The sequence below is a fragment of the Cyphomyrmex costatus genome, unplaced genomic scaffold, assembly GCF_001594065.2.
Source record: "Cyphomyrmex costatus isolate MS0001 unplaced genomic scaffold, Ccosl1.0 scaffold14, whole genome shotgun sequence".
Taxonomy (NCBI): Eukaryota; Metazoa; Arthropoda; class Insecta; order Hymenoptera; family Formicidae; genus Cyphomyrmex; species Cyphomyrmex costatus.
In genome coordinates, this window is record NW_017275390.1 from 720,641 (window position 1) to 772,861 (window position 52,221).

Sequence of the window (52,221 nt, forward strand, 5' to 3'; positions counted from 1 at the left end):
CCAGAATTTAAATGTTAAAACTTCGGGAGCGTGTAGAGAATCGATAAATTAAGAAGGAAAATCCTGTAGGGATATGCTCTTTTTTTGCTTCGTTTCGGAGAAGATCGCAAAAAAGAAAGATAAAACGTAGCTTTTATTTTTGTACATTCTTATTATACTTATTTACGTTGTATTTATTCACTTACTTAATGTAGATATTGTTCAAAATATTGAACAATATTTTGCTGCCAAAATATTGATCTCTTGCAGCAATGCAAGCATTGCATCTAAAACGGACAGCTCGTGTTGTAGACACTAATCTGGTTTTATTTGGTACACTGCAGCCTCGATTCCATTTCTCAATTACTCTCTTGAGTTGATCGACGATAAATTTAGGGCTCCTACATAAAAAAGTCTAGTGGTGTTAGATCAGGTGATCGGGATAGCTAAGGTACTTACTCCTTCAATCCAAAGTTGTGAAAAATGTCTGTCTAGCCAAGCTTGAGTAGTTCTGCCATAATAAGCTGGACACCCGTTGAGTTGAAACCATATTTCAATCCCTTGCTGTATGCGTATTTCTAAATAATCAATTTCCAAAAAATCTGTATATCTGCATTTAATCTATCGGGAAGTTTATTTGTCGTCACAATTAACTCAAGAAAACAATTGAGAAATCGAATCAAGGCTGCAGTGCACTAAATATCGCCAGATCAGTGTTTAGTTGCAACACGATTGCTGCAAAAGGCCAACATTTTGAATAATATCTACATTAAGCAAGTGAATACATACAAATAATAAATACAAATAATAAATATAAATAAAAAAGTAATAAAAAAATGAATCGTTACTTTTCAAGTAACGGTAACGATAACGCGTTACTTTTTTGAGGTAACGTACACAACTCTGCTAATAAAATATTTTCCAGAAAACATTAGAATGTCTAAACGATGGTGTAAAAAAAAACATCTAAAAGACATAATTTGTGTGAGACGTTTAAATATAGTTGAAATACAATTTTAGACGTGTCCTAAAAACGTCGTAAAACAGATTATAAGATATCTTTCTGATAATTTAAAGACATCATAATGTTTGAGAAAATTTATTAATTAATCATTGTAATAAAAAATATATTACTTTGTATTTATATATACAGGGTGTGTAAAAAGTAAAATATCTCAAAAACAAAGCATTTTTGGAAAAAATAATTCAGACAAAAGTAGCGTTCAAAAAGATATATCTATTTATTGATCACATCTGTTCGATCTTGAGTGGCGTCGCCAAGGTCAGATCAAAATCACATCAATTTTTATTTAATGGGACATATATCCTAATTTAGATTCTTGAAAATTAAGAACTTTTTAAAGCATTCTCTCTCTTTACAATAAAGTTCATTTTTATTAAGTACTTGAATAATATCTACGACATTTAAGCAAAACAGTTGATGTAGCCTCTAATTTTAATAATGTTATTATTAAGTATGTGCTCCGGCCTGAGCAAATGCGGAAGTCTTTTGGTGGTATATCTTTTCTGAAATACGACTCGTGTATTAATACAAAAAGGCACTTTGTGTTTATAAAAGTCAATCGAAACTACATTAATTAAAATATTTGATTATTAAGTTATAAAAACGGGCTTTGTTAACGAATTTCCCCAAAACTGTCATTATACAGACCGCAGCACACACTTTTGCATAACGCATAAACCATATACATAAAGAATTTGATTGGTCCATTGACTCATGCATAAGGAAATGGGCCAATGAAATTCCTTATTCATATATATGCTTTAGCTTTATGCGACCTTATGCCTCACCTTCTTTAACATTTGTCATCAGATCAACGTGAGAATTGGAAATTGACATTACAGTACCGAAAAAGTGAAAGAGTAGTAATTCTTTCCAAACCAAACCGAAATAACTTGTATAACACAAAATGTTGTTAATAGTTTTATGAACAGGATATCTGTTTTAATATAACGAAGCATTAAAATATAATGTAGAAATGTTATCTTAAGAAAAGTCTCTAAAAATATATTCCTTTTTCTTTCCATTATACAGCTTTTTTTAGTATGTTCTTTATACAACAAATCCCGCCGCTAAATATCATTATTATATCGAAGGTCATAATATTTTTTATCAAGTAAGTCTTAACGCAACACACAATCTGGTATTACGTACGTTGTTGTGCTAAAAAAAATTTTTTCCAAGAAGTCACATAAAATACATGTATACCTTTATCACACATGCATGAAAATAACGCTCGTCTAAGGAACATTGCACAAAAGACGCGCTAAGAAAGCAGAGGCGTATAAATTTGCGGGGTGATGCTTGAGATGTGCGCACCGATCGGAACATCCCCTTTGAGGTATTCATCGAGGGAGGAAGAGCAACTTCCTCTCCGCTGCTCGTTCTACTTTCTAGCGTGGCATTAAACGAGGCGAACGAGGGGTTTGATGGATGTCTCGCAAATACTCGCATTTTAAGAAATTGATAGTAATCGTACACCTCGAAAATCTTAATCTTTCGATAACGATTATGTAATTAATTAATTACGTAATAACATTACATAATATCTATAATTACGCATCTCAACCTCAAATATAGTATAGTAAAAATTTATAGAAGTTATAACTCTGTATATATAGTTTGTATGTTAAGTTTGAGTAACGTAAGCATTATGATAGAAATCAATTTACACGACAAATGATCAACTTATATTACAAGTAAAAATTATAACTTATTAGTGTCAAACTCTATTAATTGTATATTATTTACATTGTTACCATAACAAATAAAAAAAGTAATGGAGGAAAAGTTATAAAATAAGAAAATAATCGTAATAAAACTAATCTATAATACATAAATTTGTATATATTTCTTCTGACAATGTAAATTATACAATATAAATTTTTTAACAAAAAATTAAATAGAGATTAATGAGATACTTGAATTAAAAATCAGAATCATTGTAAGTTTAGGATCAAATTAAATCTTAATTTATATTATATATTTGTTTGTGTAATGGTTTTACTTTATAGTTTACAGTTTATATCATAAAGTTGTATTATTAAAGACCTGAAAATAATGTTCAGTATAATTTTAATACTGTAAACATAACGTAAATAAGTATTATGTAAATGTTTCCCCCTTTTACGTTATTCGAATGATTAGTCATATTATCACTATACTATTTCCATTTCTCCAAACCTGTATTGTTTATACGGAGTGTTTCAAAATGTACTTTTGTGTGCAGATAGAGCAGATTGAGTTTTGATTGCAGTCGAAAAGTCCGTACTATTTTACAATATTCCTAATAATTACGAGATTTATTTCTAAAGATCGCATATTCGCCCAGCGTGAAGAGTTGTTTTTTTTTCCACTGTGCGTAACTATTGTCGCTTACTAAGCAACTCCCCGCACTTCTAGCTATTACGGCAGATGAACATGCATTTGATATTATAGTCTGGCCTGCTTATTCGGCAATCTTTAGAAATTAATATCTCGTCACCTGTTACGAAAATTGCGAAATAATAATTGTACGATTTAGTTTAATCGGCTCTATCTACACAAAAAATAGTTCCGAATGTTCTGAAACATCCTGTTGTGTATGTATATGTGTGTGTGTGTGTGTGTGTGTGTGTGCGTCTGTATCGAACTATCTTACCATCACATTCTCATAAGCGCGCGCGCGCGCGCGCACACACATACATCGTTCCGCTTCACAATTCCCGATATTCCACACAGATTACAATTGTTGCGTGCATACCGACACGCCGACGCCAAATAACTTGACTACTCTGTGTTCGCAATCCCTTCTATCCCAATCTATCTTTCAGCGTGAGTGGATGGGGTTGGCTGCGTTTATGAGGCCGTGGGTCCGAAATTGAAAAGCATCCAGCTTCACGAAAGGAATTGCAGGGGAAGGGCATGCAGCAGTCGCCGACAAGCGAAAGAGCGTATCAGAGGGTAATCCTATTGGTAGATGCCGTCGTCGCGACGTCCCGGCGTCATTGGTCCATCCACGATCCGGGCGTGGCAACTTTCACCTGGAGGGGTTGTAGCATCCCTGGCAACGATTACCAGAAAGCAACTAGGGGTTCGCGCGACGGCAGGAATCCAGCATGGCGGCGATTCAGCAACCCCTAGACGCCGTCGAGCTTTCACCCACCACAACCACCGCCTGCCATCGCCATCACAACGATGCTCAGCGTCGCGTGGCTTCGGTCGTTACCGATTGCTCGCACCCACTCTCCTGGATCTCGCTCGATTTGTCCGGGAGAATACTTCAGGAGTCGAAAGTTCGATCGCTCAATTAATTACTCCGTTAGCATCTCCTTTTGAATGTTGTCTCTCCAGTGAAAACGACAGAAAAGATACCACATCAGTTCAACATTTTTTTTTAAATTGTTTGAAATACTTATCTAGAAAAATTTAAATTTAATAAATTATGTAATGTGGGTAAATATAATTTATTGTTTACGAAAATGTTAGCGTGTAAATTGAGATTCTGCAATTATTTTGATAATCTTGCTAGTTCTTAGTAACACGTAATTTTCTTTTCACTAATTATATAAGAATAGATTGAGTGAAGTTCCTCAAAAGTTCGTTTAATGTATATTATAAAATAAAAAATTTTATTTAATTGTTATAATTAAGTTTCATTTATATATCTTTGCTTGTTAATTAATGGACCATCTTTCAAAGTTTGATCCTAATACGCACAAACATTTGGAATATTTCAATAACATTGTAGCAATGCTACAACGTAATCACTTTGGTACCGAATGGTAAGAAATGATGACAATAAGCTGAGTATTACAATATTGCCGGGATGTTCGGAAATATTTCTCTTGCTTACTAAAATTAATCTACGGCAGATCAAAAAAGTCTAGGTTGGTATTCAGCTCATCGTCATTTTTTATTCAGACTATCCGGTAGCAAAGCGACTCAGCAAACACAGCTTTGCCGTCGTGTAGCCAACGATCAACAATTGCACCGACGCTCAGGTAGGCGTCGTTTCCCGTGACAGTGTCTCGCTTCGGTAGGGGGTAGTTTAGTCCGGGTCGTTGGGGGTGGGAGAGACCAGGCGTCATCAGAGAGGATCGAAGGGGTCGGCGCAGGCGCTTCAGCCCGACGACGGGCGTCGTGGCGAGGCACGCGTCAAACGTGGAGGCTTATAGGTTAAATCCTCCCGCTCCTCGTTTTTGTCGTTTTTCCGGCATTGCCTCCTGATCCCGCCTTCAAAAGTGCCGGCGGACCAATCGGCGTCGGGCGCTGCTCGCCCGCTGCCTCCGACGGCACGGCAAGCGCCACGACGACGTCGACGGCGGCGGCGGTGGCGGCGGTGGCGACGACGCCAACGTCATCCACGGGTAACGGCAACTCGCCCGACAGATCCCGGATAGGGATGCCGCAAACGTCATACGCCAATCTAACATTGACGAAGGATCGTTCCGCTTACGCGTTAATCTCCAAGCGAAACGTCGATCGCAATAGCGCGTAAACGTTTACCCCCGGTTCGATCCTAATCGCGGTATCAAAATATCTTTTCTCACCTCTCACGTTCAACGTCGCGTAATCGAGCCTCGTGATTTGCGGCTTCCTTAGGATTGCCAAAGTGTTCCATTCTCTGATACCGGTGATTGTTGGATTGGAGAACTAGACCATAAATCGAATCGAGTCGGGCCGGTTAAAGAAGTTGGTGATAGAATAAAAAGCGTAGAAAATCAGTGATCAAAAGAAGTGACTTATGTTTTACAGTGTAGGTTTTGAATCTTAAATTGCTCCGCGTGTCTGCATAATTTTTAAATAGCCATAAGCATGTTAAAGCATTACTTTGAAATCACAATTTTTAATAAAATTAAGTTTCTCGTCACTAAAAAGAATAACATACTTTTTGAGAGAAATAAATACTATATTAAATAAGATGGCTACATTGTTAAAGAAGACTAAAAAGGATTACTGTTTAATTGATGTTTACTTGAGAAAAGAATTTTTATAAAAAAATATTTGAAATCATTTTTTTAACTTTAGTTTTAAAAACAGTTAAAAATCTTGAAAATAAGATCTTCTCTAAATTATAGGAATAAATTTACTGCGATATTTTGTTTGTTAAAATTGCTTTAATTTAATCTTTATCAAAATGAGCTGAAATTATGAATTTACTTCAGAGATATTGCATATTAAAACAAGTTAATTTCACCAGGTTGCGAGAAAGACATGTTTAAACTGCGTTTATATGTTTTATATTTTGTATTAAAATCGTTAAGTCACGGTATAAAGGAGTTATATAACGATTTTAGTGCGTTTGACATCTGATAACGAATGCTTGAGAAGGCACTATGAACGGGGCAGCGACAGTCACGGCCACTGAAGATCATCAACATCAGCAAACACAGAATGAAACGACTTCGGAACATCCACGGAGTCCCGCTAGTCCACTGAGTGCTAGACATGGTAAGATAACATATAAAGTATATTTAAATGTTAAAGATAATATCAAGATTGCAGACATACGTATAAATATTTAATGAACTTTCAAAACTTTTATACTGTGCGTGAAAATCAAATTGACTTAGATTTATAACGTTTTAACTTCTAGACGGTACTATCTATAGTTTCCATGCATGCATTTCCGCACTTTATTTATATTTGTCAGTAATTAACAAATATACACGGAGCATAATATAAATGAACAGAAAGAAGGTAAATTTTAATTAATAAATAATGTGTGTGTGTGCGTCCTTAAGAAGAATAGTGATTTATTTATTTAATTTTTAATAAATTATTAACGTTCAAAATAATTTATTATAATTTAAGATTTATTTATAACATATGTCAAACACGCGCATATCAGTGTACATACATAACATTTTCATATGCATATGTAGCATTATATAGAAAGATATAAAAACTTTTATAATTTTATAAATACCAATATAAACATAATATTTAAGTATATTTAAGAATTTTGCGAAGATTAACTGAATTTATCATTAATTTGTTTAGCTGTTTAATGTTTATATGTAAATTATTAATATTATTATTCTCCGTTGCATTTCTTTATTTAAGCTCGATAATGGATGTGATAAACTATGATACAATACGAAGGATTATCGTGCATATCAAAAAGGTTAAAAAGAAAGTATGTATTTGATGAACGCGAAATACATAGATGTGTCCACGTTATAATGCATCGTAACGTATTTCAACATTTTTAACACACGAAAATTAAGAATAAGAATAATTATCAATAAATGACAATAAAATATTGTTTATTAAGACAAAATCTAAAAAGATTGGAAAGGAAGCAGTGATTATACATATATAATATATATAATATTACAATTTTTGCTATGAATGATTGAAGACATTTAAATATATATTTTATAGTCTAATATCGTAGCGCGACATTTCTTTCACGGCATAATGTAATGGCGTAATATATTGCGTAATGTAATGCGTAAACTTACATCAAAGCGCGATTCTTCTTCCGCTCGCGTCGGGTCATCCAAGATTTGATTATTCTAATGGTATAATGGCGTTGCCTACGTGTTACCCTCTTTTTCCATTTATATCCCACCCTACGTCTGTAACTCGTATAAAAGTCCATCGCGGGGGTGAATCTGTGCGCATTCTGTCTTCTGTCCATCACTTCGTAATCCGTCGTTTCTTAACGAAATGATTCTCTTTGCCCAATTTACTAATCTTTTCACTAACTCCTTCTTCAATAATTGTGACATTTTCCAGTTTATTATAGATTGTTAATGATCCTAAACCGCACATAATTAGCACTGCTAATTAGCATATGCATTGGGTATGCATTTAGTAGAACGCAATAATCATATATTTCATAATTGTCTGCTGAACGGTGTCCTAAACGTACTTAATATCTCAACATGTTTACTCAGCAAGGTTGCTTGATTTCCAACAAATTATGACCCAACGTACCACTTACGTTGAGTATCCATCAAAACGTATTGATCAAAATGGCTGCCTCCAATATATCATTCTTTGAAACACAATATATGTACATACATATGACAATGTAATTTAAAATGTGGTACACGTGGAAAGTTCCTGCTGTCAATTACTGTCAATGGAAAATTAAAAATGTGTACAAATAATAACTCAAATATATTTTATATATAAATAGATAATATTTTCCGCATATCGTAAAAATTAGATTCTTCTATATTTACATCACATGCAATATCATAAAAGTATTTCAGCAGAACACTCAATATTGCAACTTTGCAGTTGCGTTCGGCTCTGAACGTATCCATTACGTCTCTCTGTATAGTTGTAGTATTTATTTGTATTTATTTATTACTAAATATAGTCAATATAGCTGTATTTAATATTATATATTTGCCAACGTCAAATATTATCGTCTTGATAACAGTACTTTGTTATCTATGATAGTAATAATAAAAGATTTGCACTTTCTGGCTTTTAAAAAATTAATATACATACATTTATGTTTTTTTTTTTGTATTTCTTAAATAAGAATCTATATTAAATTATATTTGTGTGTGCAACTACATAATAAAATTTATAGGTAACATACTTCTTTTAGTAAAAACGTAAGAAATGCCCACTACTGTCGCATTCGCGATACATTCATGAAATTAGCAAAGATGTATCGAAGAACAAATTTTTTTTATCTTTCTAACCAGTGCAATCCCTGGCCCCATTCACAATGACTCCCTCTAGCTTTTCCCGATGATCCTATAATACGAGGGCGCAGGTGGCGCCTTGCCATCCACCAGCATTGATATGCTAATGAAATTTGATGCCCCTGCTTTCGCGTGCGTTACTCTCGGCGCGGGTGGCTTATAGTGGGTGTGTATTTTATATTGGGCCATCATTTTTCTCCTTTCAGTTAACCCCGCGCGATCGACAGATTGCACTGGAACGAGATTTGATTAGCTTAATGCCATAATTTGCAATTGCGTGTATGTGTATATGTATACCTACGCGTTCTTAGATATATGATATACGGAAAAAACGATCACGGTTGCCGCGACCAAAAGTCGTCCATCAATACACACTTTTTGATTATAAGAACTATAATACACGATTGTGATAACCGTAAAATGCCGTATCTTAACATATGGTTGTTAAGATACGTCCATCTTATAGTCATAACAACTAAATGTATCGATGGACGAAAATTATCATTATTTCCAGTTGTGGCAATCGTGTAACATTTTTTCTGTGCAGATGTATACATAGTATGTATGAAACTAATATGAAAATGGAAAATAACGATTTTACAATTGTCTTATTTAATACTCTAGTTATGTAATGAGCAAACTATATAAATACAAAAATAATAATCGACTGTCACCGATTTATGAATGAAAAAATATTTATCGTAAAATTGATCGTATCTCAACATCTTATTTGGTAATAAAAGATATTATCATCGAACAGATCCTTTATTGTTCCAAAGACTGAAGCGCTTCAGAATATATTCTAGTAATCGACAGGATTAGGGGGGTATGTTAACGAGATCGAAAAGCTCATACGCTTACACAAAGTCACGTGAGTTCAATTACAATAAGATTAATATCGACCGCTTGACGTGATTTGATAGTGATCGAAGTTTCGACAGACGGATTGTTCGAGTGGCAAACGTGTTTGAAAATAGCAATAAGGTTTGAGTTTTCGAGACGTTGAGAAGAAGAGAAATTTTGGCTAAACGGTAAAGTATCTCTTTTTTCCGACCGCAAAGCTACTGTATTTGATAGCTTCACAGACACCCTACGGAAATCTTTGTTCTTCCTTTGCGTCCCCGAAGGCTTACCGATGGATTGCGAAGGCAAACAATATTTACATCGGGAAATGAGTTTGGAAAAAGCTCAGGAAGTAAGAGCGCTCGAATATAAATATTTATATGAAATGAATGAAGGGACCGGGACGATTCCTTTGTAACACGCGTAGGGCAACACGCGTCATTAACCTGCAGAATTACTTCAATCAAAATTTTCGGAAGCTGTCACAATTTTCCTTCCGTAAAACATACTTCTGTAATGTAAACGAATATCAATCGGAAATATTTATGTAAATCCATTAAACACATTTTGCAAACATTTTTATTTAGCGTAAATATACTTGAATTACCATCGCAGTTAAACGTCATTTTCTAACAGAGCGAATACATTTTGCACTATTTTTATTTACATCTAATAATATGTTTGTTTCAATTAAATTTAACATTTTATAAAATGCAATTACATTTTCTTCGAAATTTACAAGAATGCGGCGAGACAGTTAAATTTCTTTAAATAATGCTTGAAATGCAATACATTAGACCAATAATGTACAAACAAATATCAACGGAAAAGTATGCTGTGGCAATGAACATCTGCATGATTTAAAAATACGATTTTGGTTCTCTGCTTGGTTCGATTTTATTAGTTTCGATTTTATTATCTTCTTCTAAAATTTCCTATAATGATTATCCGATCTACTTATTAGAGTCACAATACCATAAGATACGGAAGATTAAATGAACAGTGTTATGTCTCCCCTCGGTGACAGAAGCCACGCTTAGCAAATACTCAATTTAGACTCACATCAATTCTTAGTAAGACACATAAGTATATCGTTTCAAGATGAAACTCGTCACGAAATCGCAGTCTTAAGCCTTTTGCTTGGTCTTAATAATTCTTACTTAAGCAGGGTATCGACACCAAATGGAGAAACGCTGTCCTTTAATCAAAACATCAAACTAATTTTTAATGCATAAAACCGCGTATGTATAATAAGAAGAGAGTGGAATCAAATTCGGATCCATGGATTGTTAGTCCACGGACCAAACGCGGAGCCAGCCGACGCGACGCGACACGACGCCTCGACTTTATTAGTCACGCCGCGCCGCCGGAGTCTTTAGTGAGGCACAAGATCTCACCAAAATCGTATTTGTCGGCTATTACTCGATCGAAAACTTTGTTTCGGTCTTGTTAATACTGCCTTGTTAGTACTGAGGTTAGATAAAATTCGTTTAAGATTTATTATATGGATTGACGGGATGACGCCAAAGTAACGCCTGCAAGTTTCATTGTGCTTAATTACTTCATAATCTTTATAAATCACCGTTATAAGTCACGCATTAATAACAGTTAATAATTTCAAATATATTTTATTGTTTAATTCGTGATAGTACCGCGGTAGTTTATATGTGAGCAATTAAAGATCCAAGCTAGACTGTTATAGGCTTCGTATTCGTATATTAGTTATGTTCTTACATTAACCGGTCTTTAGTATTGAATATTGTATATTTTACTGTTATTAGTTTTTCAAATTTCTTTAATTAAAATTGAATATTCAAATATTTAAATAATCTTAAAGGTACATCTGACATTTAATCACCGTTATACAAAACAGGATGACTTGTATCTATCCCGACGGAAAAGAGAAGATTCTCCTTTGTCGAAGATTACGAGAAAACTTCTAATTTGAATATCTATTTACAGATTCTTCCAGATAGAGGATCCTTCTAGCATTAAGAGGATTGTAATCTTAAATTAAATCTAGCTTACTCAGTATTTCATAGTCACATAATATTCTCCTACCTTTTAGAATTCCTTCTTGAGGCCATACGTCAGGAAAATTCTTTAAGAGGATATCGCAAAAGAGCAAAATATTTTTTTAATGCAGAAGACTCTCTAATTCAATTTCCTATAGAACCTTTCTTAATGTTTCTTTCTTACGAATAGCCCGTCCATTTTTCGTGGTGAGGTCGCGTACTTACCTCTTAGCGTATCCCCTTATTTTAGAAGCAATTTAAATAACCATAATGGAATTTCTTATAGAAAAATTTATCAGAGAATCTTTGTCAGAGCTCTACCTTTTTGTAAATAAATACGTATTTTACATACAAACATGTGCTTCATGTAAAATACTTCGCTTAGAGATGTTAAGAGGATTTCGTCACTTGTCAGCAGAACGTTTTCTTTTAGTGAATGTTAGCTGGTATGCGCAATTATTTGATGTGCGATTGGATATTTGACGACCCTTGTTTCTCGAAATCAATCAAGAATGTAGCGGGGAGTTTACGATCTGCCCTGGCTAGGGTTGGTCGCCTGAAACTGCGAAAGGGATTTTTGGGATTAAGCCGAAAGTAACGGTCGACTGCTCGAAATGAAAACGCCGAACTGATTGTGGAAAAATGATATTTTGATCATAAATCTGGAGTCTTTCATCGTGTATCGCCAAGAAGCGGTCCCGCGACCAAAAAAGATATACCTAAATGAATTGCCACAGTCAAACCTATAATTGCAGTTGAGGAAGTGATCCGATTTTATTTTTCCTCGCTTGGTTGTGATACAATATGGGGATACATAAAGAATTATATTGATTTTCATTTTCAAAATAAAGTGATTATTTAATACATGATAAATGAAACTAATTTTTATATTATATACAAAGTTGTAGAAAATTATAATGTTAAAAACTGTTAAAAACTGTTGCCTTTTTGTCTCATTGAAAATGTAATGAATTAAATTAATAGAAATATGTAAATGCCATAAGTAATTCAGCTAAATTGGAGCTCGTTATAATTAAAACTGTAATTAAAGTTATAATCACAGGTAAGCGCGAGGTAATTTAACAATCGAACGATATTTTCAATTAAATTGCGCAAGGATCAAACTAATATTATTAACAATTCCAATTTTATTTTATGTTTGTAATTTGCGTGCAAATACCTCCACAAATGCGTTTAATAAAAGTACAAAATTATTCGATGTTTCGATCTGAAATGAGGAAATACGAAGTGGGTGTCGAATTACAATAACACACTTTTTCACCATTTTTAGCGATCGCACCTTCCTTGAGAAAATCGAAAGACGCTGTCGTTGAAATGTCTCTGCAATTGTATGTATATTAAGTCTACTACAGGACTACTAATTCCTGAGTGTTAATGTTGAAGAATCCAACAATAATTTGCGAATTTATCTCTTTGCAATATAATTTTTCCTCTTCGTTCCTTTTTAAAAAACTTTGACGCCTATATGACGTCAAATAATATACATTAACTTATAATTTTTTACTCGTATTAGATCTTTTTATTGATATAAATAATTCTCAGTTATATTATAATTTATATAATTAACACGTTCTTTGAGTTCAATATGCTTTTGATACCAAACTCGCTAACTTAGACAGATTGTAACTTATAATAAGAAATTAATGTACTGTCACGTATTCGTAAAAACAATTTCATATTGTATATGATGCTGACCCCTTTATCTTCTCATGTGGAGCATAGGACGTCTACAGGCCTCTTCCACTTTTGTCCAAGGCCTATGTTCGTTTCTTGAATCAGATTGTTTTTTTTTTCCTGAATTTGCGGGTGATTGATCCACAGAATCCTATCTTACTCATTGTCAGATATTAGAGCATATATATCTACTGACATATAGGACCTACAATTTAACGCCTAATCCGAACGGTGCTGATGATCATAGATTTTTTAATCACCAGGTGGAACCATTTTTCGGCTCCTTAGACGAGAACAATCGCATTTAGACACAGGTAGAATCGAACTCAGATCTACAGATCGCCAAGTCAATCGCATCGAGTGGTGAGCCACTCGACGCCACCATATTGTATATATAATATTTAACAAGTAAAAGATATAATAAAGAGAAACAGAGTTACGAGCCAATAAATTCGTTTTTAATAAAAAAAAATAATTTGCATGTTTTCAATCAGAAAAAGAGACCTTTTCATTGTTTGCAAGTATTGAAAATATCTATCATCTCCCGGTTTAGACACGCATTTTGATTTTTTTGTATCGCTTTTATACCGTTTTTTTTTTTTACAAATCTTAAAAGTAGTTACGTTTTCTCTTCTTATTTCTTAAAATACGTTTAAGATAAACCCGAAAAAAATGATCCATGTATAATTGTACGTGATTATACATGGACATACAAAATCATGTATTAGATAATGTATAATGATAATGATAATGATGATGATAATGTATAATGATGATGTATAATGATTGAGTGTATATTCTTACATGGTCTTATACATTTTCATGTACAGATTTGTATAAAACCATACATGAATGTATGCGGATTATTATACAACCATCCATCACATGTACAATATTTCCATACAGCCGAATTTTTAATATTTGAAACTGTTCTGGGAAGATCGATCAGCAAACATGAAAATTGTTTTTCATAAATAAGGACCATCTTAATGATAATGAACCAAGTATGATCGTACATGACCATATAATATATTATACATATATATGATCATGTCAGGTCAAAACTCTGGTTTAAAAAAGAATTTTGCTGAACTTGACTAAAAATGATACAATTTCAACGGAATTGCTGAACATTTGCTAAAATTTTATTAAATGTGATTTTTTAAGTTAACTGAAAAAAAATTGATCCAAATTTTTTCTGAAATGTTGAAATTTTGTTAAAAATAAATTTCTTAACTAAAAATCGCTCTCACACACACACACGCACACACAAATTAAAATAAAATTTTTCTGAAATGCTAAAATTTAAAAATGCTGAAATTTTGATAATAAGTTTTTTAAAACGTGGAATAAGCAAAATTTTTCATCAGAATAACTCATGCATAATCATGTATAGAGTTTCCAACATGATTATAATATATGATCACATATGATCAGGTTTTTTCCCAGGAGATTATATATCATTTATTTATATTTCAGGCGAGAAATCTTTGCTATATAATAATTAAATGATTAAATAAACATACTCTTAAAAATAATTAAGTAAATAGACAAACTTACACTTTAACAATTACATTGATTATTATTGTAGTATTTCTTTTTCTCTTTTTTATCAGATCTATTAATTGTAAAAATTATGTAAATATTTTCTCATTCCACAGACTCTGGCGAGAGCAGCGTCATTTCCCCGGGTTTGCCGGAACGTTACAGTCCTTTAGGAGCGACGGGGTCTACATCGAGCCATGATCCTTACGCCTCCCGATCGGTTCAGGAATGTCCGGTACCCCTCTGCAGAGGAATGCCGACGGACTTTCCTCTAGCCCGATCACCGTATCTAACTGCGCTTGGGAACGGTCATCCGCACTTGCTGGGTCAAGTACAGCATCAGCAGCAGCAGCAACAGCAACAGCAGCAACCGCAGCAGCCACAGCATGGCAGCAAACCACCGCGTAGTCTCGGCCTCATATGCGTGGTCTGTGGCGACACTAGTTCCGGCAAACATTATGGAATACTTGCCTGCAACGGCTGCAGTGGTTTTTTCAAAAGGAGCGTTAGACGAAAGCTGATATATAGGTGAGTTTAATTCTTTATATTCAGAGGAATTGAAGGATATAGGAATAAATTGTTGGGATATATGGAGATTTCTTAGAGAAAAGGTGGTATAGTATTATGGTCACAGCGTAGATTTCATGGATTCTTCTATCTTCGTTATTAAGTAGCGAATTCTAGTGATTACTTAGGGAACATTTGTTCACTAGGTCGTAATTTACCATAACATTAATGTACCAATATACACAATAATCAGCATTTATTACAAAGTATTTTTACTTTCAAGCGTTTCGAAACGTTTTTAAGGCGCACTTTAGTATTTATAATTACACTTTCTCATGCTTCAAATTAAACGTATGTTGTTATACCAATATACGTATATTCGATGTTGTTTATTGAATATTTTTAGTGTATACATTTCGATACTTATACAAAGTTAAACGCGTTGCTGCTTCCTTTTTGAAGTTTTTGCATCAAAATAATTATATTAGTAGAATTTTAATAAGTAACATTTTTTAATCAATCAAGTTGGGCAAAAATGCGATTGCGTTTTCTACGATACGGAAGATTATATGATACAAAAGCATTGAAGAGATAACAATATTCGTTATGGTCAAATATCCTTCGCGCACAATAGTTCATCGATGCACTCGTTAACAGTCTGGCAACTCAATCCGTGATGGGAAAAGAATTGTATGCCATGGATATCATCGCTTTCGGCTTTCGAGGGCCGTCGGGCACGACGCCGCCACTTTACATTTCAGTCACGAAGCCGAGCCTGTTCATTTTTCAAAAAGCACGCACGCATGGAGGGTTAATAGCTAGCATATCGAGTGTTGCGTGCGCCTGCGTACTCCTATAACGTGGAGTGGGACAGGCGAGACCGAAACAGCCGATTCCGACTCGCGTATACGAGAAGGATCCGATGGAGATGGATGGTCGTTCCCAAGGGACAGTAATAGTTCCTCGTACGAGCGCCACCGGCTTTACCGCCGGTTCAGATATCCGGATATAACTCGTCGCCGATGCGGCAACAGCGGCCGTAGCAGCGGTTCTTCGGTTAGCTCTCGATGGGCCCCCGGCGGATTCGACATTACACCATTCTACATTGTGGCCCGGCATTATAGGATGAGTTTACTCAACTTTGCCCACATGGTTTCGGCTCAATGTTTAACTCGATATTAACCCCCGGATGATTCGTGCCACCGATAATTTCTTTTTCATTTCGACATGATTCCCTTTTTCCCCTCCTTTCCCCTCCCTTCCTCTCAATCCTCCTCCTTTTTCACCTTCTCCTCCTCTTCTCTTTCTTTTTCCTTCCTCTTTTTCCTATACTCTTCCTCACCATTCTCTATTTTCCAGCAGACAAACTGACATTACTTACCATTTTGACGTCAAAGTAGTGACTACTGTTTGTTGAATTGTAATATCCACATTTGACTGACGAATATATTAAAGGAATAAAATACATTAAATGATGAAAGAAATAACATTTAGTGAAAAATAAATATATTAGATGCAGCTCTCAAAGTTCCCATTTTTTGAACACAAAGCAGAGGCAAGGAAGACACAGCCTTTGTTGTTGGAGTAGTAACATTTGCGTGCGAGAGTTCAAGTACAAGCCCCGCGGGAGCCTGTGCGAACATTTCGTTCTTGTCCACGCACGATGCACTTAATTGCATCTAACCGATCCATGAGGATTTGCGCTAATCCGACGATTGTGACGGCGCGCCATCACGGCGAATCGCGTCGGGACGCATCTGTCGTATTTCGGTCCCCTCTCTGCGGATAATTGGTTATCTGTGCGGAGGCTCTTCAGTCTTTACTGCATTATAACTGCCCGACGAGAGTGAAACGGCATCCTCTCGTCTTTCTATTTTCGCAAATGACAAAATTAAATATCGCACAGTGATCTAAAATTCGCAAAAGCTGGCCAAAAATCAAATTTTCAAAGATTCATTTCAATTTTCTTTCTTGATGTATTATCCCATATATCCGTTACATGATATATGTATAATAATTCTTTGTTTGCTAAACAAAATAATTTAAAAGTACCAGTACCGAGCTTAACAATTTGATACGCGTTTTAAGAATACAGTATTGTGTTTGCTGATACAACATTAATAATATAGATACAGATTTTTAATTCATTTACATTTTACGTAATGCACTAATAATAGTTTAGTTTAATCCATAAATGACATTTAAGTGCAAATTCTCATAAGCAAAATTGCCAACTTGATGTGTTATACTTGAAAAAATTCGTTTTATCCTTAGCTCTCAATTACCCACTAATTAATTTCACATTTATTATTATTGGTTTTATTTAATACAGTTTTGAATGAGAGAATAACATTTCGTTTTATAAAAATATAATATTACCAATCGATTATTTTGAAAATTTTACAACGCAAGAGTTTTACTTTAATTTCGTTTTTAACTTTCTGCAGAAATATATAATAAAACATTAAAAACGCTCGTTACAAATTTGTACCAAAGTGTTTTTTGAATATAATAATGCCTTTTAATCCTTAAAGTATACGTCCATTTTGAGCGCAACGAATGCTCATTACAAAAAATAAAATAAGTTTCTTTTATAAATGTTTGAATATCAATTATAATCCTATAGTACACTATAATTCAATTATCATCTTGTAACAATACTTTAGATAAATTGTACAAAGACATAAATCGAACACAATACAAAATCAATTTTGTTACTCGGACGATACGAAGATAGAAGAAAAATGACAGTAAGATCATGTTATTTGCATTAACATTTGCGTCATCACATTTAAGAAAGACTATTCCGTATAGAAAATACAATAAAGGATTTAACCATCGATACAGCTTAATCAACTCCTCCCTACTCAATTTCTATACTAACATATGATAAAATCTAAAAAAATAATTTATAAAGTAACATTTCCAACTCTAATATAAATAATGTATAGGTAATTATGTAATATATATAGAAGGTCGCCTGGATATATCGCCTTGACATATGTTGTCAAGGTCATAACTTCAAGCGACCTTCAGAAAGTTTTAAGGTCTTCGGCACTCGTTATTCTTTAAAAAGTTATTAACAAAAAAAGTTTAAAAAATAACGTATTATAATATTACAAATTATCCTATACTTTCCCTTGCTTACGTAAAGGCTTTCCACGCGAAATAAGATCCACTTCACCTTTCCCCTACCTAGGGACGCACGACTTTCCACGCAAAGCAGGGTTCATTCCACCCTTTCCTCCCTTCTTAGGAATGCACGACTTTTTATGCGGGTAAATCTTACTTTGCAAGTCGCACGCCTAGGCAAAGAGGGAGGGAACCCTCTTCGCGTGGAAAGACGTGTATCCCTAAGCAGAATATCTTTATTTCAATATTTTTATATGCAAAATAAGTAGAGAAATCATATTAAACAAAAAAGTTAAATAACTCAATTTTTTATTATAAATTAATATGACTTTCTTTTATCGCGACTCCATCTAGAAAAGAAAATAAGTTTTGCTAATACAATAACTATCATAACAATAAAAGTCAAATTAGAAGTTATGACCGTCGTTTATTATTTATTTATATTATTAAAAATGTTATGGATTGTAATCTTTTAACAACGTGAATGTATTATTATATTATAATAACAATGAAAAGAAAGAAAATCCTATAGCATGCGATTATTTTGAAATTATTTAATAACAATTTGTAGAAATTTATGTAATAAATTAATACAGAATTCAACTGTACTTAACATTCAATAAAATGTAGATTTGCTTTCCTTATCATTAATGTGAAAGGATCATACTTAATGCGCTGTTTATTTGACAATTATAATACATTTATGCTACACGTAACTGACATGGCTGCACATGAATCTAGATATTCGTGTTATCTCGCATATGCACTCATACTTGTAATTCCTCATGAATTATCACAGAAATTCTTATCAAAATACAGAAAATATTATAATTCGAGATTAGACTTACGAGAATAAATCAAATTAATTAAGAAAAAGAAATTGTATTTTCAGTCAGAGCGGATTTCAATGCTTAATTGTTTTGCGATATGAATTTATATATACATATCCAATTCTGCAAACCTGCGTCGACATCTTTTACAATCTTGAAGCGCAAGGATATAATTAGAGTAGTAACATCACACTTAAATTGACAAGCTATTTAACAATTTTTGATGCTAATGAGCATTTAATGAGGATATTAATATAATTACATATTTTCTCTCTCTCTCCCTCTCTTTTTACTTTAAAACGAGAGACACAAGTTTTATGTTTTACTTAAATTTTGTAGAAAAATATTAACTTAGCTGAAATTCAACCCGGATCTACCGTGCGGACGTCCTTCCAATTCGATCACCGGGATTTCAGTAAAATTCCTTGCAACAAATTATTGCGAAGAATATTATTGAAATCTCGATGATCGAATTGGAAGGACGTTCGCGCGGAATACGGGAAATCCAGTGGGAATCACGGCTAAGGTAATATTTTTCGCAAAATAAAATTATTTGCATTTTTTAAGAATCTTATTAACATTAAATTATTAGTACTTTTAAAGATTGCAGTGTTCAATAACATCAAGAATTATTAATTTATCAATTTAATATGTGATATTATACTACTCTAGTTCTGTTCACATATGATTGTGTTTTAAGACTAAAAATGACCTTGATGCGCTATTTGCAGAATTGAATTTGTATAATGTAAATTCATACTGATATATTTAAACATTAAGGTTTGCTTTAACCGAAACTAGAATTTCTCTTTCTTAATTTAACAAAAAATATTGTTTTCGTTTAAAATAAAAAAAAATTTGTTTACCATAATTTTAATGTATATGCTTACATTTACATGAAAGACCAACTTTAAATATACAAAGTTCATATCTTTTGCATTTTACAATTTTTTGAACAGTAGCATATAACGACATACCATTATTTTTAGGCATCGGCTTAATCGCACCTATTATGCTTTTGTCCTTTCCGCAAAGTACACCCTAGCCGCGTATGAGAGAATTAATGAAGCTTCCTGCCAGCGGTTATCGCTAAATCGCTGTTAGCGCAATTTTAACAAACGTCAGTCACAAGAAATCGAACGCTATCTTGTCCTGAGGCGGTGTAACACGAAGGGTCCGCCAACAGAACCAGTCTCTTGGCGTGGTGCCGTCACGTCAGCGGGGGGTTCACCGTGCAAATTGATTTGCGTTCACACCCCAGTGGATCCACGGGGTACAAGACTAGTACCCTCCTGCGAGGACCCCCTCCTGTATTCATCCTTCAGAAGCACATCATACATTTATTTACGCATCTCTCTGTTCTATGAGCAGCTGGCATTGTTCGCCTCATTGAATTACCGGAAGCATGTGCTGCCGGTTATCACGCCCGTCGATTGCCTTGTTTCTTGTTGTCGGATGCACGTCGTGGATGCGCTGGATATGCATTGTTTATTGCTAATATCGTCCAGCAAAGCGACAGATTCGATGTAACCCTTTAACTAATAAGCCTCTATTAAACTATCTTTCGGATTTAACATGCTATTATGAATACTAAGAGGAGATAAATGATGCGTATTGAACTATACAGGATGTCCTTGTATAAGTGCAGGCCACCCCTCTTTATTTCGTAATCTAAGAATCTAACAGAGATGGATCTGATAAATATGGTCTCAAATTAAACGGTTTTAACTAAACTTTATCGTCAGCACAGTGGTGGTCACTAAAAAAAAATTATTTATGGGAGTACAAATTAGTTCGGTCCGTTTTCCAAAAGATGATCGCGTCCAAAGACTAGTCATTTTTTCGAAATGGAATTCGAAAATTTCCTGAGAGATGGGAAAAAGTAATAGCCAGCGATGGACAATACTTTAATTAATCTGTTCATTCATTTTATTTTGAAATAAATGCATTTTTGAACACAAAAAATAAACCGAACTAATTTGTACACCTATATTAAAGAACGGAGATATATATTGTATATAACTTCTGTACAATAAAGTAAATATTTCGATATAATAAAAAAGTTGTACCGTCCGTTCTAACGATACATGATATAAGTAAATTATTTTACAAATTATACAGACTATTTTGATTTAAACTTTTACGAACGATTAATACCTTTTCTTGACTTGTGTTGTGGCCAACTTCCGACTCTCGCATTAATTAGGTGATAACAGGTTATTTCGCATTCCATACTCCAATATGTCCTTAATGTAGCTTCCACTCATTCCAGTAGAAGCTACGACAGTAGCATGTTGGAGTATATTGGAGCATGCGACGCAAACAAATCTGTTATCGTCTAATTAATATGAAAGTCAGAAAATGCGGACGACTACAATCTTTTAATTTTGGCCTTGCGATGCAACAGGCTGAAACTAAAAGATAGCAATTGTAAAATTTTAATCCAAAATATCCGATATAATTTGTAAAACAGTTTTGTTATATCACGCATTGTTGTATTCGTTAGAACGGATACTACAACTTTGTTATATCAAGTATTTACTTTATCGTCAAAAATTATTACGCAAATCTTTCTATTCTGTAACATAAATATAATTTTTTTCAGTGGTCATTTTACTTACAATAAAGTTTAGTTAGAACCGTTTAATTTAAGACTATACTTATCAAGTCTATCTCTGTTAGTTCACAAGATAAAAAGAGCTACGGAGTATAATGCATTGGAAAAGATTATAAATAAATAATACAAAGTTTATTATTATTATTATTAAGGAGCATAAATATGAGAATTAATAATTTTTTATTTAATCTGTTCCGAGAAGTACAGAGTTATATTACTTTATATTACTTATTGTAAATTGTTAATCCTTAAAAATCATATAAAATATTGTATATATTTGATAAATTCGTAAAATTATTTCCCTCTTACTCTTATTTATTATAAAAATAATGATTCTAAGCTTGAATGACGTCGAATTCTAATAAGTTTGTCATCCTTCGCAGGATCATTCAATCCTTGACGACAACGTTTCATCAACAATCGTCGTAACTCCGTAGCTTTTGTCCCTCGCGGAAAGTTGAAGAAATTCGGGCGCACTTGTCGGAAATCCGGGGTGCGCACTCTTCGGGACGTGGTGCTAAATTCGATTACTTTCATTGTTGAGATAACTCAGTTATCCCTCCGAGCTGACTAACGTAAAGAGGCGACTGTCCGGGGTCACGTACCTTCTTCTTATCCCTCTTAATCTCGTCCAATTCAACGACAGCGTCCCTGCCATTTCGTTATCAAACCTTAAAGGAGTCCTATTTTCCTTCCCTTGTTATATACGGCAAACCTCTGTGATTTGAAACCGAAAATCTTTACGCAATCCAGGTTGAATCATAGGTGTGAATACAACTTTCAAACATCGAAGTAGATGTTTCATCTTTACATCAAGGAATAGTTAAAAAATGGAGTCACATAAATGTAGCGAAATCACACATTTAAAGGAAAATGCAACTGCCGAGAGGCCTCCTCGTAAAAAAAAAAAACAAATCTGCAATAGTATGCATCTGTAATAACGTGGATGCGAAAAACTATTGATTTGATAATTATACTATTAATTATACACTATACTATTAATTATACATTCCGTTTTGTTAGATTTTAGTAATATTATAAATTTATGTATTATAGCTTCCAAATTATATGTATATTTAAAATATATATATAATTATATTTCATACTTATGTATACATATTTACCTATATATGTATCTATATGTATAAACCTACCAATATATAAATAAAATTTATTTTTTGTAATTGCATATATATATTATGAATAATAATATCTTATGGTATTTAATAATAGAATATTTTTAAACATTATATGATACTGGATACAGATCAAAAACTTTAACGATTTCAGACTAATGTCGTCTCTGAGACCGAGCGTCGCGCGCTACGATAAAACAGCAATGAAATGAGGAGTAGGAATGGATGATAATATGAATACCGACACATTTCAATTTTAAACCAAAAGTACCCGATTCTGCCCCTGTATTCTGTAGCTCGTTATGTAATCGTTATGAACAAATAATGACTGCATAACGAGAACAAAGACCCTCGACAACTCGGATTCTATATATATATATATATATATATATATATATCTCAGATATATGTATATATTTGATTTTGCAAACCGAGTGCCGAAACAATACTTTTTCTGGATATTCCATATTTCATGTGGACATCCTCACCATTCACAATCATCAAAGTTTCAATAATAATTGTTGTAATAACCAAAAATAGTAAAAAAAAAGAAAACAGTTATAATTTGAAACAGATCGATGTGTGTGTAAGAATGAATATAATTAAAATAAGAAAACTCCCCCCTATTCTAAGATTAAAGCAGATCTCAGTACTTAACATTTATGTGTAAATTTATATACATTGCACATTCTGCAAACCGCGCACCAACATTTTTTTCAATCTTATAAAACGTGCAATCATGAGCCGTACTGAAGTAACATTGCATACTAAATTGTCAAGCAATTCAATAATTTTTTACGTTAATAAACATCTTTATAAGAATATTAATAATCTGATATTAATGAGAATCTTAAAATTATAATTAATAAAATTATAACAAAATTATAATAAATTATACAACAAAATTTATTTTAACAATCAAACTGAATCAATAATAACCTTTAATTTTCAATATATAGCATCTTGTTTTAATTAAAGCCAATTTCTAATAATCACAAAATTTTAGAAAAAAATATCTATAAAGATAAAACAGTTTCGAGCAAAATGTGTTTTGGTCACATTGTTTTTTCTAAATAAAGGTGCCAAAACTGTGAAAGTAACATCTATCTTTTAAATGGAATAATATGATTCTCTTTTATATAATATGATTCCTCTAACAATTTTATAGATAAAAGTAATAAAATAAAAATATGAAAAAACCAATAATTTACGACACAATATAATTATTATTATATCTACTTTATTCTGGCACATATTGACATAAAATGTTAAATATCTCGTAAACCGTTTCGTAATTTTTTAATAATTGTACCTTAATACATTTATAAACAGAATAATGAAATAAATCAATTTGTGAAAAAAAACATATAATAAAATTGTTTATAAAAATATAAATAGGCAAAATGGGTATTTTTTTTAAATATGTAATTACGTGTTTTTTTTTTATATTAACTGACTTCTCTCGTTATTGCATTTATAAAATTATTAAAGGACTATTTTTAAAAAATCAATAGATTACGAAATATTTAACATTATATGTCAACATGTGTTAGAATAAAGTATAAATTACCTTATATTGGTTTTTTAATATTTCTACCTTAATGCTTTTATTCAGCTCGATAAACATCACCCCGCGACGCCGGCATCGGATTTTCCGTTTACGGTACGCCGAGATTAAAAATTTTTTTTTAATATTTCATAGATCTGCTTTAAAAAGAACAAAACTGTACTGCATCTTTTGTGTGTCTGACATTAATCGTTCCGGCATCACATAGCCTCTTGTTCTTTTGTTTACTTTAGTTCGCGCACCACGCGTATCTCTTTAATTAACAGTATTGTGTGGCGTAAACGGAAAGTTAAACAAAATAGGTTCGAATAATAATATTATGCAAACTATAATCAGAGAAAGCATATTGTGTAAAAAAATTATATAGTTCCATTTCAAAAAGCGAGGATGATCGTTATACTTTTTTGGTACCTCCACATAAAACGGACCAAAATACGCCTTCTTCAAAACGCGCGCGCGTATGTATGTATATATGTCTAAAACATTTTTTTCTAAAACCTCGTGATTTTCAGAAATTAGCTGTTTTAATTAAAATGGAACACCCTGCATTTGTATAATTACATATAATTGTGTAAATTACTATATGTTTAATTATATATGGATATATATATACTATTAGATATTGTTTACACAATTATATGTATATTTATATTTAGTATCTTTTATATACCTATAGTCATACATATATATAATGTTTTATATTTAAATATAACTGTATATGTGTATATATAGGTCATTTTTCCTAAATTTATATGTTAAAAATTCCTGTAGCAGGAATAGCACACATTTAAAGTATTAAAATAAATTAAATGTTACATATTTTTTATACAGATGTCAAGCTGGTACCGGAAGATGCGTTGTGGACAAAGCGCATCGAAATCAGTGTCAGGCTTGTCGTTTGAAGAAATGTATGCAAATGGGAATGAATAAGGATGGTGAGTGACAACATATGTATCTTCAACTAATTTCAGCGAGAAATTCAAAATTTTTAATTATGTTCAAAAAATAATTATAATAGAAGAAAAAAGAAAGATATAGAGGTCGAGTAAAATTATGAATGTAGCGTTGTATGTATATTAATGTGTGTATGTATGAAAATGACCCAATCTAAAATTCATTTTGTTTTGCGTTTATTAATTATAAATAGTCAAATGTTCAGTTTGAGATTTTTATAAAAATTGCACTACATAATATAACAAAGATTTTTTATATTAAAATATAAAATACAATACAATAAAATATATTTATAATAATAAATACGCTAAATAAAATAATAATAAATATAATAAAGGATGTTTAAAAAAAAAAGATATAGATGTTAAAATTTATTAAAAAGGTTGCATTTTTCAATTCAATATATAATGTGTGACGATATTAATAGATTAAGATAATAAAGTCGGTGCCGTACAATTTTCAAGTAGTCGTATGTGATTTCTCGAATAAAAATCGACGTGTTGCTGCGACGCGATCAGATTCAATCGAAAAGATCTCCCTTTGCGACATCGAGTTCGGCAATAAGAAAGTTATCAACGGCACGACGCTGAAGGCCGAAACGGGAATGTAGGAAGGGAAGAATAAGAGAAAGACGATGAGACAGGTGCGCGCCCGTGTCTCGCCGGGAGGCATTAGGAATTGAATCGGAGGATGTTCGGAACAGCCCAGACTTCCGCTTGTACAAGCTCTCACCCCGCCTTTATCCAGTTATTTATGTCGCGAACATAAAGGGTCCGCCGAATTCCACTTTCCTACCGCTGATTGATTCCGGTATTATCCACGAAAATGGATAATCCGGCGGATCCATAACTCCTATTCGGTGACAATGTCTCGAGAACTCGCAATGAGATCCCAATACCTTTGTAAGGATGATCGACGCGAGGCGATACCAATAACGTGTCATTCTGATCTGTTGATTGATCAATTCTTTCTTTTTAGGAAGAACGTCTTCTTAAAAGGGTAAAAGAGAACGCGCGAAAAAAATTAAAATCGATCTCTTTTTTGTCTATAATATTACTAACAATAAATGACAGAAGGTGCGACAGAAGTGATAAAGCATTCGATAATCTAAAAATGACTTATAAGAAAAATGACAATTAAAAATAAGATGCACACATATTAAATTAATAGAACACAATGAGAGATGTCGAAGTACATCAGAAACTGAAATCGTGCAAGTTGCTCTTGACAATAAAATTTTTACAATTCTCGCGGATCTATACGCATTTGGCGCTCTTCAGATTTACATGGGGAAGGTGAGCGGAATAATTACGACAAGCCATATTAGTGCGCGTGAAAGACACTCTTGTGTCACAAGCACCAAAAAGGAGACTCGTGGCGTCCGCCGTACTTTAATGGTCGCGCGATTAGGGCACTTATTGTCGGCGAGCCTGGCGCAATTTTTCCCGGGTTCCCTTTTAGCAGCGGCTCGGCAACGAGCGCGCAGTAATTTCGTAATAATAAAAAGCGTGTCGGCTCGCTTTACCTCCGGCGTGCAACCTGCTGAGCGGCTTAATGGGGTCCTCTTGTTTCGTCGGACCTCCGTTTCTTCTCCTTCTCTCTCGATCCTCGTCGCTCTCACTGTCCTCGCGACATGTTTCACACTAGAAAAGATAAACGCCCCGTATACGCTCTTGTTTCCATTTAATTTGCATTCACTTCGCTGCGAGAGGCCGTCCTGCTTTCTGACCACCCCTTTTCTCAACTTCTTCGCTTTTTTAATTGACAATCCCTTCGGTCATTACTGTCTACAGAATTCTTCATCATTATTTTTATTATTTTAATTCTTAACGCGGATAATGAATTCTCTCTTCACAATTCTATCTTGTAAGAATATTTTTAAAAACTACTATATTGATCATTTGAATTTATTTTCCATTAACCATTTTGTAAATATTATAATAACTAAATTAATAAAAAAAAAATAATACACGCTACAGTATATATAAATCTCACATATATACAATGTAAAAAGATTATAAAAAAGAATATTATCTTTCTCTAGTTTTTTCGATATTAGCAATTAGATAGCAAATGAATTATGAAAGTTGATTATTAAATAATTGTAAGTAACGATCATTGAAAGCGTAATATTATTGCTCATATCCGCAGGTACAGTTTTATCGTTATCCCTCGTAACATTTTTTTGTTCAGATTCTCGCACCAGAATACGCGAAACACCCTCGTGCAGATTATTTCTCTCATTTGCATTGTCGCCGCACCGCAGGAGAGCACCCTTTGCCCGATATTGTCCCCGCTTGTCCTTAGTCCTTTCTGGTTATCTCCATCGATGAAGTCGCGAACGGGAAGCGCCGAAGGGTGCAAACGAGTCTCCGCGTGCGCAATAGACGGTCGGCTGCACGTTGCATACGTTTATTTCCTCCAATTAACCCTTCGGGATTCGTCGAAGGCCACGCGACTGTCGCTAACGACCGCAATGTTTACAGCGGCAACGAAGACACAACGAACACTTCGCTACGGCGAACCTCACGAGAATGAGCTTGCAAATGCGCTTGATTGGCTCGCGTGAATAAAAACGACGGCGCTTTCGCGTTAACCCTGGTGATCCCAATCGTTTATTTCTTCAAGTTATTTACGGAATATTTTAGAGAAAAGAACACACGAGATATCACGATCAAGTGATTCTTTTTTTTCATGTAGAGTGGTATACATAGATCAGATTACCTTTAATCAAAACGTAGAAAAAATAGTAGAGGTTTTTAGTAAAAAGAAATTTTAAGGAATTTTGAGAATTTATCGCGTATTTGCAAAATTCGTTACCACTGAATCTCTCTCTCTCTCTCTCTCTCTCTCTCTCTTTTTCTTGGACCACTAACTTTGAAGAACATACTGATATTGATATTTCAATTTTGAAAAAAAGCTTATGTATTTATTATTTATCAATTATACTTCTTACAATGAATAGAAATGTAATAATTATCATCGTAATCGGAAATATTTTTATTCTCTCATGGATGATTGATAAATAAAACTCTTAGGTGATCATACTGCATTACGTATTACAAACAATAAGCGTTGCTAGTTTGCTGCATGCCTTGTTGAATTCACGCGTGTCAGATGCAGACCGCCAGCGTGATATAACATGGCGTTACGTGAGTTTGACGAGAGGGCGGCGGGCAACCGCAAACCCTCGTCGTTCCCCATTCCCTTGAATCCGTTCAACTAATATTTCAATAATGTTTCAATCATTCACGAATTTGAAAAGCGGCACAACGCTCTTATTGTTCATCGAGCGCATTCGTCGTTTACAATACGCTTTCGTTCGAAGAGTTGCCAGTTTTTTTTTCCGAAAATGAACAAAAAAGGAAAAAAAAATTGAAAAAGTGATCGTGCGACACGATGAATATCTATCGTAAAAATTTCACCGCGCTATGTTACGATATGTCGTTAGCAATCAATTGGAAAAACGATTCGATTTTTAACAAAATACCGCAGTTTTGCAAATACCACGCTGATTTTATTTACTACCTCTTCTCTCTTATTATGGTTGATTCGTACATATATAGAAAATAGTTACAGAAAGTTCAAGTTTAACTTTATGTTTTTCTATCACAACAACCCATAATCATTCTACGTTTGTTTCACTGCAACTTATTGTATCATGTACACCAGTTTATAGAATGCAAGAATATACAAAACAGACCTAAAATTATAATGATACAGCAGCGCTGACAGCGCGCGTTCCACAAACGCAGTCTATATGTCATTTAAATATTAAATACTTTTGCGAAAGTGTTCAAAATGAATAATTAAAATCAAAATATACCCCGTGTACATACAGATATGTATTGTATATACATGTATACATATGAGTATATGTTTTTGTATTTGTGTTCATGTATATGTATGTATACATATATTATATTTATAAACATGAGCAAATAAACAATTGTAGCTGTTCAGAATGAACGTCAACCAAGGAATACTGCCACCATCAGACCGGAAGCGCTCGTAGAGATGGATCAAGAACGAGCTCTACGCGAAGCTGCCGTCGCCGTAGGTGTCTTTGGGTAAGTAATTATTTGTTTAATTCTATATAGTTACTCTGATTAACTTGCTAATCTAATCTTATCGCTGTATGGTTACATTTAAAAAATAAATTATTAAACATTAGAAATCAATGATTAAAAAAAAAGCGGAAGAGTCAATAGCTGAAATAAACGAGATTGTGTTCAACAAAATCTCACTAAAACGTATCGCTGAGTTATTAACCATAACTGAGACCATCACACAAATCGGCGATGTTATCTCGAAAACGTATCCGAAACTCTCGGAACGCCATTACTTCGAAAGGGCAAAAGTGTTGAATGTTGGCATACTTGCGAATCACGTTTTCAAGACTGTACAAAATTTCAATATAGACACGGTCGATTAGAGAACGGTAAGCGATGGAGACAACGATCGATAATCACTTGTCGACGGATGCAACGGCAAGAGCAACGAGGGCCGACGACGTTGTTGGCACGTTTGATCTTCTGCTGCGCACCAAGCTTACCTTTCGCCGTTGTGAGCGACACGCCGAGCGTGATCTATCATGAAAAATTACCTTTGACTAGCAGCCCGAGGCATAGCGTTTTTCAGGTAACCGGCTGTCCAGGTTGGAACTAATGGAAAATCCATAGAGCGCCAAGGGGTGAATGTTAAAAGCGACGGTTGGCGTCCTGACGCGGCGCAGCGCGTCATTCTCGGCGAGTTATCATACCGTGCGCGTTACACAAGCGACCAATCTTCCTGTGATATAAGCTTATTCTCACTTCAAGAATGTAACAAATTAATCTGTGTTACATTCTTAAACATTTAAAAAGTCAAAGGATTGAGAGTCGAAAGGGATACCTCCAGAAGAATTTTTTGATTAATAAATCGTGTATATATATCAAATCAACTAATTTCTACAAATTTGCAAGAGGAAATTTTATATTTTAATACAAAATATGTAAAAGATTACTTTTTTTTTTCTATAGTTGTAGTATAATTCAATTAATTCAAAAAAGTTTAACAAATTTAAGTTGGCGTCGACTGGGACGTTTTAAAAAATTGTGAAACAAAGAATTAAATGAGTTAAAATGGAGCATCTTTGATAATGGATGCGTATCTGTGTTAATGCTAGAGTTTGAAACGTATTTACGTAATTGGATATATAATCTGTGTATTGTTATAAAACGATTCACACTCCGGCCATTTGGTTCTACAGAACGATTTGATACGAATCATGAGAGAAGAGAGAGATCGTTTCTATTAAAATCAACCATTCGATCGCGTAAACATGAAGCTTTGAAACTTGCATTGGAGCAGACAAGCGTATAATCGTCAATAACCCCAGAATCTATAATTACACATAAATTAATGTCGACTCGAGGTTATTGTTACAGTTATGAGCTGACTATAATCTGCTTCATTGAGAAGACAAGACCGAGAATGACAAGAAGATATTAATCGTGTTGTAATCAGAAAGAGTTATCTTACTCTCTCGTTGCAAGAAATATTTACACAAAGTTTTACGGAAATAATAAGCAATATTTATTCCATGTACAATAAAGAGCTAAAAAAATGTGGCTATAAATGGATTTGAGCATTACACGCTTTTCGTCACGCGAGTAATCGAAACTTCCTAATAAATAACATCACTTTCCGACTACAGATTATGCATTTCGTCAAAGTTTATTTAGAAGTACTAACTGATATTCTTAACTCATTGTCAGTAATTATCTTGATCATTTGTTAACTATTTGAATAAGCAATTTGAAATAAACAATTTATCTTTTACATTTTGCGTTATTTGTTACTTTTATTTTCTCTGAAGAATATCTGACGATTAAGTATGGCACAACAGAGATGAATGTGTACCTCACAAATACGTTTTCCTATATAATTTTCAAATAACCGTCGTGTAATCGCGTATTAAGATGATTAAATAATTTCAGATCTTTTAGTCATTTTAGTATATATATAAAAGTGAATTGTAGTCTTTCAATTTTTGTTTATAGTTATACCAATTTTGCAAACCCAGAAATATATATATGTATGACGAAATGGAAACAAAAATTATTTACTTCTCAAATAGTACAAAGAAAAGACGTCTATTAATAAATATCTAAAGAAGAGTCTCTCTTCCGCGCTTTTACGACACTTCACTTAGAAGTTTATGATATTCAAATCAAAATTAATAGCAAAGAGATTGCGCGGAAATGAAGTATCCCTTAAGTAACAGAAGGGTTAAACGCAGCATCTCTGCGTGTGTATGTCTCTACGCACAGTGTATTCCTGTATAATATACGTGTACAAAATATATATATATATTATACGTCTCATGTGTGAAACTTCCAAATAGAGGCTTTACTACACGACTATCTTTGCACGATCGTCGAATTCAGCCGCTCCGTATCGCGACTAGCATAAGTCAATAGCATCACCGCTAATGATGCTTGCGAAGATCGCTCGGGCTCGATCAGCGGACGACATCGATTTATCGATCTCGCGACACCGATGATGCAGTTCATTGTTCTCCGGACACTCGCCAATCTTTCTCTCAAGATATGTCGCCGGAATCGGCATCATCGATCTTACGTCGCTCTCAGATTTGACAAACTTTTGCGCGCTGTCCACGATGTATTGCGGCAATTCGGCGTCCACCTTGTAGACGCCCCGTTTGAGATTCTCTGACTTGGTCTGCCTAATGACGGATGTTATGCATCGCTTAATGTCTGCGCTTACGATTTGCTGCGATTCCAATGTCCTGTCGTACGGATATTTGCCGGCAACGTTCTCTAATAGCTCTAGAAGCCGATCGAATGACAAGCATATCTCGTCCAAGGACTGCTGGCTGACTAGCAGGTAACCTCTAGTCTCGTTTTCCTTCTTCTGCAGAGCACATTCCAGCTTGACCAAGTTGTCTTGTGCCGATCGCAGGTTCATCTCGGCGGCTTCGCGACGCGCTCGTTCTTCAACAAGCAAAAGATCGGTTCGTTTGGTCTCCTTCAGAAGACGATCGTGTTCTGCTTGAGCTTCCGCCAATTGCCTGAGAATACATTGGATTTCTTCTGAATCACTCTGCTGGTTCACACTTTGCATACCAACGTCTATCTTGGGAGAATCAAAACTCTTCAAACTTGTCTCGTCGGAACATTTTACGGTATCTTTGTGTTTCGATTGCGCCCCGACGTCGCAATCGACGCGATTCACCGCGGGCTGAATACGAGATTGAAGATCCAAATGAAGAGAGACCTTGGGCATCGTTCGTACATTGTTGATCATTTGCGAATGGATTGAATCGCGTTGTTGAGTTATATTACGAAAGTCCGGCGGTAAAGGTCGAATCTTCATTTTTGTCGATAACAGCGATATTGGAACTGTTCTTCTCGGTGGAATTATCTGACACGGTCGCTTTGTGTATTTAGTAAAGACACTTCGCGCTTTCACAAGCTTCGTAGTGTCCTCGTTCTCACTACCTCTTCGAATATCAGTCGATACGATTTTCTTATCCTTTGGCGTTAAACCCATCCACTTGTATTCCGATTTTCCCTCAACATCATTCTTCACTAATCTTCTCATCACCTCCGTCGCGAGCTCGTCGTTTAGGTTCACGTTCTTCCTCACGTCGAGTACTATCAGCGTGCTATTCTGGTCAAGTAAGTTCAGCAAATCCGCGCCGATTTGATCCGTCAAGCCACAATGCTGAAGATCCAGCGCTTTCATCCACAAACTGTCGCGTATTGCCTCAATCATTTCCATAACGGCGCAATTCCCCAGATGCGGATTATCGTTTAACGTCAGCCGACGTAGCCCAGGCATCGTGTCGAAATTGGGCTCGCGGTATCTCAGCGATTGTTTCCAGGTGTCGTGGTACAATGCCAATTTCTGTCTTGAGAGCGCGGACGCTAATGCGCTGCCACTGCTCGGTGTAAGGTCGCAGTAACTAAGATTCAATGACTTCACGCTGCGTATGTCCGCTATCGTTCGACAGATCAATTCGCAGCCGTTGTCGCCGATGTAACAACGTCGAAGAGATAAATGATGTAGAGTCTGTGTTCCCGACAGGCCAACGCAGAGCACCGCAATGCAATCCGGTGGAAATGGGATACCTTCGAGTTCCAAGTGCGTGAGACTGGGTGAATTCCTCACACATTGGCCGATACTCTGTGACAGCCACTCCAACAAATAACGTGTGAGAACCACCGGAGCTTTACCCATTGCTCGCGCTTTATCCTCGGAATTAATCTCTTCTAACGGTTTGCGGCATTGATACCTGGCAGAAACTTTGTAGCATAAGTATTTATGACTTTTTTATATCGAGATTGTGAACGAATTTAAGGATAAATTATATACTTCGCTGATATGTATCCTCAATATCATTTGTTGCAAGTTTAGGGTGTACTTTGAAATAAAAGATTGACACGATAAAATAAAAAGGAAATAATTAAAATATATTTAAACCAAATATATATTTAGCGTAAATAAAAAGAAAAATAACACTTAAATGTATGTGCGAATTTTTGGTCACAAGCACCTAAAATAATACCATCGGATTTGCAACCAGTACATAAAGATCAATTAATGAACATTAAAGATAAAAGAGGAATAAAAAGTATCAAAGTCAATTTGATTTGCAACCTGCTATGCACGCTGATGGATTTGAGCGAGCGATCGAGAGAAAGTGAGTTCAAGATCGGTCTCCAGTCGTCCATTTTGATACGATCGGTAGTGAAGTCCAGATTATGTGGCAAGGTCACACATATCACCGGCAACGGTCGCAATCGTTGCTGCTTACACAGTTCCATATAGCAACTGGCGAAGTTTCTGCCAGCCGGAATCGCCATTCTTTGTGGCGAACCCGGTCCGACCGCATCGATCTTCCGTCGGTGTCGCGACGGAATCTCACCCTCGAGCGTCGTAATGGTGCCGATAATTTCGCCTCCAGAATTACGAATTACCTCGTCCGTTGCTGTAAATCGATACAATATAGCGACACGTCTTATTTCTAGACACATACTTAGCTAAATGCCAAAATATATTTAAAATTCAGTACAGTCGAGAAACAGGAAATTTACCTTTGCCGTTGCTGCTTTGCTTGAGGATCAACCGCGATCTCACCGCGAAACGTCATCTGCACCATCAAATTTGCAATGGAAATAACTGCGAGAATTGGGTTCGTTAAAAGGAATCTTATTATGAAAGCATCGATGGCGTTTCCTCCTTGATCGTTTTCTTAGGGATTACAATAGTTGTTCGCCGACCAACCTAACTAAAACCGATGGAAAATATCCCTGCATGGAACAAGACGAATCTATAAACGAAACACGCGTACGACCTGACTGAAGATATCGTCGCTTGCACAATCGTTGTATGCATACATTTAATACTTTTAACTTATTACCAGATCGAGTTTGCATTTGGAAAATTATAATAACACAATTCTAGTAATCTTTTTAAATAGACGATTAATATAAAATAAAATTTCCTCCGTGTCTTTTACAGCATTTAATGATGTGATAATATTGTATATAATTAAAATATTTTTGAAATACATATCGTGCATATTTGCGTGTATTTTTTATAACGGAACATATTGTGATATAGAAATTATCAATTCTTTATACTATACATACTTGTCAATTATTATTATTCAAATACTGTTATCTTTTATGTCATGAATTATTTCTCAGACCGCCCGTATCCTTGGCCATGGCGAGATATACTACGCCACTACCTCTGCCTACAGTCGCACCGACGACAAATTCCGCAAACAACGCAACAACACCACCTCGGCAAGAAAACGAGGACGGTATGCATTTAAATGCAATTGTTATGCTTATAAAAAGTTATTAACTTTTTTTAAGATAATAAAGCTGTTACTTTTTTAAGATGATAAAAAATAACACTTGCAAGAGCTGAGCAAAATTAATAAGAAGTATGTGTAATAAACAATCGTTTTATTCACCGTATTCGTCTTAAGAATGTTCAATAGATATTTCAAAATAATGAAAAAACATTATGATAAAATTATTCTATCTAAATCGCACTTAAAAGTAATACAACTCTTCTTTTCACTCAAAACAAACATTCTAAATTTTTGTATAAGTCATTTTAAATACGCACTTATATAAGAGCGCTAGGATTTTTATTATTTTTTACTAAGTTTTTAGTTTACAATAATAAAAATCATAACAAATAAAGTAAATAATCTATTTAAAAATGTGTTGTTCAATAAAAACAGAATGTAATGAACACAACTTTCATATATATATATAATTTGTTTAAAGTATAAATATTAACAATAATAAAATTGGAAAATTATATAAATATTAATATATATGTGTGTGTGTGTATGTATGTGTATATGTATATACTATGTATACATTTGTATGAAATATTCTTGAAACTCGTATGACACGCTGCTTCTGACCTTACCTTTTACATAAATTTGTGCGAGTATCGTTTCCGAATCTTGGCCATTCACTATATTGTCACCGTTATGGAAATTGTATATTTGAATAAAGAAAAAGCTTTGCGTCTAAACAGGAAACGCTTCCGAGGACAGTATAGATGTAACAAACGAGGAGCCGTTGACGCCTCAACGAAGCGGATGCACCCAGCTTCCACCGGTGCTGCCGTCCTTATATTCACCAGCGAGTGCTGAAACGGTTTACGAGACTAGCGCAAGATTGCTCTTCATGGCAGTCAAATGGGCGAAGAATCTTCCCTCTTTCGCTGGTCTGCCATTCAGAGATCAGGTAATGATTTTATCAAAAGCGATCTATCCGTATCTTCCAATATTTATTTATTATAAATTTAACATATCCTTGTATATATTTTATTTGCACAATTTTTTTTGATAATTCATTACGATGTACATAAATATAGTAATCGTGATGATAGAAGTAAAAAATATTAGTTAGGCTAAAGAATTCATTATATATAAGGAGGAAAATTCACACATATTTCTAACAGTACTTTACAGAGGTAATGAATATAGTTATAGATAAACCGCAAACCTGTATTTATTGCGCAGGTAATATTACTAGAAGAAGTTTGGTCGGAGCTGTTCCTACTAAATGCAGTTCAATGGTGTCTGCCGCTTGAATCTTCGCCTCTCTTTAGCGCCGCTGAGCTTACTGCTCTGACCCTCTCGCCTCACCCGCATCCGCATTCGGGGTTGCATCTGCAAACCACTACGGGAAAGCCCAGCCAAGTGGCGGCGGATGTTAGACACTTACACGATACCCTGCAGAGATACAAGGCGGTCATGGTCGATCCTGCGGAATTCGCTTGTATGAAGGCTATTGTCCTCTTTCGCCCAGGTTAGTAATTCTTGTCTTTGATTTGCCTCGTTTCGCACAACGCTGATTTTGCGAGTTTATCTTTAACGTTCTACTATTTAATTTATTTTCCTCGATATTTAATTGTAAACTGTATTTTCTCTCTCTTTTCACCTTCGTGTCATTTTCCATTAATCTGCTTGATTTCGATAAGAGTGCAGTTATGAATATATACATACATTCAAGGAATTTTGTAAGACCGTAAATGTAATTACACAACAAATAAGAAATAAAACCTTTAACGGTTAAGCTAGATCTTGGTTGCTTAGATAATTCGATGAATTTATATATACTACATACTTAGTTATTTAAACTGCGCACCGAAATGATTATTTAATTTCGTACACTTGCGAGAGACACGCACGCACTCTTAGAAATCGGATTTTTCCAAATTTACAGAAACCCGCGGTTTAAAGGATTCGAGCCAGATTGAGAATTTACAGGATCAGGCGCAGCTAATGCTTGGACATCACGCACGTGCTCAACAACCAAATAGTCCAGCCCGCTTTGGTAGATTGTTGTTGCTGCTGCCGTTGTTGCGAACAGTTCCAGCTGCAAGAGTGGAATTGATCTATTTTCACAGGACTATCGGCAACACGCCGATGGAGAAGGTCCTTTGTGACATGTATAAAAACTAAATACATTTTAAATACCAAAGGACTTTACTACGAACGTTACATAACAAAAAACGTAAATACATGATGCAAAATCCAAATAATTCAGAGCCAGGACGAGATTTATGAAAGGCAAAATCCGCAATCATCGAAGAAAGACAGTAAAGACTAGCAGACAAAGCTTTTTTTTTTTTTTAAATGAAAGAATCAAGAAGCAGAACGCGCGAACTTCTTTTCGACACGATCAGGCCTAAGGACGAAGTCCTAAGTCCCTCTATAATGATCGTGAAGATTTCGATTGGCGAATATTTCTATCGTACAAACGCGAAGCACTGAAAAGAATGGCTAACGAATAAAACGCTAACGAATAAAACGGCAACTAAAGTGGACTGAGGGACACTCAATTGCGGCGTAAATATACACATATAGATATATACATGTATTTATTTATTATAGATATATTTATCGGGCGTTAGGCTCGACACGTTGATAGCACATTTTCTGTTTTTCATAGAAAGTCGATGAATTAATCCGAAAAGCGGGGATACTTCATTACTAATTTCACTTTTTTTCCTTTTAAATTCATCATTGAATTATCGAATTAGAGAAAAAAGTGATAGGGTGGGCACGAATTTTACAGCTTCGTTAACGTCAAAAACGCAAGTACGGAAATCGATTATTTTACGAAACATATATTTGTGAATTCGTATTAAGATTATTTAAAAAATTAACTCAATTAAAATATTTCTTTTTCTTTTTTGCTCACAAACAAATTTATGCATCAGAGATACGATTAATAAATCATATACAGTCAAAATTAAATTACATTTTGAAATAACTGAAGCGGCAATATGAATTCATAAAATTTAATGTTGCGTAACATCAATTAAAATCAAATTATTTCCATAATGAAAATAATTTTGTTTATAAAGATGTGTGAAATTGATTTTTCTCGGCGATGAATGCTCGTCCGCACTTTCTCTGTATATTTCGTGTTGTGATACTATTTGCTGTAAAACGTATTCTCGGTGATATATATATACATATATATATATATTGTAACGATTACTTGTAATAAAAATAAATCCGATTAACTAAGTTATCATCACTGACTCACAACTCTTTCATAGACTACTTACTACTACTGTCTTAATTGTTACTATACATGTTCGTTAAAATAAACTACATTAGCTTTAGCAATATTGATTAAATTTTAGGTAAGCATCAATTTTAGGTAAATCTCAATTTATTCATAGTGTAAAAATGCAAAATGACAATATTAAAAGTAATATGATATATAAGCTCTTTATTTTTTACATATAAGTAAATTAAATGTAAACTAAAGAAAAAAAATAATTACAATACACAAGATAAAAATATATTTTGAAATAAAATTATAAAAAAAGAGATACACAGCAATAAACTGGAAGAACTACTAATACAAGATATAATAATGCACCATTTAATAATACACCATAATAAATTAATTAATAATTAAAATAAAATTTAGAAGCAAAAGTATAAGTCGTATTCCCTGAACGGGAAGTAAAAACTCAAAAATTATCGGTGTGAGGTATTATCAGTGTTTGGCGAGGAGGAATAAATTTTCAGGAGACCTGTGAGCCTTTCAAGACATGTTTTGACTTTGGTGACTACAACGTAACAACGTATATTTGCACCGACACAACTCCTTCATGGAGGATGTTGGATAATGTACATATTTATTTATCACACTGCATAATCCCTGACTTCCCCTGCCGACGAGGATTTTGCCACATGGCAGTTTGACGGTCCCCGGCGGAGTTATCCCCTCGGCTTATAAATTACATCGAGGCTTGAGCGAGGTTTAAGGGTTTGCTTAAGTTGTCAAAGCAATCGGGGAGTTAAACGCCCCGTCGCTGGGGGTAAGCGACCTTAATGCTTTTTCGAGCGGATCTATGAAACGCGCCGAGTCAGGCAGCGAACCGCAGAAAATAATTGAGGGAAACGGATAGACCTTAAGTATTCTTCTAAACTTTTGAAAGAGAAAAAGCATTTAGGCAACTTTGACCAACTTATATCATACTGAGCATATCTTTAATATAACATAATATTATATTCCCTTTTTTATTTTTATAATTATTTATGTTGGAAAGGCATTTTACTAGTGACTATCGAAAAAAGTGTCTGCACTTTGAATTTAAAAAAATATAACCAAATATACAAATAATTATAAAAATAATATAATAAATAATAAATACAAATAATAATAAAATATACATATCTTATACTTAATAACGATATACTATTACTATTAATAATAAGATATTAAAAAATATAAAGACAAATTATTTTTATAAATTATATTTCTATGTGATACATATATCTCATGTTATACAAATGTTTCGAAAAAAATAATTTATTGAATCGTTAAATTATTAAATTGTAGAATTATCGAATATTGTGTAGAAATTCTTTGTACAAGAACTTTTTTTTACTAATTCCAATAATCTGTCGTCATAACTTCGAAGGCGTTATTTCTGAATTTAGGTATTAAAAATGAGAATAGACAGAGAAAACACATTACATTATTATCGTTTGTTTTGCAAATCTATCTTACTTCATCGATATTGAAAAAGGAGCTTACAAAGATTTCTCATTATCAATAAATTAATCTTATTATGATTAAATTCACATTAAATATACAGAATACATCAACCACGTAACTAAGGATTAAGAAAGCATTTCTTGTTTACCGCAGTCGTTGAAGTGAGGAAACAAATCGACACTTTCTCAGACTACCTCAAACCCCCTTATGATCAACCCTTTTTCCGCCCTTACAATCGTAAGTCCCGTGGAGGTTGCGCAGATCCCGGTAACGAATTTCGATATCCTCTAGCGAAAAAGGGCGAGTATAGGCATGGCGGAACGAGGAGGCGGAAGGTAGTGATAGTATTGACTCGCTTTCGCGGATGTGCGGAGGCGGAGTTTTCGACCTATCTACCTCGGCATTCTCCGTGTATCCCCTACTTCCATTCCGCTGCCCCCAGGAAGCAGGGAAGCCGGGGTCGTGGCGGGTTCGACCGGGTCGGTCGGATAGAGTGAGACCGACTCTCGTCGCACTGTCAACCCCCCACCCACGCGACGACAAAACTCCCGCTGAAGGGTGATCCAGCAATGGCGGCAGGACTTGTTGTATTTCGCTTTCGAGGTGAACTCTCTCCATTCCCTTCTACCTTCTCGATTCCATCCCTGTCTCGCGTGCTCCCCCGATCTCGAGACCCGGATAGGTATGGTGGCGGAAGGGGTGGTGTAGGTAACGGTGAGAAAAAAGAGAACTGCACAGCGAATTGCGGGGTTCTAGAGGAATGAGAGGGAATACCAGGAGAGAGAGAAAAAGAGAGAGAGAGGGGGGGGGATGGAAAGAGGGAGGGAAGGTGGGAGGGAGAGAGAGAGAAAGAGAGAGAGAGAGTGAGAGAGAGAGAGTAGAAGGGAGGGGGAGAGAGAGAGAGAGAGAGACTAAGAGAGGGTGGAAGACTATATTGCTTGGGAGAGGAAGCAGCAACCTCCATTTATTTTATTACATTATCATACCAACTAGGCGCTCGAAAAGTGGGATTTTAAAGCAACGGTTCTCAAATCGTTCCGCGATAACTTTGGCGACTTTTGCCGATGGCATCATTTCGCTTTAGCACTATTCTTTTAGTAACGAATATTTTTTTTAATCTTGATGTTTTAATTTCTAATTGATATTGCTATACGTAGGCCTCATATGTGTTAATTGATAATAAAGTAATTTTTTCTTTATATTTCATAGATACCGGAAAAAAATGAGAGAAAGAAAAAGAGAATAATTAAAGTAATTAATTAATTATTATGTACGTTTTCTTTATCAAAAATGTCTTTACATATCTATAGAGTGAAGGTGATTAAATCGTACCGACGGTTAAATTGTACTTTCGTTGTACTTTCTGAGCGAAACATTTTTTTCGAAGGTGACAACTAGTAGATCTAGATGGCTAGTATTGTCATTTTTGTTTTCGAGTTGTCCGATTATGAATGACATTCAAAATTGATTTGGTGCGATATCTGATCTAAATCTTCGTACAATTTATATAAGATATTATCAATCAGTACAAGATGAATATAATAGTGAATTGAATTACAGTGTAGTACAGAGTTATAATCGATATTTAAACTCTTTTTATATGTAGCATCAAATTACCAAAATATTTAAAAGTTACGTTGCTATTGGCAAATTTGTAAAAATGTAGATAGTAGGATAAATCACATACTTGTCACTGATCTAAAGACTATTTATACCTATACATTTAAGATAAAATTACTTTAAAATTGAATTAAATATCACTAGCCTTTTTATTATACCTACAATTTATATGTATGACAAATAACATGTTAGATTGAGTAATTGAATAATACTTTATAATTACTACATTTTGATATTTATATAAGAAAAAGTGTAAGAAAAATTTGTATTGAGACTTTTTAAGATAAATTACTAAAAATTATAAATATTATTCATTATATAAAATTCATAAACATTATTTGTTAGATTTTAAGAAAATTTAGATTTTTTTTGTAAAAACTAATGATTATTTATTGGAAGTACGGTTTAGGAACCCAATGGAGCAATTTAACGGCCCAGTCATACCGAAAGCTACTTTTTCAAATCAGATTTTAAAAAATAATATTTATTTTATAAACAAATGTAAAAATGTCATTTTGTTTTATTGCCAATAAATCAAAGTTTGATGTAGGTACAAAGATATTGATCTCTTCAGTACTTTTGTTATAATTTTGTTTAAATACGCATGTTAAGGAGTACGATGTAAACGACTTCCCTCTATATTTGTTTCAGAAAAGGATATCTTTTTAAAAACATATAAGGTTTATTATGTAATTATTAATTCTTATTGTTTTTAATGTGAAAACACTAGTTGAACAGTGTTATAACGATATATCTGAAAAAAATTGTATGTACCTCGAGAGATTTTATCTTTGTATTTACAAATAATATATATATATATATATATAAATGCTCTTACTAGACAGACTGTATATATATATATATATTATATAATAGTAGTAAAAGTTTCTGATGAGTTAGCTGTAAATGGATGTATTAAAAATACATTTCATATTTTTTCTAATAAGATTAATATATAACTAGTATATACCCCATTTTATAAAATCAAGCGAAATAATTCATTTAGAAAAATATTAAACACAACAAAAGTCCAGAACGATACATGGAAAATTTGAATTAAATTGTAACGATAAAAAAATCAATATCTTTATATGTAGCTTCCTGTTGTAAACGTTAATCAAATAAAAGTAAAAATGTAAATTATATTACAATTTCTTTCTGGCGTAGCGTAAATTAATACGACGAGGTCATTATAGTTTGTATTTAAAATTCATGTCGCAATGTGCCGATGCACAAGTGTTGTTTTACGCTTTAACCAATTAGCTTCTCATTAAATCCAAGCTACTGACTCAATTAAATCAGTGGCCAATCTGAAATTTTTCCGTGCGCTTTTTTGGCGAGAATTGATATGGAAAATTTGCGAATGCGCGCAACCAGACTATTCCGCGTGTTGTAACAATACGCAATCGTGTGTTGTCAAAACCGCAGCTTCAATTATATCATAAACGGAATTTGATGCTATGTATTTTGTTTGAGTATTAAATCACGCGTCGGGCCGCACGAGTATAGCCGCTCGTTAAGTAGAATTAAAACCGGAAGCGACGGGAGAGAGACAGAAAGAGGGACAGAGAAAGAGAACATTGTACGATTTAACGACCATCGATTATCAACGCGAGTTTAAATTGAGCGCGAATACAATTATCCTAGCAGATTTTACAATCTCGTTAGACATATCTTTTTCACTGGATATGCAACAGATTTAATTTCGTACAAACATTCGCCGACGGATAATATCTCTTCTTTGCACTGATCCTCTAGGCAACAATGTTTCATAATTGCAGTGACAAATAAATCTCTCGGACCAAAATTTCTGCTTTGACAATGTAAGGTTAACGAAAGTATACATTTTTTTTTAAATAGAAGCAATTTTTTTTAATCATTTCCTTTTTTAGAATCCTGTTCGCTACGTGACTTTATTGTGTAGCATAACATATTGTATATTATCTTTTTATACAATTCATTAAAAAAGATTATAAAAAGTTTATGGTATTATTTTTTTAATAACAAATTATTTTAGTAATAATAAATCGACATAGTTACGACTTATTATTAAGTAATCTGATTGAATAAATATTTTGGTAATTAATTAGCAAATGATTAATTAGCGCTTAAGATAAATGTATCATGCATTACAGATAAAAGTGTAAAAATATGTATATCATAATACCCATATATAGGGTTCGTTATTACGGATCCGAATTTTGAAATATGACGCATATAATTAAAGGACACATAAAAGAACAAAGGCATAACATAACTTTATAAATAATTTTCAAATGTGTATATTACATACAAATTACTATACAATTATGTTATTTAAATATATTTAATGAGAAACGTTAACAATGAAATCTGACATAAGATCACAATATCAGTTGCCGCTGTTGCACTGAGGATACTTCGAGATTAATTTATAACGGTCGAGGAGTAGAAACAACTGTAAAAAGTTTCGTCACAACTAGTCTCGGTTTGCCATATTTATATACATTAAAATTTTTGTTCAAACAAAAAATATATTTTAAGACATGAATGTATAACTCTGTACCTGAACAATACAAAGTCTAACATTGTAACATAAGACGTTCTTAAGTTGTCTTTTAAACGTAAAATACGTCTTGTAGCCCGAATTTAAACACTTTTTATTGTCCTGGGTAAGTGATTACTTATAAAGTATAATAAATATTTTAAAGAAATAGTTGGAATTATGATATAATAAGCAAAGTGATAAATATAACATTTAATATATCATACTGATTTGTTTTACTTTTGGTTATCAAAAACTGAAAATATTTTCTATTTCTAAAAAAGCGCTATTCAGTCTGAAATAACTTATTGCATCATGACTGCACCGTTTTTGCAGAAATACTATATATTTTCATATTATAGTTGTTTGTTATTTTCAGTAATTTTAAATGTACCAACATGTCCCGTTTATCAACTATTCCCATTCTCCTATACACATATTATTATATGTATATATTATATTATAAAGATAAAAAATAATTAGTCACAACCAAAAAAATACAAATTCTTATAAAAAGAAAATAAAAACAAAATACGATAAGAAAAATCGAAAGAATAAATTCTATTCCCGTTGGTGGATATTCGAAAATGAAGTAGCCGTTGGTTAAAGATGAAGACAGATCGTAATCCTGGGAAATACGTGCGGCGGAAGCCTGATGTCTTAAATAGAACTCCAGGACTCACGGGGCCTGGATGAAAAATTTGCCAAGATCTTCTTAGACTAGCTACTCAGTAAACAATGATAAACTACTATATGATAAACGAGATATACATAGATTCATGAAACAAAATTTGAAAAGTCGTTTATTCTTTATTAGACGTTATTGAAATCAATTGATACTTTCGAAAAAAACAACTCATCACAACAAATATTCAAAAACTTTTTGTTCGAAATTACAAGTTAAAAATAGCTATACCTTTTTATATACACATGTTTAAATAGATTCTTTTCATTATTTAATTAAATCTTTCTTAAAGTTGTTTAAATGTAATTTTACAAATAGGTATATAAAATGCAATTAAAATTGTCTATTATTCTTCTAAGCGGAATATATAGAGAATACTGAAATTTAAATGTGGAAACATTATTTTAAATATGTCTTATTAAACTTTAGGATTTCTTATTTAACATTAAAATGAGAGTAATTTATTTTTAGGAGAATCTTTGAGAATTAAATTGCAACGATCAGGGCTGCCTTCGGAAATATCATCCAGGTTTCCCCGAGTATCGTCTTATCCTTGTTGTTCATTCAATGTTAAACAAGGACAGGATGATACACGAAGATACTTGGGTGATATTTCCGAACACAGCCCAGAGAAGACAATCTCTCTCTCTCTCTTTCTCCGTTTCTCTCTCTCTCACACACACACACACACCACTTTTATCCCCGCTCTTTCTATCTCTCATTCTCCCTCTTTCCTAAAATCAATAGGTACGTCGCCGCGTCGCGCCGCTCGTCATACTATGTATTTATTGCAACGTAATTGTTGAAAGATTAAATACTATACACACATTACAAACTTACAATTATTAATACAAGAGATCGTGTGTAACATAATTGTAAGAGTAAACAACGTTACTATACAGTCTTAACTGTTGTACTTTACTTTTACTTCTCGTTAAACTTTCACATTAAGTGTTACAATAAAAAACCATTACGTTTTAATTAAAAAACATACAATTTATTATAAATTTTGTTATTGTACATTTTCATTAGTTATGATGGTATGTAAAATATTTATATATATATGTATACATATGTTATGTATACATATGCTGCAGTATAAATAATAAATATATCTATGTAAATCTATAGTAGATTTAACGGTGAATGATTTCTTGTACAAAAAAAAATTAAAACTGCAAAATAAACTTTTTTGTTCGAGACTTCGTTCCAAAAAAATAAAGTTTGAAAATCATAGATTACAAAAGCAGATTAAAGATATGTTAATAAAGTTTTTTTTAAAAATATCGCAAACTTTATTATATTTAATGTCTAATAATTTTATGAATAATAAGATTTTTTAAAAATGAGATAATTTCTTTTAATCTTGCTCTAAGAATAAAAAAAATAAAACAAAGTTAAATTTTATTTACTTTACTAAAAAAAAGTTGTTTAAATGTTTTTTACAAGGAATCACACCTATTGGTATGTATCTATCTATGTTGTCTGAGCAGCTTGCACAAAACGAAACATACATAACTTAAATTTTGTACTCATTTCTTATTTATAGTATTTCATATCTTTATTATCACTAATTGGTGTTTATATTAGTAAAAATATTAAACATGCGTACGATGATCAGGATACCAGTATATGTTCAATAATTCTCGTAAAATGTTTTTTTTTGCAAAAATGATTCACTCTTTAACAACTTCGCTGTAAACATATCTGAAACTGACCAACATTTAAGAGAAAAGAATTTTTCTCATAGAAATATAATTCTTTCATCAGTTACACAGGGATGAAAACGTCATTACTAATTATCTACCTAATTATTTTCTATTCGAATAATATTTGTATACCGCGTACCGATGGCTCGCCATCCGTAAAACCGCACGATTCGTTCAGTAAACTGGGGATGATGCCTTTGTCTCGTTCACGAATTAATTTCAAGGGCGAAAACCTTTTATGACAGACCTTATATCCGCGAACCCTGTTTAAACAAAGAGCATCTTCGCACAACTTAGCGTTGCGTAAAATACGATGTCAAAGGGAGGAAGTTTCTCTTTCGGAAAGACATACGAACTTACTGAGGTTTAAACGCGTGAAAAAGAAGGAATAAAAATATCCGGTAAAAATTTAATTTCCAAGAATACTAAATGTGCCTCTCTTTTATTTTGAAGTAAAAAGTGGAAGATACAAAATTTATTGATTGTTATCTCAAATAAATAATTAATGAATGTTAGATTAATAAAAACTTAACAAAATTTTTATTACGATACTACGCGTATGGTAATATCTTTAAAAATAAATCTGTTGGTATTTTTATTTTCTTTTTTATGTTCAAGCTATTTATATTTTTCAAATATATTTTTGTAGAGTATAATGAAACTTAAAATACTACATCAATCATTTATTCCATTAATGCAAATATTTTAATTAGTCAAAAATAGAATTTTCACCTAAATTGATGGAACCTCTAACGACATTTTACTCATTAGTCATTACAAATTAATGTAAAATAGTTAATATATACTATATTAAAATACATTTTCATAAAATAACTAGCATAAAATAATTTCGATCAATATTTGGTTGATAACGAAGGAACCGTCAAAACCAATGAGCATTTATCGGGGAGAATCTATTTTACGACTTTTATCATACTTTGATAAATTATCTACAATAATAAAAGAGAAACTGTATGATAAAAGGGAGATTGAAAGATAGCGCAAAACAAATTAGCTGCAAGATCATATGAAGATAAAAAGTTCATAAAATAATTAAATATATAAAATAATACATACAATAGACACAATACATAAATTCAAGCAAAACTTCAGAAATAATTATCGAATCTTTCGATACCAATATTTTTATGATTCTTGAGGTAAAAAAATATATGTGTCGCGATGTTTATCCATCATATTATAGTTTTATTTTTAAGGTATGCATTTTTGAAAATTCGAAAAATCGGACAATCACTCCTTTGAATCTGATTCCCATTTGAGAGTCAGCAATACTTTTTTTCTTTAAAGGGATGCTGGAGTCGCCTGTATTACCAATAAAACTAGCGTTTTTGACATTTTCGTTCCTGGCTATAATTTCTTCGTAATAGTTTCGCAGAATAAAAATTTCTTCTCCATGATTTAAATATTTAGGCTAATGTACCTGCCCCTGGTGTATTTTGTACCCAAAGCTGGAAAAAGTATGAAATCATAGATTTTTTTATTCATTTAACCTCAGTGTGGCGACCAACGCTGAAGATAAAAATAGATAAAGAAATCTGTAATTTCACATTTTTTCCAGCTTTGGATACAATATAGACCAGGGGCAGATACATTAGCATGAATATTTAAATCGTGGAAAAGGAATTTTTATTCTGCAAAACTATTATGAAGAAATTAGACAGGAAAGAAAATGTTAAAACTGCTAGTTTTATCGATAATACAGGCCGATCCAGCATCACCTTAAGTCCGGATCTATAATAGAGTTTTAAGGGGATGCTGGAGGTCCTGTTTTATCATTACTTAGTTAAAGACTCGTTTCTCTTAATTGCATTTACGGATGGAAAAATCCTTCTGCATAATTAAAGTATCGACAACAATGAATTGCGCTAGCTACATTTCAATACGAAAAACGGAAGAAAATTAAAAATTTACAGTTTCGTTATCGGCTTCTGTGATTTTTGATAACAAAACTGTAAATTTTTTTTCCGTTTTTCGTATTGAAATGTAGCTAGCGCAATTTATTGTTGTCGATACTTTAATTATGCAGAAGGATTTTTCCATCCGTAAATGCAATTAAGAAAAACGAGTCTTTAACTAAGTAAGTAATGATAAAACAGGCGGGTCCAGCATCACCTTAAAACACGTATTGTAGATCCGGGGTAAAGAGATCCTAAAGTCATGTGTATTACCGACTGAACGTAATAATCTTAGGCTGCGTTCCGTTATTCACTGCAAGTACTGAAAAGCTGTAGTATACGTAACGCGAACTATACATTTTCAGTACTTGCAGTGAATAACGGAACATAACTTTAGAATAACAATTACTTTCCTCCTTAAATTCGAAAATCCTCTTCAAGATTAAAGAATATGCATTAATACGTGTCATATGAAGTGGAGTTTATGCCAAGGACAAAAAAATGTTTAAATTGATATCTTCTTTATCATTTCTGTCTAATATGGAGTTAGAACTGTCAATACTGTAACAACAATTAATTTGATATAAAGCTTTGTAATCTGTACTTATGAAATTGTGGTCCACAGACTATATAATAGTTTACATAAACAACGTAGTTAATTCTTAGAATTAGACTTAGACGTCTAATTAAAATGTTATTGTTTTACGAACATCTATGCATATGCGTGAGATATTGATATATACAAGTGAAGTGCCGATGTGTCGTATTTCATTGGTAAAACAGCGATCTTGAAAAGAGTTCGATCTGTTGTTATATTCCTTTCAAAAAATTGAAATATCGTCGACATGATAAAACGCCGCGGCAAATCACATCTCGCGTTGGCCCACAAGGGGCTAAAACTTGTACAATTGCACCACTTTTTACTCTCCTTTCCTGCTTATTAATTCATCCATTACAGCTTTTCAAATTTTGTACAACATTCGAATGAATATGCAACACAGCCGTACTATATTTAACAATACTTTTAAATCTCCTAAGATCTGAAAAAGATCTTTCTGCAGTATAGAATGTTGCACGATTTGTATAAGCAAGAGTTCTATCATTTTTTATGTATTCTAACACAATTTCTTTCACAGCTACATCTCTTTTAAAAAATTTACGACATTTTTTACATTTTTTATCTCTATTTTCTGGGCACTAGTAAAATACCGATCGAGTTGTAAACATACGACTTTTCATATTTAATTTAATTAACTTTTATTTTTCATAAAATATTAAATATGTAGGCAGCCCTGCCATGCCGAGAAAAAATATCGGGTGTTCCACCGGGACTTGCCAACCGAGTCGAGTCCATATTAGCAATCAATCGTCTCGCCGCGGAGCCACACAGCCCCCGAGCCAATAGGAATTTAATTTTATATCTTACAAATAATACATATAAAAATAATTTTTATATTCGTCGGATTTTCAATTGGTGTGTGGAAATCCACACACGGAAAAATTTCGAGTGTGGAGTACACTACATCAACCACACTATATAGTCGACGCCCATGCCGATATACATATTACGTATTGATCGCGAGTGAGTGATGAAAAATATCAAAATATGGAAAGATATCTTTTTCATATTGTCTTTTCAGTAATACGAAGCGATACCTTTTAATCAACTTTTCACTTTATTGAAAACACAACCATTGAAAAATAACGAAAATATATCTTTTTTAAGTTATCTCTTCAACATATATACACATCTTTTTGTTTTATCGAAAAGATAACTAAAAGATCTTTTCGTCATCTTTTAGACATATGTTCGTTTTATCGAAAAGTCAATTTAATTAAAGACATTAATTGCGATCGTCCCCAGTAAAAAATTTTTCATGCATGAATATTAATATATAAATATATGTATAAACATAATATGTATCTAAATATATACATATAAACGTATATAATTATACATGAAATATATTTATACATCCTTCTTTCGTTTGTAAATTTACTCTTTTCACATAAATAATAATAATATAATAATAAAATGATGATGATGATGATGATGACGATGATAATATAAAAACATCACAAATAATTAAAGGAATAATTTTTGGTATTGTTTAAACATCAAAGAAAAAATCAAATTTGAAGAAATGTATAAAAATTACTTATACATAATATTATGAACATAATTTTATACAATCTGATTACACGGAAAAAAAATATATAACTAGAAATATTTAGTTGTGAGCAATATATATATATATATATAACTGTATTATATAACTTTTATATCATATAAAGTAAAGTGTAGTAACTACGTTACTTTATATGATATAAAAGTATATGTATGTATGTTTGATGTAACCAGATGTGACTTATTATTTATTTTGATGTGTCAATTGCACCAATGTAGTTATGTATGATCCGACAATCAAAACTTGATTGGAAGATCATTTACCATAGATAAAAGCTATATCTATTCGTGTACCCACGTAAAAATTGCTAATTTGTTTTAACTGGCCCAACATGAGCAGTCAAGAGTCACAAAAAGTTGTTGCAAAAAGTTTTTGCACGAAATGAACAAACCAGACAAAACAACCTGTTATTTTGCTCCGTGGACCGAGATATTAATCGTTGAAATTGATGACCATTCAAGTTAGGAAATTTTTCACGTCTGTGGGCACAAAGGGACATGAGAACATATAACTGAGACTAGATGTAAGCAAAAAATATTTATTCTAGACCCAAGTTTTCTTTTCTATATTTTCAATTACGTATATTACTCACACGTATGTAGAAAAACCCAAAAAGTAAGAAAAATTACAAAGAGATGTCATTAAAACCCATTTTTGGAGTCGCTTATAGCAGCTCCAAACTTTGACTCCATTCTTTTACAAATATCAAATTTTCCGAGGAAACGGCATTCATTTTAGTAAACAGGAGGTAGAATATTACAACTTCTAACCGTCACTTTTTCAAAACTAATTAGACATCTGAGTAACTTCCCTTGTAAAATGGATTTACTAAAAAGATTTATTACTAAAATTATAAATTACACTTTAACTTTTTAATATCTCAGAAACTATAAGAAACCATCAATTAAAAAAAAGTAAATCACCTCTATAACATACGTCAAGATCAAAGCTATTAGCGAAGAGTCCCCTAATGTGTAACGGATTTATATTACTAAAAATAAAAAAATTATGCATTTTATTTTTAAAGTCTTAAACATACTTTTTGAAAATATAATGTTTAATAAGTGTTATAAAGATAAGAAATCTCTTGACCAAAGGTTTTACGAGTATATATCTACAACATTGGAAAATTTTCAAAAACTGTTTTTAAGACTTTAAAAATAATAATTTAAAGGGAGGTATTTTTAAGAAATTAGATAGATTTAAAAACAAACAAAATATTATAGTCTGTATATTAACATATAGTTCATGTATTAACTTTAAATATTAAAAAGTTGTATGTATCACATTTTGAGTTATGAAAAATGATTTTTGGATAACATCTTTAAAAAAAGATGGAACATATAGTTCTTGCACAGGTCAGATTGACAATATACATTCATGCAAGTCTTTTAGTTCTCTTATGATTTTATGACATAACTTTAAAAATTCTTGAGCAACCTCGAAAATAATCTATTTAATTACTTTCTACGTCTGCAAAATTAACTGACAATGAGTTAATTAATTCAG

At 33.2% G+C, this 52,221-nt stretch overlaps 2 protein-coding genes across 2 annotated transcripts; one reads left to right on the plus strand and one right to left on the minus strand.

Annotated features, from left to right (window-relative positions):
- The first annotated feature begins 5,698 nt into the window (after nucleotides 1–5,698).
- On the plus strand, nucleotides 5,699–40,833 carry LOC108782982 (photoreceptor-specific nuclear receptor). The gene is given in 17 exon segments (XM_083287344.1): nucleotides 5,699–5,738; nucleotides 6,280–6,433; nucleotides 14,870–15,281; nucleotides 25,374–25,477; nucleotides 25,964–26,119; nucleotides 26,122–26,139; nucleotides 29,452–29,566; nucleotides 35,216–35,334; nucleotides 36,072–36,283; nucleotides 36,562–36,850; nucleotides 37,268–37,495; nucleotides 40,334–40,469; nucleotides 40,512–40,555; nucleotides 40,558–40,592; nucleotides 40,594–40,672; nucleotides 40,752–40,765; nucleotides 40,768–40,833. Coding segments are annotated over 16 exon segments (2,142 nt in total). The 5' UTR covers nucleotides 5,699–5,738; nucleotides 6,280–6,318.
- On the minus strand, nucleotides 31,944–34,369 carry LOC108782981 (protein Cep78 homolog). Its single transcript, XM_018551387.1, has 2 exons — nucleotides 34,164–34,369; nucleotides 31,944–33,798 (listed from the first exon to the last, which is right to left on the minus strand). The coding sequence occupies exons 1-2, from the start codon at nucleotides 34,367–34,369 to the stop codon at nucleotides 31,944–31,946; spliced, it is 2,061 nt and encodes a 686-aa protein (XP_018406889.1).
- Nucleotides 40,834–52,221: the final 11,388 nt, after the last annotated feature.

Bases quoted from the DNA above. Each gene is read 5' to 3' on its own strand.
- LOC108782981 (XM_018551387.1), bottom strand. From the start codon at position 34,369: ATGGCGATTCCGGCTGGCAGAAACTTCGCCAGTTGCTATATGGAACTG. The intron at 33,799-34,163 runs GTTGCAAATCAA...AGTTTCTGCCAG, and splicing joins TCCATCAGCGTGCATAGCAG to GTATCAATGCCGCAAACCGT.